General features: G+C 40.9%; 4 protein-coding genes across 4 annotated transcripts; 1 reads left to right on the forward strand and 3 right to left on the reverse strand.

Moving 5' to 3' along the window:
* Nucleotides 1-4500: 4500 nt before the first annotated feature.
* MAT2B (methionine adenosyltransferase 2 non-catalytic beta subunit) lies at nt 4501-15561 on the reverse strand. The gene is made up of 7 exons (XM_066328956.1): nt 15422-15561; nt 12428-12622; nt 11488-11602; nt 11045-11197; nt 8200-8393; nt 7133-7246; nt 4501-6137 (listed from the first exon to the last, which is right to left on the reverse strand). Exons 1-7 carry the CDS (start codon nt 15482-15484, stop codon nt 5967-5969), a joined length of 1005 nt encoding a protein of 334 aa, XP_066185053.1. The 5' UTR covers nt 15485-15561; the 3' UTR covers nt 4501-5966.
* Nucleotides 15562-19079: 3518 nt separating this feature from the next.
* On the reverse strand, nt 19080-30905 carry HMMR (hyaluronan mediated motility receptor). The gene is made up of 18 exons (XM_066328957.1): nt 30830-30905; nt 30262-30360; nt 29596-29672; nt 28696-28776; nt 27790-27978; nt 27469-27555; nt 27091-27191; nt 25936-26010; nt 25624-25802; nt 24689-24837; nt 24177-24391; nt 23447-23563; nt 22525-22683; nt 21932-22084; nt 21722-21821; nt 21296-21472; nt 20636-20798; nt 19080-20028 (listed from the first exon to the last, which is right to left on the reverse strand). Exons 1-18 carry the CDS (start codon nt 30879-30881, stop codon nt 20009-20011), a joined length of 2193 nt encoding a protein of 730 aa, XP_066185054.1. The 5' UTR covers nt 30882-30905; the 3' UTR covers nt 19080-20008.
* Nucleotides 30906-31169: 264 nt separating this feature from the next.
* NUDCD2 (NudC domain containing 2) lies at nt 31170-35260 on the forward strand. The gene is made up of 4 exons (XM_066328959.1): nt 31170-31438; nt 32628-32676; nt 33868-34019; nt 34922-35260. Exons 1-4 carry the CDS (start codon nt 31250-31252, stop codon nt 35003-35005), a joined length of 474 nt encoding a protein of 157 aa, XP_066185056.1. The 5' UTR covers nt 31170-31249; the 3' UTR covers nt 35006-35260.
* A 128-nt stretch (nt 35261-35388) lies between these two features.
* Nucleotides 35389-40848, reverse strand: CCNG1 (cyclin G1). Its single transcript, XM_066328958.1, has 7 exons — nt 40707-40848; nt 40075-40338; nt 38818-39071; nt 38136-38214; nt 37956-38054; nt 37526-37720; nt 35389-36904 (listed from the first exon to the last, which is right to left on the reverse strand). Exons 2-6 carry the CDS (start codon nt 40336-40338, stop codon nt 37529-37531), a joined length of 888 nt encoding a protein of 295 aa, XP_066185055.1. The 5' UTR covers nt 40707-40848; the 3' UTR covers nt 35389-36904; nt 37526-37528.
* Nucleotides 40849-70709: the final 29861 nt, after the last annotated feature.

A 70709-nucleotide genomic window follows, 5' to 3' on the forward strand; every position in this document is an offset into this window, starting at 1 on the left:
AGGCACTGTAAGCAGTTAGCTTTCCTAGATTCCTTTGAAGTAAAAATTACAAACTGTCTTAGCCCCTCCTTTGCCTTCTGCCAATACAACAGCCCCATAAAATGCAGTGTGAGTCCTATTTGCACACATTCTTACTTGTACAGCATTGTCACCAGGGCTGGGGTAAGAGCAGTGGCTTTGGGGATTTCAGGTCCATCCCCTGTGATTGCACTCACTGCCATCACCACTTCCTAGACTGCAGTGAAAAGACTGGAACTTAACTGCTGCACTCTTTGATAGTGATTTGAATTACAGCACCCCCAACTGAGTACTGTCAAAACTTAAAAATACATGGAAGTCCATAATCTGTATCCTTATTCACCTCTCATCAAGGTACTCCCAAGCACTGATGCTTAGAAATTTTATCCTGTACTTAAATGTAAGTATGGTAAGGAACCCTACTGAAGTCAGTGGAACATTAAGCACAGAGAGAAACCGTTTCTGTAATAGTTTTCTTAATGTAATTCCTAATCCCTGCTGTCTACACATTTTTTCTTTTTCCATACCTATTAATGACATTTTTTCATGCTGGAAAATGCCCTATGACATTACACAGCAGTCATTATTTTGGAAGTCACTGTCACTGAACAGCCAATCCTACTCAAGAGACCTTTTCAGGTTATAAAGAAGCCATTTCAGACAGAAGCCACACTTCTCTAAGGTTTTAATTAAATACTAATTCAGGCAAGTAACTGAATAAAGTTTTTATAAAGTAAGCAAGCAACACTGAAAAGCCACAAGTTCCCTGAGCTCAAAGCTACCACTCAGGGACCCTCAAGACAGCACTAAACTTACCATTCAATGTACCTCTGAAGTCCAAAATCTCATCAAAACCAGAGGATATTGTAGGAGGCTATATATTTTCATCTTGTTCTACAGTTCATTTAAGTTCCTGTTATACTGTAATTGATAGTTGCATAATCAGTTTTGTACTTGAGTGACTGGTTGTAAAGTTAGCACATGAAGCAAATAGTTTAAATAAAGATGTGCCACTTAAAAGAATATCCAGTTTCAATTTATACACAGAGTATGGAGGGTCAGAATGGCTAAAACTTGAATAATTTATGTCATCAGTGAGTTAATGTAAAACAGCCTCATGTACATTAGGGCAGAAATGACTGATCTTACTGGAGATGAAGTTAGCTGCTCTGCCAGGTGCCTTTATCTCAGAGTGTGCTGAGATAAAGGCTCACATATGTGTGTGATGTTATAGTGGGGTGGTGTCAGGCAAGGCTGACTGAATTATTTCAGCTGTTTCTTAAGAACTTCAGCCCAAGGAATTATTTTTTAATGAAGTTTTCTTCACAGATTCAGTTGCAGTCCCTGTAATTCACAACAGCCTTTGAAATGCATCTTTCTCAAGGGACCCCGGTGGGTATGGGAGGGACAAGCTGTTGGTCCAGCTGCCTCCTAAAGCCAGCTGTAACTTGGCACATCAGTGTATTACTGAGTGCACTGCAGCCCCAGAGATTAGAATGTCCCCTTTTTTTGATCAGGGCTGCAGCACTTGGTGCACTTTGCTTCTGCCTTCCTTCAGCTGCAGCAATTTAACGTGCAACTGACAGGTGAATTGACCACTCGGCCAGATCGTCTTCCAGACAGCAGCTGGAAAAAATGCCCAAATGAGTTCTGTGACTCAGAATTCTCTTTGTGGGATGTGCAATGTCACAAACTGCTGTCAACCTGCTTTTATTTGGAATCTACTGTATAACACAGAGAAGGAAGTGACAGACACTAAAAAAATGGTTTGAGCTGAAATTAGGTTTTCCTAGAGATTTCAATGTAAATTTCCAAAAACGTGGCTCTTACCAAAAAGATTTTGAGTGTCAACCAATTTTCCTGTTTTGCTTTCACCCCATAAACCATTACACTCAGAGTACTAAAGCAAAGCAGACATGTAGAGCCATGACTTTTTTTCTTTCAGTTTTTATAGAGCAAATATTAAATTTTGGAATTTAAAGAATCTAAGCACTCCAGAATCCAGCTATGTCAGTTAATACATTTACCCTTTTTTAGTTTGTTTGCAAAATCCTTAGCAAATTGGGAATTTGCCTATTAACAAATTGGAAATTCAGAATGCAAGGAGGCAGTTTAAACCTCAAAAGCAAAAACTTAGAAAAAAAACCAAAAAACTGGCAACAATTTGCTATCTAAGTCTAATGGACTTCAAAGTCCAGCTCTGCACAAAAGTCCTTGGAGATTAAATCACTGGCACTTCACAGAGTTTCTAGTGAAAAGCAAACACTTCTTACACTTGTGCTTCCCAAAACCACAGAGAAATCTCCTCCAATGACTCACTCATGGTTGTAAAGAATGACAGAAGTCAGAGCGTCCACAAGCTTATGAAGTTTTATTGCTGAATTACACACTTCACATGGAAATTGATACCAGTTAGTCCCTGACCTCCTACATAAGCAATGGCAGAGGGTTTTACATAAAGGAAGAGGGTGAAAGGAGAGAGAGGAAGAGATTAATTAAAGAGAGGGAGAGGAAGAAAGGGAGGAAAAGGGGTCACCAGTCCTGGCTCTGGTGCTGATCCAGCTGATGGGGAGCCCAGGGCCCTGGGCTTGGTGGGGGAACCTTCTTTAGATAAGTTTTCCCTGCCTAGAAATGAGTTTATCACTTTCTGTGCAAATTAGTGATCCTGCAGTCATTTCCTCTAGACCTTCCTGGAAATGGGTCAGAGAGCTTTGGAGTCTTTTTAAAAAATGTAAGCCCACTTCTGGACCACAGTCCCACACAGGGCTGTATGTGTTGTGCTGATGTCCAGCAGCCACAACAATCACATTTGTCACAGGAAAGTGCTGCCCAACCCCTGTATGGCCCCTTTACCAGACACCAGCAGTCCTTGGCTGGCTCCACAGCCATCCAGCTCTTGGTGTTTGAGACACACATCAGCCCCTTCTCTGCTGGGCTTCTACAGCATCCTTGCAGCCTGAACAGCAAATGAGACTTCAAAACCAGTGACTTTTCTTCCTTTATGCCCACTGCTGACAGATAGCAATGAATAAATTAATATAAACCTCTAACAACCCTCAAATGAGGACTCCAGCAGTGCAGAAGGGAAAACAGATGACCTCACCCCTGATACAGCAGTGTTAATTCCCCATTACAGCCTTGCCCCTGATGAGTCACAGCTATAGCCAATAAAGATAAGTGTGATAAAAGGGAGTGGGTCAGCTGCTGAGGGGCAATCATGGAGGAGGAGGAATCTTGAGGAAGAGAGAAGCAGAGGATCATGAAGAAGGATCCTGGGGAGAGACTCACTGCTGTGAGCTCAGTCTGGGTGTGCAGTAAGAGCCTGTTGTTGGAACCTGCAGTCACAGTCTGGTTGGGTAAAAGCCTGCAGTCACAGGGCGTAAACTGCTCCCGGCAGTCAGAATTCAGCAGGAAATAACCAGCAGTCAGAGGTTGCAAGAGAAATCTACAGTAGGAGCTTGCTGCAGCCAGCGTCAGTGAATGGTTGGAGCCAGAATGGCTGAGTTGTAAGAAGCAATAAACCAGGACCCTTCTCATGCTGTGATAAACAAGCACTCTGTGTCCTGGCTCATTTCTACCCTCTAACAAGAGGGCTGCTGCAACAGAGCAGGACTGTGTATTGCCATACTTCCACAATCACTCACCTGGCAAAAACTGGCAATGCTTCTGTAAAAAGAGGCCACTCTTTCCTTTCCTCCCAACACCAAGACAGTCTCATGCAATTAAAATGGTTTTGACCCTAAAAGGTTCTGGGGCCCCTGTGAATGAACACAAATACCTCCAGTGTCACAGAGACAGAAACAAAGCCAGACACAAGAAGGGAAAGGTATGACTAGTTCTTTCAACAGCAATGTATCTTTAAAGTGACTGGAAAATGACAGTGTTCGTTCCATTGCCTCTTGCAATATTTATTAGTGCTTAGGTTTCTATCTATAACCAAAGGAGGGAAATGTCACCCAATGTGTCTGTCCAGTAACAACATGCCTCAAGACTACAAGTCTCCAAGGGGGATGCTGAGGACACAGATCCCCCTTAACAGGCTAAAATTGGACAGTGGGACTTACTTGCTCAGTGTGGAAAAAGAAGTTCAAATATTTCAACTTTGTCCTTCCAGTAAAATGCCCAATTCATCTCACTCAGGTCCTTTATCTTTGGGAGAGAAGTCATCCCTTTTTTCTGTCCTAGTAAAACTGCTCTCTGCAAGGGGAAGGGACAGAGAATCTTCCTAATCCAGCCCTGAGGCCCAAGATGTTTCAGGGCCTATATTTTCAACACCTTCTCTATCTTTTGAGTGTACATTTATCACAGCTCCAAGGCAGTGACACTGACAGAGAAACGGATCCAACCGATTCCACGTCTGGAAATAATTATTGAATTAAAGAGGGAATAAAACCACAGCACTGGAAGTGCACACAGATTTTCAGGAAGAACTTAATGATTCAGATAAACAAATCCCAATGGTAAAGAAAGAATCAACGACTGTTTCTCATGCCAGCAATATATATTTATTGTCATTCTGGAGATAGGTTACCATGTGTGTATCAGGACTTCAGCCTAAAAACAAACTTGGATTATGAATGCTTAGCAAATGCCAGTTGAAACGAAATGACTGAATGTGAAGCTGTCCCTTACAAGACCTTCAGTTGGTCTATTTTTGTGTGTGTCTCCCACACACTAAAAAAAAAAATCGGAACATCTTTTTCTTCCCCTTCATTTTAGCCTCAGAAAAATAAATGACCATCCAACTGCACCTTTTACTTTAGCTTTAGCAAAATATTAGTAAAGCTAATATTCTGCTAAAGCTAGCAATGTTCTGCTAGAACATTTATATCGTTGATTCTACAACTTCAAAAGGAAGCAAAGCTGTACAATGTTCTTCCTCCACAATACCTGGCTATTGAGTCCAGCTTTACAGACTGTCTTATATTACACCATTGCAGTTTTATTATGCTGCAAACCTTCACCACACACACTTTGCTGTTCCAGAACAAGCTGCAGCAGTGCCAGGTCCAACAATCTGTGCAAAAATCACTGCAGTGCTACAAATTATTGAACACCTTTCCTCTCCACCTCCCATGTACTGACTAACAAACATCTTCCATTAATTTAATAAGTTGCAAATGCTGTTCCCAAAAAGGGAAGGGAAGGATGAAGATATTTTGTGCTTTCATACAAAAACCAAACAACCACCCAGTAAAAATAAAATTTAAAAAATCCTTCAAGTCCAATCCCCCCCCAAAAAAAACCCCAGGTCAAAACTATTGGTTGCCCACTGTCCCCACCCTCCCCTAGCTTTTTTAAGTCACCATGAAAACAAATGCATACAACTTACTGTACAAATACAAAGCTGCAGGCATTCAATTTACAGAACATTCTGAAAATATTTCAAGCATAAAAAGTACACTTGATAATTGCAAAAATAAAGTTTCACTTTTTTAAAAAACATTTTGATCAGAGCTCAAGCAAAACAAACACTTCAGGATTCCTACTTCAGCTTAACTCCCTAAGAACACTATCTTCAGAAATTAATAACAAAACCCTCAGATTTTTGGTGATAAACTAACTGACCATGTCTTTTAATGAAAAGAGATGGTATATACAACAATGGCACAGACCTTAAGCATCAACAACATATTTCAGCCAAAAGTAAATCAGCAAGTGATCTGAGTCATTCTTAGCATTACACAGTACTCATTACTAAGAACCTCAATCCACCAGAACAGATATTAAGTTAGACTGGTACAAATGGAAGGAAAAATCCATGACATCAAATAGGCTCAGTTTTTGTCACTGAACATTTTTTAGGCTAAGTTTCACTAGTGCAAGACCATTTGTTTACCCAATTAAATGAAAGCTCATAAATGTCACAATTTAAGAACACTCATACAAAACTATTTTTTCTTTTAAAAAAGTGCCACATACCATACTTTTACTAAAAAAGTTACAAACTAATGGAAGACTGTCTGTCTCCATCTCTTGTCAACAAGGAAAGGCCAAAGTGATTCTCTGATCCCAGCACGAAATGGTGTTCTCTGACCTATCCCCAGCATCTCCAACTTGGAGCAGTCCAGCTGAGCATTCTTTGGACGAAGAGCACCCACAACTGGACTATCAGTAATCTAAAATCAGAAACAGAAGACAAAAACAATCCCACACCAGTAAGTAATCAGAAATGACAGAAAAAATACTTGTACATGTACATTAGAACTTTTTCTTCACACCTTTCTATATAGGTATGGTTAACTCCTCCCTTACAACTATTTTATGGGGAACTTTTTGGTTTGGATTTTTTCGCTATTTGCATGTTTTATAGTTTACTTTATTTCAACATGTCAGGCCATGTGAAGTGGCCTAAGGCAAAGACACTTTTCTCACTCTCTTTACTGCTACTGTTTGTGTTTTTCAACATTTTATTCTTATTTTCACTCTGTGATTATCAACAAAAGGTAAGGAATGCTCCAGAATGTAAATGGAACCATGTCTTGATCAATATACTTGAAGAGAAATAGAGCTGGGCAGAAAAAATTAAGACTAAGTGTTCTCCACTGTTTTTCTTTCATCTTCCAAGTCTCATTTCAGTTCCAGTGTTCACCAATTCTGAATCCTTAGAATTTATTTTGTACATAGATAAAATCTTCTTGACATGCTATATGCCCACCACATTATCAGTATGTCTTTAAGAGTGGTCTCAAGTGTTAATAAAACTGCAAGACGGGTGTTTTAAGCAAAGCAAAAATAATTTGTAGTTCTTAAATGCATGCATTCAGAAATAAATTTGGACATTGCACAGCTGTTACTGATAGAGCCTTATCTTCAAGTTAAAGTTCTATCAATCTGCAACATAAAAGTACAGATTTGTTTGTGACTAAGAGGAACTGTTCTGCAGAAATACCACTACACTACAGACTGGGAAACTGGTGACTGACTGACTGACTAATTTTCCTAATTCAGCAGATCAAAGCAGCTGTTGTTTTCCTGAGCAACACAGCTGCAGTGCTGGACATGCACAGCCCATCCTGAGGAGGAAGCTCACTTGTACAGGCAGTGGGAGACCTGCTACTTGCAATGATCAGGCACTTGTGCCTGCCTACAGGTCCAACAACACATCACTTACTGGTCTCAAGTGGCTGCTGGGAAGGTTGAAAGCATCTGCAATTGCACATGCCATCTCATACTTAGTCATCTGTTCATTGCCAGACCAGTGAAATGTTCCTTTTATTGATGGGTCCTAGAGAAAAAAGAGGAAACACAGATGAAAGGAAGCAGCCAGCTGGCCCTCAGGCTAATTCCCGTACAAGAACTGTGCAGAATTAGCATCCAGCACAACCTTATCTCAAAAGGCATCTTACAGCACCTCAGTGGTGTTCTAGAAACACCTGCACCCTTTCAGAGAACACCTGACCAGGGACCGAGACAGGAAACTGCTGTTACTTCTGTCTAACTTGACTTCACAAACAGATTGTGTCCTGTAGAATGAACAGGAGGGAAAGCAGCTGCCCACCAACCAGGCAAGATCAAAGAGCTGGGGAGGAGGAACTCAGCTGCTCTGTGATGTTCACTTCCTCAAAAACAAAGGCAAAAGGCATCACACACATTCTGAATGTTAAACTGCAAACTCTGTACAAGTCCAGTCAAACCGACTGCACCATGTCCATGATCCATGGTTTCAAAGTTACCGTGTGGAAAAATCAAGGTGGCTGTTTACTGTTTGCTTCTGTTACCTTGCAAAGATGGTAATCTGAAGGTGCTGTGGTGAATAAATACAAGGAAGTAGTTCAGTCCAGGGGCTTTGTTTTGCCACTTCAGTGTTGTTAATACAATAAACAAGTGCACCTTCGAGAATTACATTCAACCACATGGGGTTTTTTTGTTCAAACTAGCAATTTGTAAAAGGCATACCAGAATAAGTTTGGCATTTCTAATTCTCTCCTCTATACCAGAGGACACAAGACAATTTTCAGAAGGTTCTGTCCCATCCCCTCAACCACTTTTGTTTCAAAGCCCACAATACCCTCACAGTCATGCAAAGATGCTGTAGTATTGCAGCCAGTTCTTTCCTCCCTCCCAGCATTGCAGAAATGCAAATAATCCAGGTGATGTGCAGTTCTCAGTTGTTCAGAAGCAAAACTGAGAACTCAAACTGTTTTCACCTTGCAGAGGCTCATTTCTTGCCATTCTTACCAGCATTCTCTTCTCTGCTAGTTGTCTGCAAACTGCTGCTACATCCTTGACATTGGTAGGAAATCTCTGCTGCCAGTGGTCCATGTTGGCAGATTTATTACTGAACTGCACTTTATCAAACATAACTGTCACAGCACTTTCCTCCAGTCTTTCCACCTCTCCATACAAGACAGGAATCCTAAGTACTGCAGTTTCTAAAAGAAAAAGTATTTTAGATCATGGGTGGGGACAAACACTGAAGCACAATCTGAAAAGTGAAGTGTTAAGAAATATGCTGATCATATTAAACATCTACAAATCACAAATAAAATGCAAGTAGTATGTTGGCTCACAGAATATAATTTTAATTTATACCAGAATCAGTTTATAAACACTAAGATTATAGACATATTATAATTTATTTTCATTTATGCCATTGATTTCCAGAAAGTTAATAAGCTTTCATTAATTGCATAAAAATGCTTGTTTGAGTTAGAACAAAAATTTAAAAAATTAAAAAACACATCTACTCTTTGCAGTTACTCCAGCACTCCTCATCCTCACTATGTAAGAACAAGGAGAAAATTTCCCACCAACCACAAGTCATCATATTCAGGCATCAATTACAAAGATTTTTCATCCATCATGAAGAAGCTTCCTGTATAAAGGAGAATATTCTTTACCAGAAAAAAAGACATGAACATTGAAATAAATGAAAAGTTTGACAAATCAGGAATAGGTTCACAGAACACAATAGTAAATAATGTTAGATTCCAGGACAGTGATTTGAGGAATTAAGAAGATGCAGAGGAAGCATATTTCATGATGGAATACATCATAATAGTCTATCTCTGTCATGATGACTCAAAAAGCCTCTGAACAGAAATCCAAGGCTATGAAAAATAACTTAAAAAATTACAGTTTTGCTGATAGAGAAAACAAAAAACCCCAACCTAAAATTAGAAGCTGAAGTCATCAAAATATTGCCATTCTTAATATATTTGGAGGACAGTGCTATAGATATTAGAGAGACAAACAGAAAAAGCTAACACAGAAATTATTCCCACAAAGAAGTAAACCAGAATAAGTACTTAAAGAAAAACAAATAGAAAACCCAACATGATACTGATTTCCTGCTGCTCTAGAAGCAGTTATTTGGTCACTCAGCAGATGTTCTTCCTCTCTTTAAATACTGGTTGAAACATCTCTTTTTAAATTGTGTTAAAAATATTCATTCTTTGAGAAGACAACCGCCTTCCTTTCCTTCTCAGCTCTGGGACTTGAAGAGGATCAACCTCATGACTAACAGCTCTCAGGACCTCTTGACACTTTTTAGTTTTATAAGCATGACTATACACACACATATATATATATTTATAAGCCTGTATCCCCTTCTAACCAAAGTAAAATATCTTTAAAAAAATGTTAAACATACTTACTGCAGATTTTTGCATTTTACAACAGAAATGGACAGGGCACTTCCTCACATAGCTACAGATTTGACCACTGGAATTCTATCTACACTGTATCAGCAAAGTAGTGCTTGGAACACCAGTACATGGAAAATACTTGTATGTGTATGAATCAAGGGAACTTGTATTTTCAAACTCTTTACTCAGCACCACCCCAACACTCCTCCTGCTAATAATACCACTGCTGCAACCCACTGCTGCCTGACAGATCCTGCTCTGAAAGGTTACAAAACCAAACTGCAGTGTGGAGTTGGGGGAAGGGTCCAGCAAGATTACCAAATCCAAGTGTGTGTGGGTAAGTCTGATCTTCATTATCAGTCTAGAAGAGGGAGTGAACAGCATCACAGTCAAATTCAGAGACGGTATTTAATCTAGAGGTGGAGTGAATAAGTGGTCATTTAAATTTATTTTTACTTAAATGAGACTTTTCCTATCAAAGTATTTTTTTACAAAGTTTCTTTCTTACTAGTAATGCCAATTCCATCATACACAGCAGATATTTACTTACTGGAAGACCATCACTTTATTTTTCAGTAGCTTGGTTCTCTGGTTGGGAAGCACAGACCCACACTGTAAGTATCATACTGACATATCAGAAGTCTCTTCTGCATGTGGACTGAGATTATTTTCTTCAGGTTTTTGATAAAATACAAGTGCTTCTTTTCTTATAATCTGTGACTGGGACACTGACAGTGCACTAACTAGAAACAGCCAAATATCCCCCTTATACAAGAAATAAATCTTAAAGGGAACACACTCTTTTCCATTAAGCAGAATTTTAAAAATTATGTTTGTAAATTTTGTTCAAAAAGACACAAACAAATTTGAAAAATCTTGTTGTTTAAAACCATAAATACGTTATTAACCCTTTAGAAAATGTTACAGGCAAGAATCTGATGTGTGCAGGTGAGTAAAACCAAAATGGGCGGCCTGTTGGCACACATAATAGAGCAAAACCCAAAAAGTAAAAAGGCTCCATGTGATTTGAGCTGTATTATTACTGAAACACAAATCTGGTTTTCCCTTCAAGTAAATATACAAAAATACAACACTTGCAATACATCCTCATAAATAACTGCAGCTATGTATTGAAGGAAGTATTTTATCTTTCCTTAGGAACAGCAGATTCACAATAGACAAATGCTTATGAATGTCCATAAGGGAGAGACAAATCCCATGAATGAAGATTGGAGCAGGTAAGAAATAAAAGCTTTAGTCAAGATATAAGCAAGAGGGACTGCTAATGAGCAAGGAGACCAACTCCTAATCACATTCTTCTCTGAAACTCGTTTCCATGGTTTTGCAACTTCATCAGTGACTTAAGAGTCTACTAAGCTAATCTATAACTGAGTAAAAATAGAAAGCCTGCATAAAAAAATGGCTGAGTGTCTTACCTTCATTGTTTTCCAGAACTGCCTTTTCACCCTCCAGTTTGGTTTTACCATATAAATTCAGAGGATTTGGTACATCAGTCTCTTTATATGGAGGGCTTGTTCCATCAAATACATAGTCTGTACTAATGTAGATCAGAAATGCTCCAACTCCAGCTAAGAAGAATATGTTTACAGATAATTTATATTAATTTACGTCTTCTTTGAAGTCCCAATAGACCCTTAAACCCTCCCAAGGATCTCATCTTCCATGCACATTTATTCCTCCTGCTTTGCCTGTTCCCAGATCCTTCATGAAGTTGTGCACACTACTCTGATGGAAAACAGGTCACCAGCACAGTGATGGCAGGAGTGACATTCCAACCTGTACTATTTGTATTGATGTCCCTGTATAAATAGATGCAGGATTTTAATAAGACACCAAACCCACGAGATGCTCTCCTTACCTGCCTCTTTTGCTAAGTTTGCTGAAGCAGCCACATTGAGCTGAGAGGCAGCATCTGGTTGACTTTCTACAACATCTGGCCTTCTCTCAGCAGCACAGTGCACTATAACATGAGGCTGGAAATTAAAGACTAATTTTAAACAACCAACATGTCAAGAGATGGCAGTTGCACCCTAACTCTAGTGATGACACCTCTCAGGCAAAACTAAGTAATAAAAATAGCATTATTATTTTTAATTATGGCATTCTGAAGAACATCTTTTCCTCAGTATCTTTTTACAATAAAAAACCATGCTGTTTCGAGATACAAAAAACATTTATCATTAATTGTGCAATTATGGTCTTTAGTAGTTTCAATTCTACAACAACTTTGAAGTTGTGGAGATTTTCTCTTTAAGCCTGTATAGTAAAATATGTATTAATACAAGATACATCTCTCTCACACACAAGGGTATTAAAATTTTTAGGTAAGCTATTCATACATGGCTTACTTAACATATGCAGATTATTAAGATGATATTTACTATTTTATAGAATGGCACCCTGCATACTGTATTTCAGATTTTACATGTTCCTCCTGGCACTTAACACTGCACACTACACAGAGTTAGTGCTGTCAGATTCAAATTTTCCTTCATACCCCCAGAACAGCACACTGACACATTCCAATGTCAATAACTTAAATGTATCTTTTCCTTTGCAGCGTGCTGGCAGGAAGAGCTGTGCCTGCAGCCTGCCTGTGGTGAGCACAGCAAAGGCCAGGGCTCTGTGCACCTGCAGAGCAAACCTCTGCTCTGGGTGGGGTAGAACACACAGCCACACCTTTGTCAGAGCTCTGCCAAAGCTCCAGCCCCACTCGTGCCCCAGAACTCTGCACCACTATCAGCTGATTACTGGACACAAAGTACCCCTCCCATCGACTTTATACTCCAGAAACTTACCTGAAACTCATGGATAATGTCATGAACTGCAATAGAATCCAGAAGATTAATCTGTTCAAACCTGGGCTGAGCTCTCCTGTACCCACAACCAACTGCATTCCAATTGTTTTCATTGAATTCTTTAAACACAGCTCTGCCGAGGAGTCCCGTGGCCCCAGTGATCAAAACTCGCCTGCTCGGAACGTCAACATCCTCCTAGGGAAACCAAAACAGGAAAAGTTTTGTTTCTACTGTAAAGTCTTACTGTTTTTTCTTTCCAAGTATCCACAGTCAGAGGCTACTGTATTTAAAAAAAGCTTCTCCTGAGTCTTTTGGAATGTTTCATGGAACACCAGCATCTGGGAGGACCAATACTGCAGCCAGTCAACTACCTAAACATAGATTCAAAGGTAATGAAAACAAAACTTCAGTAAGAAACTCATTTACTTGTACAACAATCCAAACCACTAGTGAAGACAGAATTTTAAGTTCATTCAAAAACTGATAGCTTTGTGCAATCTGAAAAGAGGAAAATAACTTTTTCAGAAAACGGACCCAAAAGATGTAACATTTAGGGTCCAAGTCCTACAACAAGTAATTCTACACAGACTGTGCCTGTTAAAAGCTGCAGCAATACAATATAAGTTTCTGTAGTAACTAACATCTCTAATTATATTATTAAAAAGAGTAATTCACTGTTATTTAACACAACAATGTAAGTAAAAGCAAGATACGGATCTCTTGTCAATTTTACAAAATGCATCTGGAAGTGATTTCAGCTCACAATCTATACAACAGACCAAAGCTGTACTTCAGCTCCTCCACATTTTGGTACTTGGGACAGCTGTGAACAACAGCACACACGAACTTCATCCCAACTCCCACTAAACATCGAGTTTTCAAGACAGCAAACACAAGATCCATGTCTGTCTCTGCAATCTTTATTTTCCTTTAATGCTTTCCTTCTGTATCCACCATGAGTAAACCCAAACAAAGGCCTGCTAAAAAGAGAAATGAAAGCGTATCTTTACCATGCCTGTGCAGAAAAACTTTGGGTGTGCAGAACCCACAAATCTTGGATTTCCTGACCACTTCCCACACAAGGACAATTTGTGACAAATTACTGTAATTCTGTACATCATAGAATGTCTTCTGCTATGCAATCTCAATAGCCCAGTAATTTCTAAGCATTGTACCAGACTGCTGCTTTTTGATTGCAGCACAGGAAGCCACAGCAATCACTTCCAAATCACTGCCTTTCACCTGAAGTTACAAAGCTTTTGTTCCATAAGGGTATATGCAGAGGGGCACGATGGAAACAGCCTACCCCAAAACAATTGCCTCAAGTTCCCAGCACAGTTCATGCATTTTTCTCAACTCTAAATCTCCAGATGAAGGCTGACTTATTTTCATTAGTACTGGATGAAAATTAATAATTTAATGTGGACAGTTACCTGAAAATTACAGACTACAAGCAAGTGATGCTTCTAAAAGTTACTTTTAGTCTCAAATTTTACCTGAGAACACAAGGTGATTTACCATTTTTAAGGCTACCCAAGCTTCTCTGAACTGCATGAGCAGGAACACGCAACTAGTATTTTCTTCTGTACTTCTTCTCTTAGCAAAATCTGCACAGAGTGTCACAGGACCTATGATCAGGGAGGGCTTCCACAGCCAGAGCTGCCTGCTAATAAACATCCCAACACTTGCTGCAGAACAGAGTCAAAAGCTTCTCTAAAAATATCACTGAGTTTCTTCAGTAAGTAGGAAGAGACCAACACAAAACCAAGTGTCATTTGCAAAATCTGGTGTTTTAAAGCCTCATTCATCTAAGTTTGTTTATTTTACATATCATAAAGAGGATGCTACATCAGCAGCACAGCTTGAACTGGACACAAACACAGCTTTCACCAAGCACGGCTTGTATGCTACTGCTGTTGTCTGTGAGACTAATTGATTCCAGTCACTTGTTTCTGAAAGAGAAGACAAATGATAAATAGTTCTCATAAATCCAACACCAAGTAATTACCAGTTTGAACCTCTTCTTGCCAGAAGTTTTCACATTCTGGTGATACAAAATCTGAACGGATGAACTCTTTCCCTGTATGCTGCCTTGCTCCCTCACAGGACATCACACTACTGAAACATGCACTTTTGAGGTTTATACTAACCATCCCATTTATTGTTATCTGATGTCCATATTAACCAAGAATAACAAAGAAGTATTGTGTTTAGAAGTCCCATTCACATAAAAATAAACAAATCGTAGCATTTATGGGACACCAGACCACTTTATAGACACTACCAAAATATAAAATGACAGTATAATCTATAAAAACAACAAAACATGATACATTTCAAGTTGAAAACCAGAAACAAGTACTTTTAAAGTCTTTTTATAAAGCTTTTCAAGCTTTATATTTTCATTTAGAAAATCATTATGAACTCTGATTTTAAGGCATGGCCACTTAAACCCGGAAGCCACTGGTGTCACAGATTTACAACATAATACGATGCGATCCAAGTCGCTCCAGGGAAGGGAAGGGAGACTGAGCTCTCTCAGCCCTGACATCGCCTGTAGCTACGGAAAGCAAAAGGCAAAGCCTGGGGCTTTCCTAAGGCTCGGAATGACAGGTGAACGAACCTACACTGGCGTTGGCAGAAGTTGTTCTGCCTTTCCCCACACGCCCAACCCACATTGCTGCGGCAGCTCACGTCCCCTGTGGGGCACCACCGACCCCGCCCGGGACAGCGGCCAGGGCCGGGCCTCCCGCAGGAATCCTCCGTGCGATCACCGCACACGTTCCCTACCGCCGAGAGCCGCGGCCCCGCGGCCATTCCGACCAGGCCGTGCGGATACAAAACTCCCGGAGCCCGCGGGCGCTCCCAGCCGCGCTTCTCAGCTACCTGAGGCCCCTCAGGGCCCCCCCCCGGGCCCGGCCCCGCCGCGAACTCGTCAGCGCTCCCGGCCAGCAAACCCGCCCCGCGGCGGGCTGCCGGCCCCGCCGCCCTCACCTCCACGAGCTCGCAGCGTCCCGGCGCGAAGCGGATCCGGAGCTCCTTCTCCCGGCCGACCATGGCGGGGCCCGGCGCTGCGCCAGGGAGCCTCCGCGCCCGTGCTCCGCGCCGCGCCGCAGGGGGCGCCCTCGCCGCGCCGCGCGCCCCACGCACGCGCCTCCCGCCGCCGCGCGCTCATTGGCCGGGCCGCGCCGGGGAGGGGCGGGGCCAAGACGGGTATTTAAAGGGCCAGGCGCCGCCCGGGGACAGGGCGGGCCGCACGTGCCGGGCGGGGGCAGGCGGGGCGACAAGGGACAGCCGGCACTGCCACTGCCTGCAGCCAGCCCCGGACCGCACCACGGCGGCCTTGGAGAAGCAGACGCGGTGGGCGCTCGTAACTCCCCCGGCCTCAAGGGGAAAAGGCAAGCGGAGCGGCCTGCGCTCCCGGGGCACCGCAGGCACCAGCGCTGCCTTAGCTGCAGGGCCGGCTGCTCTTCTCTTCATCATGGTGCTTTGAATAGTAATTAAAGTTACTGCAGTAAGCACAGTTAGCGTTTGACCACACTTCGCCCTTTGAAACTGAACTTTCTCTTATGATTTCTCATTTGTAAAAAAAAAACCGTGGAACTTCAGTATTAGACCAAAATATCATATTATCCTGCATATAGCTCTGTCATGTATTCACTATAAATTACTAAATTCCTTCATTGTAAATGAAGAAAAAACAAGCATTTTCAGTTTGCCTTTAGCCAGAGTTAGAGGTAAAAGCAACTGGTAAATGCCACAGAGAAAGGGTGGTTGTTGCTGAGAGCAAGTCCTGCTTACAGGACCCACCCTCTAGGCGTCAGTACATGCTTACAACGTGACAGATCTGAATTATTTTTAAATGCAAGTTCTGAAGGTAAGATGATGCTGTATACAAAGTGTTACTGTATCATTTCTGACCCACAAAGGCAGAGACTGGGCCTAGCATTTTTTTTAGTAAGAGAACTTACAAGTGTGAAGTAGCTACAGTGACTTTGGGCCAGTAGTTTTTATGCATCTGTATCTATGCTGATGAATTTATTTCAAATTGACTTGATTAAAATAGTTTTAATTGGTAGTACTCAAGGAAGAAAATCAGAAAAGTCTACCAAAATGTAATAGAATCATACTAAAATTTTATAATATCATAAATGGCCTTTATTTATGACAACTATTATTTAAAGGAGAAAAAGGTACATATACATAAAAAACCACTTCAGCCAGTTTCTGCCTTCATGGAATACAGATGCCTTTTTTCCCCTTGTAAAAAGCTATTGACATTTAATTCCCTTTCATTAACCTTAGAATTTTATTTCAAAGTATCAGTAATCTATAACTGGAAATCAATAAGTAAAATCTACAAAGAAATAACAAACTGTTTAGCAGCATGGAGGTAAGAACTCCCCGTACACCTGATGTCACATCATCTCCTCCTAACACAGCTTGGAAGAGCTGCCTGTGCATTTTAACCACGATGGGGAAATAAATATTTCACCTTCTGGGCTCAGAGCAAGAGGAAAACAGCAAAAGCATGAACACTGAAATCTCAAGCTACAATCATCAATTAGCTTGTAAAATATTCTGGTGACAAAGATGGTAAGATAAGTTTAATTATATGTAGTTTTTGTATCTTCATTACATAATATGTTTTTCCTCAAATATTTGCCTCATGTCAGAACTTGTGTTCTGTAATAATAGTGTTCTACCTAAACTTTAAATCTCTTTATTATTGTTACAGCCACTTTGTGAAACACTATGATTTTGCAATAAAAATTGTATTGTTGTCTAGGTCACAGTCACTTAAGCATTATGCATCCCTGGGTGACTAAGTGCACCACTCATTAAATTGACATTTCAGGCTGTAATTCACAGAGACTAAAGCATAATTAAGTCTCCCTCTCTCCTCCCCCTTTGATTTTTCCCTTGATCTTGTAACCAAATCATGGCAGCAACCTGTTAAGGCAAATATCCAGAGCCTTACCTGCTCCATTTCCAGCAGCATTTCAGGCACTGCCAAACCACAGAGGGAATTCCCAGCCTGGGAAATCATTGCAGTTCAGCTGTGTCCCTTTGTGTGCTGTGCCTGCAGAGAGCACATGGACTGAGAGCAGCTCTGGCTCTGCTGACCTTTGAAACCAAAACACAAATCCAAGCCCTACATCACATGTGGCTCTGAATCCTGTTAAGCTTTTGGTCTGGTCACAGTGGTACCATTTAAGCGGCTCAGTATGAGCTTAAATTTTTACCTCATAACAGCCAGCATGAGCAAGCAGAGCCATTGTATGTGTGAGATCCATTCAAAGCACTGGCACTGATCTTACACAGTTTGTCTTTTATGGCAAACAGGAGGAGGGCTCTAATTAGGTCAGGCAGGTTGAGAATTCTAAGAGCTCTTCACTTCAACTAAGCACAGACCAGCTCTTGCTACAATACAGCAAGATGAATAACTTTGTGTTAAATCATGGATTTTTCAATTAAAAAAAAATCTTCCACAACATGAAAGTAATGGATTTCTGCAGTCAATACTAATGTCAGTGGAGCTACAAATGTCAAGGTTTCAGTTTTTAATACTTCAATTCATAGTGCATGAAAGCAAAAAAGCCCCCTAGACTGAAGTTGACAAAAAGCCCTCAATTTCCCCTTGACTTCCACGGTTTGCTTCTCTCCCCACTCTGCTCTACATGATTTATCAATGGTTTTAAGTTCAAAGATCACCCTTGCTGTAAGGCTAGCAGAATTATTTGCTGGAGTTTCCCTTTTTTTCTGTCAGTATAAGCATGCTCATGCCAACTGTATCACACAAGGATGTAGCAACCCTAAAAGCCCCATCCTGTGACACTTGCAATTCCTGGCTTCCCTTGGCATATTTGTACCTTCAGTCAAAAAAAAGTACCTTAACTCAGTGTCTCCATTTTTGTGTTTTGAGTTTGGAGGAAACTTCCATTAACATTCAGGCAAATGCCTGATTCCTCTACAATTTTTTTTACTCCATTTACATCTTTCAAACAAGAAAACCTTCATTTTTTTTCTCCACAAGGAGAGAACTCCAGTATGAAATACTTCTAGCAACTTCTTTATCAAAATGTCTCTCAACACTTCAGGCTGAATACCAAGTGCTCTCTTAATTAAAACACCTGAAGCTAATCCTCATCTTCAATCATCAGTGGATCATGTAATCCAGCAAATCCACAAGGATGACATTAACAGACAACATCTAGCAACTTCTTTCCTTCGACTTAATGTGCATTTTTGTATATATTTCCTAGGAATTATAAAGTCTCTGTAAGCTCACAATGTCAGCATAAATGGCAATAAATGCTACCAGCTAAGCTTTGGGTACTGCCTCAGCAGCACCTCTGTGCAAGATTGCTGCACAGACATACAATAACTGAAACACAGTTCCACCGTGAACTTAAATTCAGTATTTACTTTTGTATTAAGAAAATGAGAGAATTGCAGATTGTATATATTGTATAGTTCAGCTAAATAATTTCCCTGAGACTAGAGAATATGTAGTTTTTGAGGCAAGACTGACACTGGGATTTGTTTTGAAGACAAGACTAGAAAAAAGAAAATTAGATGAATCCCGCTGTAACATAACTGGAGGTTGTATCCTTGGCTTGCAAAGGAAGTGGACAAATTCTTTAATATAAAATTTTTATTGTGCTAAAACACTCTTAATTTTAAATGCAGTTTAACAGATTCTTTCCCCCTTGCCAAAATTCCAGCCTGTACAGCACATGTGAGTTCTGTGGGCGTCCTCCCACCCAAGTGAGAGAAGTTCTGTTGTTATTCCCTGTCACTGTAGCACTGATCACTTACAACAGCTGCCTACAAAGATTTTGTGGCAGTTTAGGAGTCCAGTGGACACAGCATTGCTCTTAAGACATTCATCTTAGTCATGGTACACAAACATTTAGATAATTGCAGTCAATTTGACTTTGACCTGAAAATGTTCTTCTGAAGATCAACAGTTTCAACACCTAGCCCCAGGATTTAAATTTGCATATACTGAATATAGAACTTGTAAAATATCAACATTAAGTGTACAGTCCCATTTCTACATGGGTTTTATAGTGTGTAGGTCACAAAAGTAAAAGGGTCTCTTGGCAGTACTGCTGCCATTGGTACCAAGGCAGGTATAAACAGCAAAATTAATTTAACACAAAATTAAATACATGGGATAGATAAAAAAATTTAAAACCATAAAAATCAAAGAACTTACATGATATCTGATTTCATTTGTAATCTTATTCTCCAGTGCCTATGCCCCTTTTCCAAACTTAAAATTCTCTGTTCAAAACCTAAGTAAGCAGCGTCAGCATATCCAAAACGTGCAACAGGGAACACTTTTCAGAGTTCACTGCTGTAATGATGTTACCAGGAGTCAGGAACGTGCTGTCACCTGTTGCTTCTCAGTAAAACAGTCTATGTAAAGATATGTAATTTTAGATCATCTCTCTAGGGCCTCTATTGCTTTGTATTATATACAGCATCCAAATTCACCTTGAAGCAACAGTCTGTTGAAGTTTCCTGTAGCACACAAATTTATGGGGCAATTTTCTTAATGCCAAGATGACTTCAAATTTTGTTTTTATTACCTGCAATGGAAAAAATGTTACTAAGTTTGAGTTTTTCACCTATTACTCCCACCACATTAGGTAATGTCTTGTCTCCTGGAGGCAGAAGACCCTACACTGAATCTCACAAGCAAGCCAGGATTTCAGACCCTGGAACAGACACTCTAATGAAACTCTCTGCTACCCTGCGTCCCTTGGTGTGCCCCCATTCTATCTCCATCTTTTCCTCCAGTCCTCATTTATCTGCAGACCTTTTGCATCTTGCCTTGACACCTGCAGTGGTGTAAGGTCCTGGCAGGTAGCAATTAAAGAACCAGGGTGCACAGGTCTGGCTGAGCCACTTGTACCCCATGACCTGTGCAGGAGACACTTCCTATTACCTCATCAGCAGGAACATGTGAGCTGGTGACAGAAGGGAAATGGCTCTGTTGTCTGACCTGGCACACCACCTGTTCCTGACAGGTTGTAAGGATCAAACTACACTGGGAGTGCCCCACTGATGCAGCCTCCAACATCTGCTGCAGAACAAGACACCATTCACCTCCCCCAGATGCAGCAGACTATGTAAGACTCTCAGACCTTTAGTTAAGCTGAAGAGCTACAAAGGTTACATCAATATCTAACTCACCTTCTTTTAAAGGTGTTTTTGGAGGAATATTTTCCTTGCTCTCATGCTGGAAAGCTTTGGAAGGATCAAAACGTTTAATGCCCTGTGCTGCACACAGCTGCTCCTGAAGATGCTTGTTGGTTTGCTTCTCCTTGGCCAGCAATGCACGCAGCTTTGAGACATCCTAGAGAAAACAATACTTGAAGTTAGATACAGAACAGAAGAGCCTGCTTCATCATTTACTGAGGGAGCTATTTTGCCTAATGTTAGCATATGGGCAATTATTGGTGCATTAAAACCCAACCCAAACATACAGGTGTAGAGAAATCAGCAGCACATACAGGTACTGTGTGACACCACTAAGCAGTATGGCAGTCTGAAACATTCAGCAGGTAGTTTATTAAGTCTAGGATCCCAAAAAAAGGTAAGAAAAGCCAATCAAGCAAAGAGTGGAGGCACTTATTTGTACTGCTGATCTCTCTGTAGGTTGTAAATTCAGTCAAAAAAACAAATTCTTGGCATTTCTGGAGGCTAGCAGTTTATTGTAATCTGCTTCATGCAAGGAATTTAAGAACCAAGAAACAAGTAGCTTGCAGGATTAGTCTATAAATATTTAGGACAACAAACAAAGGCATCAAAGCACATTAGTAATGCAGATTTCTACTTTTTCATTCCACAAACCTGCTTCAGGTGGGCATTGTCTTCTTTCAGCTTCATAACATGCTTGATTTTTTGCTTCATGTTCTGGTGGCCAAGTAGTTTAGCATATGCATCACTCAATTTATGCAGTTCTTCTTGGGCTGCCCCTTGCTCCTCCAGGAGTGCATTCTTCTCTGCTTCAAAAGCATCTAGTTGTTGCTGAAATACATTTAAACATCTTAGAAATCTTTCAGCTACGCATAACTTTTTACTGAACTGAAATTTACCAAGGCAGTTTAGTTTGGGAAAGGGAATAGCTGGCTCATTGGATAGTAACTTAGGAAACCACTGCAGAATAAATGCCTTAGAATGGGAAGTAGCATATTTACTTCTCAAGAGCAGAGCTTGAGCCAACTGCAAAAGTCTTATGTCAACAGATACTACACAAACACCTACTTCACAACACACCTGAAAAGGCTTAACTTTGTTATGTAAATCCTCATACAGTTTACGCCAGGTCTTGATCTCTTTCTTTAAGCCAGAGGTCACATCTTCACTTACGGTTTTCCTAAAAAAGCAAGAAGCACACTTTTATTATGTTCCATGTTAGCTCTCAGCACTTCTTCCCAATAAAACTTGTCTGTGCTATCATATACAGTTTAAGTTTGAGAAAGTCACCTTGATCTTTCTGCTTCAAGTTCTCTTTTCAGATCTTCAGTTTGTGCCTCTAGTTTTTCCTGAAGTTCAGTCATTTGTGCGAGGAAACCCTCTCTTGTTTTCTCTGTTTCTGCTTCTTTTAGTGCAAGTTTGGTCTGGACTTCTAAAAGCATCCTGCAGAAAATACCATAATTTCTTAAGGGGCCCTTGATTTTTACTTTTTTCCACTACACTGAATGTAAAACCTACAAATAATGATGAAGTATCTGCTTATTTCCTCTGGGGATCTTATTTGCAGAGCAGTTACTGTAACTGATATTTCTGAAACAGACAATTTTCCAACATATTTCATTCAAATATTTTCCTTTTCCTATATGTTCCACATATAGACAAAAGTCAAAATAACTGATTAGACAGACCAGTTTCCTAATGCATATAAACTTAATAAGTTTTGTCTGGCACTATTTTCAACCTTTTGCACTGGGAAAAGTAAGAAACTTCAGTTTACATCAAATACTGATCTGATCTTCCAGAGCATCACATGAGGTTCTAGTTAGAAAGTCAAGCCTGAATCTGCATTCCTTAGCTTAAGGAAAGGTTTGTCTGTGTACTACCTGGCACATTCTTCATTTGCTTTGGTTTTAGTGTCTTCTGCTTCTTGAAGCAACCGCAGATTCTCTTGGCCTACTTTTTTTAGGTTGGCAACTTCTTCTCGCAGAGAGGTATTCTCCAGTTTAAAACTGCAAATTTCTTCAGCTGATGTTTTCTTGTAGCTGGTATTACAGTACAGATGAGGAAAAACCTTGTGACTTTAGGCAAAATGTTCACATTTTACAAGAGTAATGCAAGCTCATGCTAGCAAGTATCAAAGACTTTACAATGTGAAGATATGGCAGTGTACAGGCTCTGATAAATCCAAAGAAAGAAACCATAACAGTTCCATGAAGCCATAAGCAGTAACACTACAACAAGTTGTGATACAGACATTACTATATTTTTGTAGGTATTTTAAAACACACTCTCTGAAGCTTATTTTAAGCAGCAAAGCACCTACTGTCTGTAGTTGGCATTGGCAAATATCCTTGAAGGAACCTGTGGGATGACACCTAGTAATAACAGTATCACTTATATACTTTCTAAATCTGAATATTTTAAGGTAAAAGAATTGGAGTAACTGTAGGAAACTACTCTCAATTCAGTGGAAATTTTGGGTATACAAGTCTTTTTGCAAGCTATTTCAGTGCCAAGAACACCAGCACTAGTTACAAATCTCATTATGGTTCAGACCACTGAACTCCTCTAACTGGTTCCATTTTGAAAGCAGAAATATCCAATTTCTTGAACTAGACAATGATACTATGTCACTATACTTGCCTAGTACTCAAGAAATGAATTCTTAATGCCACCAAATACCATCAAATAATCCTCTGCTCTAATAACATGCAGTGTGAAGTACCAAGGCACATAGATGAACAGTACATTTTATTGTCATCTTAGAGATAATGCCTATCTTATGCATTAATAAAACTTAAATACCTTTCAAAGTCAGCAATAGTCTTTCCAAGTTTCTGCAGTGTATTGCTGTGCTCTTCTTGGATTTTCAATACAGCACTGCTATGCATTGCCTTGATTTGCTCCAACTCTGCATTCTTCCTGAAATAAAAATTCAGCATTGCTTGCTGGAGAGAAATACATGTGAACTTATCACCAAATGCTGCTATCAGTCACAGAAGGTTTGAAGCAACAGCAATAAATTAATTGTGACAAACCAGTAACTTCTCACATACTAAAGCACAATCTTCACAACAGATATTATTAAGGATTTCCTCCTCACTTTATTTTCCAAGGAAGATATAGAATAGCCTGAAGACCTAATAGCAAACTTAAACAAGAAACAAGAGGCTTGGAAATCTTTTTGCTATTGCCTTCTCCAGGAGACAAATGGCCAGTAAACATGCACATAGCTTACCCAGCACAGCAAGGTCAGAGCACTACAATAATCAGCTTTTCAACCAAATCTCAGCTGGCTTCTTTTTTTTTGTTGTTGTTTTGTTTTAAATTACAACAATGCAAACAAAACTGACTCAAGTTGCTATGGATACTGACTCAAGTTTAGATCTCATCACTATTAGTAATCAACAATCAGCAAGAAATAACTGCAGATCTGCCCAGGTCTCTAGAACGTGACTTGAGCTCAGAAGCTCTGTTTACATTGATTTAACATTTTTCCTTTCAAAGCTTGAATCAGAAAGTTTCTTTCACAAACCCTTTCAACTCTTCTTCCATCTGTGCAAGTTCAAGACCTTGAGATTTGATTTCTTGTTCCAGTTGCTTCACCAACTTTTCAGCTTTCTTCTCCTTGCCATGCAATTTATTCAGCTCCTTCATGGTCTCCTTCAGCTCTTCTTCCAGGAGGTGTCTCTCATTTGTTACTTCATTTTCAAACTCCAGTAACTTCTGCTGCATTGCTGCAGATGACTCCTGCAAACCAAAGTACCACAGATTTTTAAAACTATCAGTACCTTCTGGGCAGTAAAGGGCTTATTTGCAGTGTTTAAATTTCAAATCTGTGGGAAGAACCAAAACCCCCATCCCACCAGCAATGATTCTCAAACCTATTAGACCACACAAGCTTCTGCAGGCCAGTACCCACTTTGCCATATTAATGATAACCTAATTTGTGGAACGCACATATCATGCATAACCAAACCAACAATTTTTAGTGCAAATCCTTGGGATTCCAATCTATTTTTAGACTGATTTATAGCCTGTACTTACCTTCTCTTGCTGCAGCTGAGAGATGACCTCCTCATGTCTCTGAAGCAGTTTTTGGTGTTCATGTTCCACCAAATCAATTTTTTTTCTCAGGTCTTCTACTTCAGCATTCACACTCAGGAACTGCCTTTTGGCCTCAGACAACTCTTTCTCTGCAGAGAAAAATTGTAAATATAACACAAGTTCCCTTCTCTATCTTCAAATAGCTACAATACGTATTATTTATAATACTTCCATTCCATCTTTGTTTTCCTCTTCCTAACTGCCAAAAACACAGAAAGAAAACCCCCCACAAAACAAACCCATGTCTACAACCCATCTGGAAACGCCTCAAAATTTCTACCACTTTAAAATAATGTTAACAGCAGGATTGTTTGGACCAAGCAATTAGCCTTCACCAGAAGAGCAGTGTGGCAGGGAAAACAGCTACATGAGTTCCCCAAGGCCTCTCCCACAAACTAGCACACAGATTAGCTGGTACAGAAAACCGAGTATGTGTCTCAGATGGCAGAGTTGCTGGTGCTGGGAGAGAAGGAGTAAGGAGGTGAAGAAGGATCCTTGCAATTCCCAACACCTCAGTGAGCCTGTGTACAAGCTGCTAGCACTGAATTCACACTATATTATACTGCTTCTCAGTGAAGAGTAAGAACAAGAACTTCTTAGCGTTCACCTTTCAGATTAAAGCCACTCCTACAATTTTCATTGTATACTGTCCCCTCCATGGAAATACTAACTCAGACTTAACAGACGTCATATGTGAAGTGATTCCTCTGTTGTTAAAAACATGCCTTGGTGCTCCCTAGGTGGATCTCTGAGACTTGCCCTCTTACTTGGAACAAACCAGTCTAAACTGACATTTTAGAAAACACCTCTTTGAGATGCTTTAAGACATGTGAGTGATCCCACAAAAGGAAGAGTGTACAAGAACTAACAATTACCTTTCTCCTGTTGAAGCACTTCACACCTCTCATTCAGATCTTTCATCAGTTTACATGACTCCTCCTCTTTTGCTTTGAGGGTATTTCTCAGGCTCTCAATATCTTGGTCTTTCTTACTCAGTGTCTCCTCCATCTGGGCAACTGCTAGTTTGTATTTCTCAGCTGTTTCTGCAACACTGCTGTAGAAGAAAATTCAGGCACTTGTTAACATTAAATTTTGTTTGTAGGCTTACACATCAACGCATAGGAAAATGCTTAGCACTGTTGGTTTCCAAGAGGAAAACTGCCTTTTTGAGAACAGTTTGTTGTTACCTGAGCTCTGTAATATATTCCATGAGTTTTTCAGTGTCAGACTTTTCTTCAAATTTCTCTCTCTCAGTAGCAGACCTAAAACCAGACAGGTTTTATGAGATATATTTAAACAAATTCAGAATTACGTAGTAACACATACTTGTTCTTCTCCCAGTTTGGCTGCAAAATTAATATTGGCTCTAAGAGGTGATTCTACCCTCTTTTCATACCTGTTCCATATAGTCTTCTCATTGTAGTCAAGATGCTGAGCTACATTTTGCCATGAGCAATGCCTCAAATATAATAATGCATTAACATAATGCAGCTTTTGTAGCAAATCAGCATCTCCTCCCTTTGTGACCTGCACTGCTTGCATTATTACCTTTGTGTATTTTAACAGCCAAATTCATGCTGCAGTGCCAATTGTGGCAACCTGGTATTAAACACTGCTTGCAAGTCCATCCTAGGTCACTGTCCTCAGCAACAGGCTGCACATTAGTGCACTGTTCCTGTGCAGCACATGACACCTTTTGGGGAAGATAGAGAGTGCTGAGTTTGAACTTACTCTCTATCTACACAGAGCTGCTGAAGCCAAGACACTCTGCAGTTGCCTTTCTTCAGAGCATGTGCCTACATTAAAGCAGCTCTGAAGGCATCACAATGGCTCTTGAATGTACATCTCTGGAGAACATGAATGTGTTCATCCAATTCATGCCAAATGCCTGGCTGCTGAATTAGGATTTCAGCTCCTGCTCTAATGCTTTTCTGTTTTTGCTCATTCCTAATTTAGTAGTCTAAAGGGCCAGAAATATTCCATCCATACAAATATTCTCCTCCAACCTGAACAACAATTCTTTTCTGAAGAGGTACATCTTCCCATCCCATACCCAAGAAAACCTCACCCATACCACACTGGAAGACAAAGGGTTGACATGATACAGTTTGTGTTTTGGAAAAAGGTTAGGTACACTAGAGAAACAATGTTTCTAATGGTTGTTTTATCAAACCACAGCGGTTGTTCGAACTTCATTCTATGGTATTTATTCCAGATTACAAACACTAAATGTCTGTTCCTTCTCAGTAGGGAGACAGCCTTCATCTTGGTTCCTACAAAGGATAAGCATGGAAACACAGCCAGGTCATATCATCCCGTCCAATTCCCTTTCTAGCACTTACAATTTTTCTTGTAACTGTGCTACTTTTCCTTTTGAATGCTCTAGATTCTTTTGCACTTCCTGCAGCTTCATTTCCATGTCTTCCTGCTTTGCCAGCGCAGTCTTAACACAACAACAACACACATATTAACATTAAAATGAGATTCAGTTAAAAAAAAAAGGCATTGTGGAAGAGACAGTAGTGAACTGAAATTTAATCATCACGCCTGTTCAATGATAGCACCAGCTACTATGCCAAATGTGATTGCAAGTATCCCTCTGTGAAGTTATCAGCCACTTGTTAAACAACAGCTACCACCAACACCTTCAGATGATACTGAGGATCACTCATTTTATTCCCAAGCAGCTCAGAATTCCTGTACTGTGCAAATGGTCGTACCTTTTCCTTGGCATCCCGCATGTTTCTGAGCTTCATCAACTCCATGCACAGGCTGCTCATTTTCTTCTGCACCCCATCTTCACAGAGCTTGTTAGAAAAGAAAATAAAACCACTAAGTGAAATTATTTTGTATGAATTGTTGTTCACACAACCCTTTCCAAGTGCTCCCACCACTCTGTGTTTAGACACAGGAGCACAAGATCCCCAACCAGACATGCTTTATGTCAAAACAGATGCTGATCAGCAACTAAAGCTTCCTCTTGCACAGGAAGCTCAATAACAGCAGAGGCAAAGCAAAGATGCACTTATTTGTCTGAATACCTTTGACTTTAGTAGTTCATTGCTTCTTGTTAACGCCAGAAGCTGTTTTTTCAGGCATGCAACATTTGCCGAAAGAGAGGTTTTCTCCTGAACTGCAGCACTCAGCTTTGCTTCCATCTTAACAAGATCTTCATCCAGAGCCTGAAGTTTTTTATCCTGCTCTCCACGTTCTCTCACCAATGCACGAATCTAAAACATGAGATATTTTCCTTATTTCCTACTATCATTAGTTTAGCCTTTCCAAGTAAGCCACAGGCATAGGTATCCAAACTGTACTTACTTTCAGATAACACATTCACATTCAGAATATGTATCTGCAACTCTCATTCACAGGAAGGAAATAACAGAATCACCACAATCCTCTATTATTACACATCATACAATAGTAACATTTCATCTAACTTATTTTATGTTACCAAGCCAGTACAACATGTTGTAATTAGAGTAGTGTTAGCTTTAATGGGCAGCAGAAGCCAACCCTCCTTTTTGGCTGTGACAGACAAAAAGGCAGAATATGACATTTGAGACACAAGGCACCAATTAGCACACAGAAGGGTACTGATAAAATTTAGGGTGCCTCTTAAACATTGAAAGTACGACAATTAGTGAGGAAAAAATTTCAGTTAGAGATTGTTCAATAAAACAGAACCTTATTGGGGTAGCCAACAGACAACTTAGTTCTGTTATTGAAAAGACCGACAGAATAGCTGCTCACAATCAGCAGGAATTAATGCAATTCCATTAGCTTTGTACACCCACAATATCTGATAATCTTTCTTTTGCACAGAGCTGTTTGTAAACTATTTGTATGCTGTGTGATGCAAGAGGCCAGTTCTACCAGCTTATATTTATTATTAATGTAAGTGGGAGACATGACAGGATTTCACTCATATAATGGATTCATACCTCCTTCTCCAGGGCCTTCTGCTTCTTTTTCTCTTTCATAAGCATAACATCTTTTTTAGTCTTCACAATCCCAGTGGCCGGCTTTGGAAGAGAGATGTGTTAGAAATCTCTAGCTTCATAATAGCTATACACAATTAAACACAAGAGTGGGTGCCTCCTACAGACAATACTAAAAAGACACATACCAAATAAAGAGAAAACTTTTCTCTCTCCCAGACAGGGCAGAAAACTATCAGGTTAGGATGAAGCTTACCCTTATCAGGATAAGCATTACTCTGAAGGGACAGCTCATAACCACAGGGACAGGAAGCAGATTAACAAAGTTGGAGACTTTAGCACCCCTAAGCTTCATAAAATCATTTTAATATTTTCACCTCAGGTTTGTTTGCAGAATTTCATCCCACATCATCAATACTCATGAACCTAATTAGTATATCAAGGCCATCACTTTTCATCTTGTTAAGCTTTTAAACTTGAAATCCATATCGTTGCATGGGACACTGATAACCTGGACACTCAGCACCATCCCCTCCCTATTTCTTTCACCACCAGGTTTCCACTCTGCCTTGCCCAGCTCATGAGAGCAGGAACAGAAACATCATCTCCTTAAAAAGAAGTCACACCACAATGACACAGTGAGCAAGAGGAAAAGAAATCCCAAGAGTGTAGCACCAAATATAACAAGCTGCTCTGTAGTCCCAAGCTAATTATCATACGTTTGCCAAGGATGAAGCAATTTCTTTTTTCCTGCTTAGGTCTTAAGGAACACACACAACAATACATTGCATAGCTCACTTGGGTAGATTAATGGTAATTGTATGAAGAGGCTGCATTGCTTAAGCAGTCAGAGGGATTTAGCTGGGAATTAATAGCATTGCAGACACCACAGCAGAGCCCTACCGTGGATCCAAGAGATGTGAATCTCCTTGTAGTTACTGGGGTGGGTGCACTCTTCTCACTGCTCAGATTTGTCTCACCTGCAGAAGGATGTAGAAGAAAATGGTGAAGGAAGAGGGTGTGCATGCACACAGGGAGGCAAATGTAACCAAACTACACAATGTTAACTGACTGTGTACAAAAGACAAGATTGCACCTGGTTGTTAGACTATCAGCTTCACAACCCAATACCAGCTACTTTTTTACTGCAATCAGCCAGTCCAGTATTAGTCATCTGGGCACTTGACAAAGAGAAACACTACCAGGTGAGAGACAGCTTTGATAGTTCCATTTCTGCCAAGTTTCCCTGCCATGATCCCAATCCATAATAACACTTTTCAAGAGATGGATGCTTTAGATATTAAAAATACATGAAAATATCTCTAAACCCTAGGTTAAATAAGTAATTTATTAGACTTCTACAGGCCCCCCCTAATTAGCAGAAGTCACATAAAAAACTATTTTTGGAAGATTCCAATCAATGTTTTTACAGCTGCTCCTTTGAGCTGGTAGGTAGGCAGTGAGACCTTGCAGCAGAAACCAATTTCTGAACAGCAGAGCAGTAACAGCACTAACAATTGTAGCATCTAAAGACATTTTATCATTATGTTCTGTGCAATTTTTACTTACTCTTCTGTTTCCTAACCCCTTGGCATGCTTCAGAGGACAGCAAATTTCCCACTCCATCTGATGGCTTAACTTTACGGGATCCTTGCAGGGGGGTACGTGCTAGAAATGAGATTTTCAGAACAGCCAAGAACAATGAAGGTAAATGACACGGCTTTCAGCTTCGATGAGGTGAGGTTGATAACACATCTAGGGTAAACCTACAGCCAAAACCTCACTGTGAGAGACTCGTCCATCAGAAAATGCTCTCGCCAGCAGTGCCTCAGCCGTAACAAGGCCTGCACGTTCCTCCTACAGCGCTGTACTACGGAACCAGAGGCCCGCAAGTTTGGCACCACTTTAGCTACTAGGTACATAATACACTTTCACTGCTGTATTTGGCATGCCAGGGCTGGACACTAAGTCGGGACCTTTTGCCCTAGAAGGGGTCCCCTGCGAGAACCCAGAGGGTCCTCCGGCACCGCGCTAGGGGCTGCTCCTCACAGGAAAGGACAGCCTGAGGCCGGTCCTGGCCCCCCGGGCACCGCCGAAGGGCTCGGCCCCGCTCCCCCAGTCCGCTCCCCTCACGTACCAGCGCTCCCATCGCGGTGGAGGAGCCGCAGCGGCGCGCGCGCGGAGGCCATGACAGCACTGGGACTCCGCGGCCCGGCGTTCAAAGGGGCCAACGGCCGCAGCGCGCGCCGCCCAGCCAATCAGCTGCTGCCGCCCCGCCCGCCTCGGCCAATCGGCGCGCCCGGCGCGGGGCAGGCGCGCTGCGGGCCCGGCGCGGGGCGTGGCCGGCGGTGCGCGTGCGCAGGGCGGGCGCTCCCGGCGGGCCGGGGCGGGCAGCGAGGCCGGGGTCGCGGCGCGGTGCGCGGCTCACGGGTTTGTACGGCACTCACCGGTTTGTACGGCTGTCACCGGTTTGTACGGCACTCACCGGTTTGTACGGGGCTCACCGGTCTGTGTGCGGGACCCACTGCGCGGATCGCGGAGCGCTGCCGCCGTGTCCATGTCGGCTCCGTTCGAGGAGCGCAGCGGGGTGGTGCCCTGCGGGACGCCTTGGGGCCGCTGGTACCAGACGCTGGAGGAGGTGTTCATCGAGGTGCGCGTCCCGCCGGGCACCCGCGCCAAGGACGTGCGCTGCAGCCTGCGGAGCCGGCACATCTCCCTGGCCGTGTGCGGGCAGGAGCTGCTGCAGGTACCGCGGGCAGCCCGGGGGGAACGCGGAGGCCGCGGGGTGCCGGGGTCACGGTTATAAAACACTCTGAGATCATCGAGTCCAGCCTGTGACCGACCACTGTGTCAGCCCACCGTGGGCTTCCCTTAAACACCTCCGGGGACTGACTCCGCCACCTCCCTCTGCCATCCAATGTCTAGTCTGACTTCTGTGAAATTTCTTCCTGATGTCCAACCCAGGCCCGCCCTAGCACAGCTCAGACTGTGTCATTAGTCGCCTGGGAGAAGATTTGCACCCCTGTGTGCCCTGTGGTGCCTCTCTGTTCTTTATCCTAGGTTCGATTCATTAAAAATGACATTCATTTGGAACAATTTTGTTCTCCTGCAGGAGGTTTTACAGATGGTGCTTGTCCTCCAGTACATGAAAAGAGCTGGAGAACAGCTTCTTACAAGGCCATGTAGTGATGGGACAATGGGGAAGGGCTTTAAACTGTCAGAAGACAGTGTTATATTGGATATTAGGAATAAATTCTTCCCTGTGAGGGTAGGAAGACCTTGGCACAGGTTGACCAGAGAAGCTGTGGATGCCCCATCCCTGGAAGTGTTCAGGGCCAGGTTGAACAAGGCTTGGATCAGCCTGGGATGCTGGAAGATGTCCTGGCTCATGGCAGGGGTGGAATGGGATGAGCTTTAAGGTCCCTTCCAATCCAAATAATTCTGTGATTCTGTGAAAAAATAAAGATACAAATTCCATGGATTTTAATGTGAATGTGGACAGCATTTCAGTGCACAGCTGCAATTGCTCAAGAAAGCAGAAAACCCAACCAGCCTATAAAGACAGATTTACTTTCACGTTTATAGTTTACTGCTTGTACTACCTGTACCCTGCGCCAGAGCTAGATGTTAGTTCTGGCAAAAACACTTGCATTTTCATTAGACGATCAGTAAAAATGGCATTACCTGCTGAGAAACACAAGCGTTTTCAATACTCCAGATACTGAAACAATGAAGGTGTTAAGTGCTTAAAAAATTATTTGTGTAACAAGCAGCAATTCTTTGACAGGCAACATGCAAGTGTATACTTGTAGGGCCAGATCACCCTATTAATTTTCAGCAGAATACAAGGTGTCTGAGTAAAACTTCGTAACTCAATGTGAACTGGATGCTGAAGAGGTTTTACTGATTTGTAATATTGTACCTGTCTTTTGCAGGGTAAACTTTTTGACTCTACAGTAACTGATGAAGGAACGTGGACCTTAGGTAATAACCTACATCTGAAGTGACATTATAAAGGCAGTAACAGTTCACTCCCTCTTTATTAATGGGAAAGATTACTTTCTTCCCATAGCTTTTTAAAAAGGCAGTCATTATTGCTGGGTTAAGGAACTGAGGTATTACAAAAGCAGTTGGGACTAAGGTTAAGGAGAAAATGCCACATCCTGTAAGGTCGTAATCAATGGGTTACAGACATTTCCATATAGTGACGAGTTTAAAGGTAAAGAGTTATGGTACAGTTGTGTGGTCTATGATTCTCCATAATTCCTACTTTTCATGCATTACATTTTCTAGTGACAAAATCTACAGTACAAGAGAATCAGAAAGAAATTTAAAAATCACACTAAGGTTCCTACTATAATGAGGGAAAAAAGCATATTGGGCCATTATATCATATATAGTGTAAAGCCTTCAGAATATTTTGGGGTTTGTCAATCATACTTGTGGACTCTGCCTCTCAGAGTTTTCCTATGAAGGATTTCCTTTTCCATTCTATAATATTTGTTGATAATTTAGTAATTTAAGTATTAAAAGTGTTAATACACATTGTAAAGCAGAGCCCAGTCTTTTTCAGTAAGCAAATAATCTTCAAAATACACTTCTAATGCTGTATTTATTCACTTCAGTAGAACTAAACACTCTGCACATTTACTTTGAAACTTGCAATGCTTTGAATTGCATTGGAAAATGCTTTAAATGCTTCCAATATATTCTCTATAGCCACAGACACTGTTTAAATAACCATCCGTTCATATGTTACTAGAACTTAGTTCTGGCTTTTTTGGTAATAACTCTCTGTAAAGTCTGACTTCAAATTCTTCACTACTCCCTTAGCAGAGTTGTCTGTATTAATGGATTAAATCTTTGTTTTGAACATCTCCAAGAGGTCACTTTATGTTTGAAATACAGATACTTATGAAATGTGTTTAATCCCTTAAAACAGCTTCAGCATCTTACAGGCCAGAAGGGGAGAGATGAGAGTACAGGCTGTCTTTGCTTCAGCACTTTTTTTCTTGATAATGTTAATTTATTTATCAAGAACTAGGTTGGCATTGGCAGTAAGAATTTCAATTACTTCATGCCTTGGGCTTGTTAATGGTGAATTCACCAAACCAAGACCAGAACCAGCACATAGCACTGAGTTTAAAGCTTGCTCTGTGTGTTTTCATTCAACAGAAGACAGGCAGCTGATACGAATTGTCCTAATGAAGACAAACAGAGATGCTGGAAATTGTTGGACATCTCTGTTAGAAAATGAATATGCTGCTGATCCTTGGGTGCAGGACCAGATGCAAAGGAAACTTACGCTGGAGCGATTCCAAAGAGAAGTAAGTTAAAAGACCATAATTACTCCTTACATTTTTTGTTAGCACACAGAGGTTATGGCCAGGAAAGCTGAGCAAATGCCACGGAAATATATGTTTCAGTTCAGTATCTGTAAAATGCTTACAAGGTTTTATCACTGTGCTTTGAAGAAGTTATTCTGTGTGCACTCTTGTCTGCAGCCTTTGTGATAAATTCAGGTGAGTTTGGAGATGCTATTGCAGTTTCACTAATTGCATCTTCCTAACATTTCACTTGTTAGGCTACACACAACTTCTGTTATTATCTAGAATTATGACAAAGCCATATTTACAATAAATTTCAAACATCAAACTCTACTCGATATGCTTGTTTATAATGTAGGATGGAGTGGAATAGTTAGCTGGAGAAGATGTTCACTGCACTTGTACTAAAATTGCCTAAATTGTTTTGCTATACCTTTGGCACACAACTATTTCTGTGCATGTCTGCAGAGGTGTAGAATTACATTTTAGGCACCAGCTGAATCAGCAGGCTGTGTATTACAGCAGAGAACAGCAGTTTTATGAACCTTGTTATCCATCAGGACACATATTTAGATTTTCAACAGGCAGTTTCAAAGGACACCAAAAGCCAGATCTCTTTCTTAGGGTGATCTGACTACTTGCTAAGTCAGGAACAGCATTACAGAGTCACTTCAGCAGGAGGCAACCAAACTATGACAATTCAGTTTGTTGATGCATTTTCCAGGAATTTCAGTGCTGTGATAAATGTATGACAAGCTGTTTGTTATATGTTCTTGTTACAGTGGCAGAGTATTAACAAAAAGCAATTTAGGGGGTTTGTTTGTGGGTTATCTGGGATTTTTAAAGCATTTTTATTCTAAATAATTTACTTACTAAACAATTTTTAATTTTACTTCCATCAGAACCCTGGGTTTGACTTCAGTGGGGCAGAAATTTCTGGAAACTACAGCAAAGGAGGACCAGACTTTTCTAGTCTTGAAAAGTGAACTTTTTATATGTGATCCTTTAAACAAATACCACGTTACAGTTAAGGACTGGAATCATGTAACTGTTGAAGACTTCAGTGATCTCTTCAATGGATTGTTGTCAGAAGTAATTACTTCGGTGGAGAGATCGATCTTTTCCAGCAGAATGAAGACAAAAATATTACCAGCTGATTTATAAGCTGTGCTAACTTTATGATACTGAGGCACAAACTGTAGAAAAAGATGTACATAAAAAAAGAACGCCTTTGAGCAGAATGTTTGGTTTGGGTGTTTTTTTCTTTTTTAAAAACACCACAGTAAATGCATCAGGGTACTGTTCAGGTGTAAGTCATGTTTATAGGCTTCATATTAAGATGTTTCATAATGAACAAGAAAAAAGCTACTTCACTGAGCACATGTCAATGTTTAATTTAAAGGTACATATCTTGAGACAGGACAATTAGAATTGCACATTGCATCCTCTCCCAGCAGGCTGACCAGACCTTTGAAGCACTTTGCACAGGTCAGCACAATGCCCAGGCAGCACTGACAGGTGAGATACCCAGCTGCACATTTTGCACAGCAATCACTCCCATGAGCAATCACTCCCAAGAAGACTTGATTTGTCCAGTAGTGAGCTTTGGTATGGAGTCTTCTGTGAAAGCTTTAACTAGTTTGAGATATGCAAAGAATGGCTTCTACCTCAGCTGGTCCCATTACAGGAAAGGGTTGGCTGGCTAACATCTCATCCCACACTGATCTCTCCTTCTCCATTCCCTCAATCCATACGACAGTCAGGTTTAACAGCCTGTTGCCAACAGCCTCTGTCCCACAGTGATGCAGAATTCAAGAGGACATTAGCAACACTCTCCCAGAACCTCTTTTCATCTAACATACAATAATACATTCTTATTACTCACTTCCTTGTTAGCACTAGAAGCATGAATGCCTCAAATATTGACCTGGTCTTCAGTTGTGTTTTATAAAGCTTAAAGAGATCAGAGTTGAAGCAATCTTCAATGTTTCTCAACTGGATTGCTCCTACAACAGGCCAAGATGGGGAACTAGTCCTGCTCCTACTGTACCTGTAACAATATGCCTGTTCAGCATTTACCTCTAGTACAGCAAAACTAATGTCAGATTTAGGACATGAAAGGGTCTCATGTGACCCAGTTCTTTCCCTTAGCTTTCATTAGCTATCACCAAGTTTTCACACTGAATAACTTGTGGCATTGGTAAACTACAGCTCTTGCAAACACTGCAGTTATGGATGCTGTGCTAGTGACTGTCCTTCCTAAAGGAACACAGTAAAGTTTCTCTTTTCTCCTGCTCTACCTACTCAACACAACCAGTGGGTAGCACATGGGCTGATGTTTAATGTGTCTGGGGTAGGAGGCCAGTGCCCATTGTGGCAGGAACGTGGGCACAAGGTACTGCCCAAACAGCACACCAGGTGAGCTGGCAGGCATTTGCTGTTGTCACCAACACTGAGTGGGATTAGTCTTTTCTTAACACACTGCAGCACTGCACTACTGCACATCAGATTTTCCTAGTATTGCAAAATCCTCAGAAAGTGAACCAGGATTTAAAAATTAATACCTAATTCAGCACCTGCAGTTACTGTAAACCAAGGTTAGATTACACAGGCTGCTCTACAAACTATAAGGTGTTAAAATTCCTTGTATTGGGATTGTGTTAATCCACTGACTAGTAAAAAGTCTACCAAAACTGACACCACATGCTGTTGAATTCATCATGAAAAGAACTGGGATTTGCTGGAAGGATCTTTAGTCTGAAATGTTACGTTTTCTTTCTGTGAGTTGAGTTCTTCATTATCAAGATCACGGTTCAGACTGTTTCTCAAAAATTCATGTGCCTGTTGATAAGGTCACAGGATGGTCTTCTCATTTCATTGTACTCCTGTAAAAAAACCCAAACCAACCAGTCAACTGAAGTGCTTTCTTCAAGAACCAAACAAAGCATGACATGTTAAATACAGCAAGACAACAGCAAGATGGCTGTTAGAGAAAAATACGTAGCCTCTGGAAATAAAGTCTAGGTAAGGAAGAAGTTCATCATTTTTACAGAATAAAACAACAGTAACAGGAATAACTAAATTACAGATTTTGGCTTTCACCAAGCAGTTATACAACTAAAACTGTATAAAACTGTCTATCTTCTAAGTGGCTTAAGTGAACAATTACAAGAAACTCATTCTAAGAGGCTGGTTTTCTTTTTGGGATAGGAGCAAGGCAAGGGTTTTTTTCCCCTTTTCCAAGCTTTAATGTGAATGTGAATGCAGTCCCAATGTCTGTAGAACATGTCTGCTACCACAACACACATCAGTTCTTTCTCCAATGTTCACACATTAATTAGGTTGTCACTTCTTTAGGTACAGCACTGGCCCAAACATGAACATGGAAAACAGGCCAACTCCACTCCTGTTACATGATTCCAGGAGGTGACCTATAAGGATCCTGGACATAGGTAACAACTAATTTTACTTCTACATTATCAGAAGTTGATTTTACAAGGACTTACCTATTAGGAGGTGGTCTCAGGAATGGTAGGAAGGTGTGTTATTCTGTAGTAACTATGTTTCAGCTGCCGAGCTGTACGTCCAGACACAATCCATTTTAATTTCTGCACATTTGGTTTGGAACACTTGCTTGAGGAATATTCTGTAAGGCACTTTAACACCAGCTCTTTCCAGAAGGTCAATTCTCTGTTGCTTATCTATGTAACAAGACAAAATGTCCTATGCTAGTAACTAGTTCAATCTTTACTTTGTTTGTGTACTTTCACCTTCTTCAACAAGACAGGCAATCTCCCAGGCCAAATGAAAAAAACTCAACATCACAAGAAAGCCACAGAAGAAACCTCTATACCAATGCACCTGTCCCTTCCTCACTGTGTAGGCCTTTCCATTCATTTTTCTTGGACCTTCCCCTGAAATTTTATCTGCACATACCTTGGAATGTAACTGTAGAAATTCCAATGCCTCCGTCAACTCCAGCAGTTTTTGTTCTTCTACCTCTAGTGCCATAATAGACAGGGCCAGGACAGAAGGCTGGAGAGTAAGAAATGTTTTTAAACACTGCTTTGTTAAGTTTCAGCTGCTTAATTTTCTTTGAACTTTCAAGATGTTTACCTTGGCTTTAGAAAACATGATTCTGCAGTGACAGGCCTTAAGCTGGGTCTCAAGTCTCTCAAAATTAAGGTATTTTCTCCTGTAATAAAAACAGATGAGTGAATCTAGAGGAATGCAAGCTTGATCATGGCAGCATCACTCTGGGAACTCAGAGAAACAGCAAGAATGTTCATTATCTAAACAAAGACTTCATTTATCCCAGAACTTCTGGGATTCCATTTAAACAGGTGTTCAGTTTTGGCCAAAAAAGTTCAGTCTCAATGCCAAAAATAAATCTTGTGTTACACTGGGGAAAAACTGCAATATCAAAACAGGCTTAACAAGGAATTTCAGTGCTTACTAGCAAAAGGAATCTTCTTTTTAAACCAGATTTTGCAATCTTTACAATGAAGGAATACTTCACTGCAGCATAAGCAGAGATTTATTCTACCATTATTACTAAGCAAGTTTGGTTTTCAGCTCAGAGAGCAATACTCCATTTATGCAAACAATATTTAAAATTACAGTAATATTAAACCACAGATGCTCACATTTATGACAATTACCATTAAAGGAGGAAAGTCTGTGGGATTTTTAAAGTATAGGAAGGCCAATTACTCAAGCAATTTCCCTACCTATTTTTCTGCATGCTACATTCTCTGGTCATAGGCAGTTATATCAAAATCAGGATTAGCTATTGTACCTTTCACAGCTTAAATTCTCATGAATGAATGAATGATAGAGCTGCAGAAATTGGAAGGCTGTTATAGGTTTGACTTTCCAACACAGTTTCTCCAGTATGATTTTCTCCATTCTCATCATATCAGACACAGTGAACCTGTACTGGCTTAACCGAATTAGGTCAGTGGCGAAGGGCACGTTTCTCTCCTCTTCTGATGCCTTCACAGCCAAGTAGAAGCAGCTCAGTCCAACACAGCCCAAGTGTTTGGGCTGTACCTAAGGGAAAGTGAATTGTTATTTCCAAAGAAGGCCTCTGATCAGGTATTACAAAATGCAAGTATCAAACTGTAGGCACCCATCAATTTCATCAAGTAATTAGTTGGACAAGGGGTTGTTTTGATTTTGAAAACTAAGTCTTTTATCGTACATTCTTATCTTTATTCAACCAAATAAGAAAAATTACGCACGGTGAAATGCATCTCATTCATCTAAAAAGCAAGACTGCAGAGCAATTTTGACCGAGGTACAACTGGCTTGTTAAAAAGGTTCTACAATAGCCTAATAGGAAGCTTTTAGGACTTAAAGTGCTGTACATATTGAGTGATAGTAAAAAATTGGGGGTCTCTAACTCTATTTTAAATATATATACACACATATATATGAACATGTATATATAAATGGTTTTGTTTTAGTCCATAGACAATGCAGTCTCGATTTTTACTGCTTATTCAGAAGTCTTTGAAATCATCACTTTCCCATCCATTCCATCTCACTTTCTCATTTTTGTTTGAACACACAAGGAAAACAAGCTTTTATTCTTGTCCAAATCATACAGTGGTAATCCTGTCTTGTCAAACAATTAAAAACAACCCAGGTCAGCATGTCACATCTGCACAGGAGAATGCAGTGCAAACTAGTGTTTGACCAGATTTTAGGTGTTCAACAGCATCTTGACATACACAAGGCTTATTGATAGGTTGAAAAGGCAGTTAAATAAGAAGTAATATAATATGTTCTTGTATCTATGCAACAGGACAGGCAATCCGTCTTGGTCTAAGTCATTAACATGTCCTGTTTCCCAGCCCATGGGCATCCTTTAGTTTTTCCTTCTCCAGAGGAAACACCTTTCTTAATAATACCAAAATCTGAACGGAGAACACCAGATTTCAGCTCCACACAATCAAGAATCTCTGGAAAGAGCTTAACCTTTATCTAAAACCAAAACACTCTAGCTTCGAATAGGATCTAGGCTGAGAGCTTATACTTTAAAAACGCTTACCTTCATTTTTGACAAGAATCTATCTAAGAAATTCACAGCTAGCGAGAAGGTCTCGGTGCGGAAGCCAAAGAACTGAGTTAAGCTGAGGAGATCCTTCACCTCGAAGTCTCGCAGGCGGGCGGTCATCCGCAGGCCGTTGTCGTGGGCAGCCTCCAGCAGCCTGAGGCCGGTGGCCCGGGGCTGAGCCCGCGGCTCCTGCTCCAGCATCGCGGGGAGCTGCAGCAGCACGTCCCGGGCGCCGCCGCTCGCCAGGGTATCGATCATCTGCCACGAGAAACGACGCCAGCCAATCAAACTGCCAAAACGCGGCAAACTCACCAAAAACCTCACAAACTCCAGGGCCGGGATGCGGCAGCCTGGGCACGGAGCGCCCCGAGCCCCCGGCGCCGCAGCCCGGGACTGCGCGGGGCAAGGCGGGGCCGCACCTCCCGGGACATGTCCGGGCCTGTCCCCGCTGCCCCGGGGCTCCGCCGCCACACGAGCGACCTGCTGGCTCCGCCGGGGGATGGAAGGACCGAGGGACAACGCTCACCCCACGGAGGGGACGGCAGGGGACGGGAGATGACGGAAAGGACAGCGCGGGGAAGCCAAACAAGCAGCCGGCGGGACGGGAGCCGGCCGCGCGCCCTTACCTTGTCTGTGCGGCGGCGCTCCGTACCCGGGAGAGGAGTGTCCGGAGCGCGGCCGGAGTGTCCGGAGCGGGGCCGGGGTCGGTCAGGGCCGGGCACCGTCCGGGCCCGCGGCACCGGAGCGCACCCCGAGCCCTCGGCCGCCGCCGCCGCCGCCCCGCCCGCGCAGTGCCGCCCTCTGGCGGCCCCGCCGCGCCACGGCCCGGCCCCGGCAACCCGCCCCGCCCCCGGCCGCGCCTGCGCACATCGGCCTCGGTGGGGGCGGCGGCACGTGAGGGACCGCATTCAACCGAACCGGCCCGAATCGGCCCGAACCGGCCTGTCCTGCCCCGGGCCCCTCACCCCCAATAAAGCCCGGCCCGAACCGGCCTGTCCTGCCCCGGGCCCCGCACCCCCAGTAATCTTCGGCCCGAACCGAACCGGCCCGTTCTGCCCCGGGCCCTGCGCCCCCAGTAAAGCCCGGACCGACCCGAACCGGCCCGTTCTGCCCCGGGCCCTGCGCCCCCAGTAAAGCCCGGGCCGCCGTGATAATCTCGGTTGTTGGGCGCTGGAGCACCCAGCCCCGGTACAAGTGTTTTTTAAAGCATAAGTGGCTCCGAAAGCCTTGCGCTGGCCCTGGCTGGGGTTCCAGGCCAGGATGGCCCCCGGGGCTGAAGGCTGGCAGGGTTCGGTACTGCTCCCACCTCCAGCGTGGCTGAAAGCTCTGGGCTACGAGGCATTAATCGCTTTCCAGCCCCTCCCTCGTATTTTGGTGTATTCATGGAAAGTGAGATCGCCACCCAAACTGCGGAAAAAACCAAAAACTCTCCAGAAACACTTTAAGTGTTAAAGAATCAAGTCACTGCTTTTTTTCTCGCCAGGATGTGCAACAGAAATAATTTCATGCACAGATAGCCCGAGAGTGCAGAGAAAATCATTCTACGGCACATCCAACACTCAAACCAACATTCAAAACTGTTCCAGAGACTGAAAATACTCCACTCCTGAACAGACTCTAGGCAAATAAAGGGAATTGCACACTGTTAAGCATTTTTGTTTTGGACATGCTTGGGGCCCAAGGCACTTACTTATTTAATAAACATCTCATTATGTGCTACTTTAGTAAAAGTCATTACCCGTTCCTTAAAAGACTGAACAGTGGCTGAAGAATCCATTTTGCAGACCATTACGATGGCATTTCAAATGGGTTCAAGGTACCTAAGTTTTTTCTTAAAACTGTTGAGGTGTTATTTCTACTTCAGCCTAAAATTTTCAAAATATTTTGTGAAAGTTCCTGTGAGTTGCTTGAAAGGCTTAAAATTCTCTTGAGGAGTGAGCTGACTTTTTCTGAAAAGCAAGGTTTTTAGTAAGGCAGACCTCTTACCTGTATTTGATCTTTTCCCTCTTCAAAGAAAGTACGTGATAGTATGTCCCTAATATTAGAAGTGATATATAGCTCTAAATTTGTTTTATCAGTACCAATGGAGATATTGAACATGTACACATCTTGCTGATGGAAGTACTCTGCATGAAAGGGACATGAAAGTTCAAATGCAGGTGGATTTTATGGGTTTTAGAAATTATCTTAGGAAGACCAAGTTTGCAATAAAGCCTAGGTGATAATTATCCTGAGCAGAATGCTTTTTTTCAGTCAAGTCTATCAGCTTGCTTAATGTTCAGAAACCGTCCTGGAAGAAAGGTTAAATGATTTATTTAGCTTCTGGCCAGAGTTTTTGTTACCACTTTTGCCAGCTCTTGATAGCTGACACTTGAACGCACAAACCAAGTCAACCGATGTAGTCTGAGAGTGGGATTTTTGCCTCTACCTATTCTGCTTTTGAGCCTGTTTATTTTGCACTTGCCGTAAGTTTTGTTTCTCAAGTGCTTTATGCCTCCCTTTGAAACAGAGGAAGGTTGAGTTGCACGTTAAGCGGTGGGACAACAATGACTGCTGTGAACGAATTCTGGCCCCGTCTGCCTGAAATGAGCAACATGCTGGATTTGCTCCCAGAGGTAGATCTTTGTTTTATAACTATGGGAGACTGCAGTTGTTTCCATTATCTCTGTATGCCTTGGAGTAATGTCAGTGAAGATCAGCTATAGGGTACTTTTGTCCATATTTGTGAGGTTTTAGCTATGTAGAAACACTGGCTAAACACTGGCAAGGACACTGCCTGTGTTTTCACAAGAGTGAGAACTCACCAAAGCAGTGGCGTGAGTTGCTTTGAATTCGGTGATCACAACTGGCTGTTGAAAGCACTTGGCACATCCTCCCTGTGTCCCTGCCAATATTCATGGCTCTGTTGTCACCCAAGGAGGGGATGATGAGACAGCAGCTCTCTGGGGAGCCTCTGCAGTTGTGCTCCTTCCTTTGAAGGACCGTAAAAGAAGGACGGTTTTTTGCATCCATGAGCTTTATCACCTTATTTACTCAATGTATGCATTAAAAGCAATATTCATACTGCTTTCTCCTATTAAATCCTACTTACAATGGATTTACTGTGTTTAATTCTTCCCATCACTTACCTGTGGAAATTAATTAAAATTTGTTTCATTGGAAGAATCTTTGTACTTCAGAAAAACTTCCAGCAGGCAAGACTAGAAGGTAATATAATTAGAGATGCAGAGATTTTTAAGAAAAATGTGTTTTTCATATTGGACTTCTGGAAGGCTCAGTGGAAGTCAGCATTATGGAGTCCTCACGTGTGAAGGTGAAATGACCCAACACCATGCCTGTGCTTCTTTCCCCTCTAAAACACTTGCATGAAATCTAATTTTCTTATGGACTTGCTGTTCATTTCCTTTCCTTCGTCAGACCTTTGCAAACTACTGGTTGAGAGAGTCCATATAAAAGGCTGGTTTTACCCTCACTATAATGTCCTTGATTTGAGTGTCTATTAGACAAGAAGAAGTAATTTGTTAAAAAAATGAGAGTGGAAGCATCAATCCCAGGTCTCGTGCCGCAGCCCATCTGAGAAAAAATGAGTTGTCTTCAAAATGTGCTACGAACTCTAAACTGTAAATCAATCTGTTGCTATTGGATGACATTCCCATATAATTGCCCATGAATGCAAACTTAAGTACGTCAAGTATTCACAGATGCAGCACATCAGAAATAAAGATTATAGTAAATCAGATGTCATGAATATGGATATTTATGTTGCCAGTAAATAGTCTGAGTTATCTAAATTAAAATTCAAAATTATATATTGCAAAGGAAGTGTTCTTTTTTTTTTTTTTTTTTTTTTGAGAGAGAGAGAGTTGGAAAACATTTGCAGTGTTCTTCCTGTCATTACTATGCACATAATAATCATGTGAAGCAAATGATACTTCTTTTCATGCTGCTTGTTTTAAATAGCTTTTATTTCTCAAATTGCTCTTTAAAATAGTAAGAGAGTGCTGTAAAAAACAGTGGGCCATGGATGTGGTTTGAAGCTACTGACAGCAGGCAAAATCACTGGCTTGTTTTTTGTTCTTGCAGTAAAGATTCTGGACTGAGGTGATGGCATGGAAAAGCAGTTAATGTTAATTAAATCTAACATATAAGTTATGATTTAAAAATGTTCTTTGGGCTTAGGCACTTGGCAAACAGAACCCCAAAACACCTTCATGGTGCTGCTGTAGCCACTTGAGCAGCAGCTTGGGAGGTACCTTGCTCTGGGTTGCCAGAGCTCATGCTGAGGTCTGAAGTAAGTGCACTCCATCTGCTGTGTATGTGGGTAGAGGATGCTTCAAGAGAGACACTGCAGACACTGAAAGCACCAGGAACTTCTGAAATGCACTGCAGCTGTTCTCTTGTAGCTCTGACAGAGATGAGATAGAGGATTAAGACTGGATAGTAAAGATGCTACATCTTCTGTCCTAGATGTCTGCTCTGCCTATTCAGTGGTTGTCGTGCCTGAGACAAGGACACACAGTTTTCTTGTGGATTGGTCTGGTAGCTGAGGGCACAGATTGCTCCCAGTATCTGCAGCTGTGTCAACTGGGAAGTGCTGGGAGTGCTGCAGGGGTGGGTGGGGAGCCTGCCATAGAAGCAGAGTGGATATTTGCAGGAGTGGTATCTTCACTTTTTTCCTACTTAGTCTATGTCAGATGTCTTTCAGAAATCTGTGTGGCTGTTTAATCCTCACTGCCACAGTCAGCCCCTGCAGGGCTTAATTATGTGCATGTCTCACTTGAGACTTCCACCAGGATCCAGGAGCTTCAGTTCAGCTCAAGGCTATGGTCCAGCAGTGGCTGTGGCTGGGCTTCTCCACTGCTTGGCCAGACTTGTTCGTTGGATTTCCCAGATGGGCCTTGGACTTGCTGTGTCCCCTGGTCTGTGTGGTGATGACAGGAGTGCCCATGGCTGCCACTGGGCTGGCTCTGCTCCTGCTTTGGAGTGGTGGCATTGTTGGTCAGGTTCTGCCCTGCCTTTGCCAGGGTTGGCCTCAGTTTTTTTGTTACCTTCCACACAACTAGAGCTGGAACAAGAGTGTGTCTTCTGGCACCCCATTCTCAAGACAGCTGAAGAAATTAGTGCTGGCTTTTCACCCTTTGCTGTGTGTTTTATAACTATAGTATCAGAATAAAGATTCTTAAAATTATTTTTTCTGGGATTCCAGTTAAAAAATAAATTACTGTAACATCTGGAAAGGTTTCTCCCTGTTCCTTCTCTTGTGTTTGTTCCCTTATTGTAATAATTGTCTTTAGTTCATTAACTTAATTGTACAGAAGTGCACACAAGAAAGACAAACAAAAGGCAAAAGGTGAAGCTTCCCAAGTAAATGCAAGATGCTGTAGGAGATTTGCTTTCTCTGCTGTTACACCTTTACTAATACTCATTATATCAAATATGTCAGAGGAGAGAATAAAGATTCTGAGATGGGTTTAAGTACAAGACCTTGGGAATACAAGTGGGATGTAAAGGAGACAAGTCTTTAAGTCATTTGGACCTGCCTTAGGGAATGTTCATAATATTAAGTTCAGTTTAGGCTCAGGAGAATTGTGGAACTGTGATTTCAAAGGCCCCATTTCAAAGCTTGCAGAAATCCAGGTTCTTGAACATGTTACACATCTAACACCCACTCTCCTCAATGTAAAGAATTTAGATATCTAAACTTTACTGAAGAAGGAAGGATCTCAGAGACCAGAGAGGGCATCAGTTAGCCCCAACACAGCGAATGATTTGTTTGAAATGTAGATTAAATTAATTCAAAAGTTTCTTGTGACTTTTGCCTTACATTGCATTGTTCAGATTTTAATCAGAAAAAAAACTCTACAGGCCAAAAAGAAAGTCAGTGATCTCTGCATTTCCTTGCTAAAAGTCATTTGAGAGAAGGACATTATGTCAGACTATGTCTTAAATACCAAACCCTGGAAAGCATTTAGTCACTGTAATCACCTGTTGATATTCTTACACTGATCTTAGTCAAACATCTGCTTTATGCTTTCTTCATTCTTTATTTTCTTAAAAAAAAAAAAAAAGAATTACAAGGTAATAACAGGTTATCTCTTTTCTCATCCTAGAAAACTGGTTACTGTATACTGTGTGAAATTGCCGGGTTGAGGAGACTGTCAGGGGTTTCTCTACCTTGACTGCAAAGATAATTCCCAAAGCCCTGTTTTGGATAGGGATAATGGCAGTCCATTAGCTCTTTTTTTCTTTATTACTGCACTGCAATAGTATGTAATCTATATGCAAGTCTCCTGTCTGAGCTGTATGCTTGGTTATGTGATCTCTTCGAGCTATTTTTATGATGCATTGATTTTAAAAATAATCTCTTACCCCAAAAGTCTTTTTTTGACATTATTAAGGAAAACCCTTTGCTGTTTCACACTCCTTTCTCCCAGCCTTTGCTAAGAGCCTCAGCAGGCATTATGGATATGACTGGTGTGTAGTTAGCTGCCCTAGGAGAGGAGGGTGTAGATGGGGTATGAAATCTACAGTGTAAACAGCAGCAGTCCTGTAGTCTTCATGGTTATGTCTTTCCCACCGATAATTTTCAGCCAAGTATTTTCTCCCACTTGGAGAAGATTCAGGGCTGCTTTTTTCAGGAAGAGTCATGTCAGCTGGATTTGGAAGAGAGGGTAATTTATTGAACAGACAGGGAAAGCTGAGACCAGGCACTTGTGATGATTAATAAGCCTGCAGAAGTGTGTGTTTTTGTTAATCACCCTGAGAGGAGCAGCCTGGGGAAAGTGTCAGTTTTCTTCAGAGAGAACTGTTAGAAGTGCTTGAGTCATTACAAGTTTTGCTTATGGACTGAATGTTTCCAATGGTTGTGTGGGTGCTGCACATTTGCTTTAGGCTTACTGATAATGAGCTCATTGTTCCTGACTGTTCTGGAATAACAGTTGGTGAACCCTCAAAGCTGAGACTTGGCATGATGGAAATACACGGTTTGGCATTTTTTGTAAAGGAAGAAAAATTAGGAAGTCAATCACTTGCACTTGGAAGCGTTTTTGTCTTTTAAAAAAGGTCAAGTTTTTGATAAATCCCAAATGAATGCAACTTGAAACACTAATTGAGAGCTCAGGAGCTCTCAGTGGTTGAAAACAGTTTGCTAAAGGCAAACTGGGAATCTTGGCACTGTGCTTGGCTGAAGAGCCCAAAGAAATGGCATGACTAAATAATTTTTGTTTGATGGATCATGTAGGACTTAGAGATAAGCAAAAATAAACAGAAAAGATTGTTGGGGGGAAAAAAAGTAGCTTGAAGATGTTATTCCTGCCACAACCTCCAGAAGCAAGGTGATACCTGCTAATGTGAATTTGCCTTGGCTGGGTTTCTGTCTTTTTAAAGAAGTCTTTTGGCCTGTTGTCTCTGTCTTAGTTTCAAGAGAAGAGAGTCTGATATTTCCTAATGTGATTTACCAAATGAGTTAAGTAGTTCAGGTAGTATTTCAAACAACCAAGAGTTAAATATCTTTTTAAACCAGATTTACAGTACAGCAGTTTCCAAGTCAGTCAGTATCCATGTTGTTGTGCCAACTCTGTGGTTAGAGCCCATCTCAGAATATGGAGTGTCAGGATATTTCAGTTCATGTGCAGAACTACGTTCTTCTTTTCAAAAGCTGTTTCAGAAGAAAAATGGACTGGTGTTCGCAAAGGCAGAGCTGTGATTAAAGGACAGGCTGCTTCCCTGATGGCCCCTTTTGGTTTTAGTGGAGATCTTCAGATTACCTAATGTAGTGAATTTTGTTCTTGCAGGGGGAAACCATAGCAACCTGTCCCTTTAGAATGCACGGTATGTAATCTGTCTGTCCTTCAGATAGTATTTTGCAGTCCAGAAATAGTCACCGTTTCCTAATGTGTGAATGTGAAATGTCAGACAAATGTGTCTGGAGTGACAGTGTTGTCTCTGAGGTAAACATGAGCCCTATTGTGCTGCTTGTCTGGTGCTGCACGTTTGAAAAGCAAGTCCCAGAGGAGAGCAAAGGAAGTCTATTTTTGAGTTTTTAATATATGGATGAGAGAGGTGCTGTGAAATCTGGTAATTGAAAGAGATGCTGCAGTCCCTCCAGTGCTGCTCTTCCCTTGCCCTCCAACCTGTACGTGCCCCTACTTATTTTTGTCCTAGTTTTCTTCAATTATGATATATGGAGTTCCATGTTTTTTGGCCAGTGCTCTCTGATACCACTTTGGGAGGCTCAAGCAGTGCTGGAAGTACTCAGGGATCCTGTAGTGAGTGTCCTGCAGCCTGCTCGCAGCTGGCCAAAGCTGCCGGCTGTTTGTTGAAAGCATGGAAAACATTCTTCCTTGGTTAAATAAATAAATGCTTGTGAGCAGCCTCACTGGCTTCTGCTTGTGTCACCCTCCCACTACGAGATCTGAAACAGCTGAGACAAGTAATTTCTGCAGAAACCAGCACAGATTACTGAATAGTTAAAATTCAGCTTGTGCGCCTCAGAATCTGCTGGCAGTTTTAGGGACTGGGCTACCAGTCTGAGAAGGGATGACTTAGCTTTTTTCCTTGTGAAAAGGGCCAAATGAGTATTGAAGGAATACATAGGCAAATATTTAATGATACTGCTAGGGATTGATTTAGACTAAACAGCTAACTCAATGTTTTCTTTAAAAATATTATCATGACTCCAGCTTCTGTAGGGAGTGTTTAAAAATCAACTTAAATGGCACAGAATGCTGTTTATGAATATATGTTTTGTGAAATAGAGGCATTTCAAATGGCTCTTTTGCAATAAATCAAATGTTAACAGCCAAAACTATAGTTTAAAATGGTAAATTATTTTGATAGGGCTGTGATTTACTTAAGAGGAGAACAAAATGAAGTTGGCTGGTTGGTTAGGTTTTTTTCTGTTTGTGTCATAGTAGGTCAAGGCTGTGAGATTCCTTCTGTTCCTTTAAAGTGATTTGGCTCCTTTTTGTTGGCGACACACTGATTTGGTTTAAATTATGGTTAGTCAATTTTTTCTTGTCACAAGTCGATTTCCTTGGCTTTTTTTGGAAATCATACCTGTTCAATAGCAATTTTCATCCTTCTGTCCCCTTTAGGTTGGTTTTTCATCCACCCTTGAGTAGTTATGCTTTTATGAATAGCAGCAGAGCACATATAAACTATTCCCATTGTCACTATTTTTTGTTCTGTCACCTCCTGCTATCTAATCGGAATCCCAGTTGTTTTCAGCTTTTGCTTTGTTTGCACTGCATAATTGGTGTTTGCATTTGTCTGTCGATGGATTCGACTGAAATCACTGGTTACCCCTCGTGTGGAAGCAAATGCTGTGGGTTTCTTGGTTTGGTGATTTTTTTTTGTTTGCTCAGGTGTACTAGCAGGTTTTCCTCCTTGTCTTGCTTGGGGATCTAAAAGGAATTTAGAAAAAAGGAATTTTCTGAAGGAAAATATAAATGACAGTGTGTATTCTCAGAACTGTAGTACCAAAACTAATGATACAAACAATCATGTGTATCACGACAATTCAAAGTCAGAACAATTGAAGTCTTTCCCAGCAGGACGTGAGATGCAGCCTTCTCCCGGATGAGGGCACTGGAGGCTCATGGATTGCACAGTCCCTGCTCATGTTTCATGTAACACATTGCAGGCTGTGAGATTCGGTGGATTTATATTAGGAGTTTCAGCGACTGTGTGGAGCTACTTTATAAATTCAGGGCTGAGAAATACGAGAGAAGAATGTGAAGGGAGATATTTTTATATAGAAGACTTTCAACTTAACCTCCCCCTAGAAGGATTTTTGAGTTTTGAAGAAAGTCAGGATAACTTGCTGAAGGGAATATGATGCACTCACTTGACAAATAGAGTTTGTAAATCTGTATCTGAAGTTTTCTAGATTTTCAAATGGTGGAGTTTTGCAAGAATGAAGAGTAATTTTTGCTAGAGGATTATTTTCCATATGCAGTGTCTCATTTTACCATTTAGTTAGATACCCACCAAATTACTTACATGCACTTAAATCTTGTACTTTTAATTGCTACATCCTCATGTGGCTGCTTTGCAGCAGCTATTATGGAATTTTTTACATGAGTAATTTCCCCTCCCTTTGCCTTAACATAAGACCCATCATGTTTATTTGTGTTTTGTTTTTTGTTTTTTTGTTTTTTGTTTTTTGTTTTTTTAATCGACTTTCAGTATTGAGTAATATTAATGGATTTGAGAGAGGACAATGTATGTAGTTGCAGGTGTTTTAATGGATGTCATATTTTGAAGTGTGACCTCTCCACCAATTGAGGGCTTTTCGATGTGGCATCTAGTGACAAGGTTTTGAGGCAGTTAATGTAGCAGTAAAGATAAGATTGTAAATAGACAGATAGCTGACTGAGGTGGCACAAGAACTGGATTGAATAATAGAACTAATTATGTAATTGGGTATTATTATGGTTTTGAGAATCTCCTGATATTATGACCAGTCTGCTTTTGTTTGTTCTCTGTGTGTGCTCAGCTTTACATAAGCTTGTTCTCCAGTGAGTCTGGCAACTCTGCAGTCACAAGCCAATAATGATGCAGAGCAGTGAGCTGAGGTCTCTGCAGAAGACTTGGCAGATTATTAAATGAAGTGAAAGTGTAACTCCTTGCAAGCCCAGCTGCTGCTGGCTGTTGAATGGAGGGATGTTTGTATTTATGTGCCTGCTAACACCACTGTACATGGCGAGAGTTTCCTGAAGGCTTTGCTAGAGCAATGTGAAAGTCATCTAACCCCTGGCTGAGGAAAAGTGGTAGAGTCACTGGCTTTGAGGTGACAGGGAGCACATCCACACTTCAGTTACGAGTGTTAACTGCTAGGCAGAGCTTTTAATTTAAGCTGAAGAGCAAGTGTATTAGCTCTGCTTGCAAATAATTTTAACTGTAATTTAAGAAATTTATCCAACTAAATTTTTCTTTGTTGGATTTATCTACTAATATGCCAGTGGAGCCTTCTACCGTTGAATAATGCTTCCTGCTTTCTATGGCTGGTAAGCAATGGTATGGATGGGCCTTGGAGATGGGAATCTAAATTACAGTTTATCTGTGTTAAAACATAATCATTTTTTCAAAGTGTATGGGCAGCAAACTTTGGTGAGATGAGGAAGATGTTGGAGGAGTAGGTCTGTGTGCAGTCCAAGTGTGCTGTGCTGTGTGGCCTCTGCCTTCTCAATGTGCAAAAGGAGCAAGTGGCACTTTCCAGCTGAACTTTGCACTTTTGTGCAGGAATTTGTTAGCAGTAAAGTGCACCTTGTGTGCTGAATGGTGCCATTTTTGCACCTGCATGTCTTCAGGGACTCTGCAAATGTTCTCTTTGCAAGGAATGTGTAGGTTAAATCATCCTTGAGGTCACTTCTTGTGCCTCAAGCAGCGGGGTCCACGAGGGGCTGATTCCTTTGAGGCCACTGGTACGTGCATGGTTAGAACAGAGTGGTCAGTGGCAGGAGTGTGGGAATTTTTTCTTTAGAAAGTGGGCAGGGAAAACACTCCTCTCGTGTTTTGCTGAGCTTTGTGGCTGCCTGGAGAACCTGTGCTTCATTAAGCACACAGCTATAAATTGTCAAGCTACCTGAAACAAAACCAATACTGATTAGTTAAATATTTATGGACTCCTGGCTGGATGTTTATTATGTTGTAACATAGGATGGTTTTCAGGTTAATGCTGTGAAATAAAATTAATTCTGATCTGGGGAAACCCTTCCCTAGGAGGCATTTACACTTGGCTGGCTGCTAATCTGAATCTAGCGCGAGTTCTAGGTCCGAGGAACTGCAGAAGCATGGAGAATTATGGTGGCAATCTGTTTGCAAACCTTCTATTTAACATTTATCATAAGGTTTGTGTTGGCCAGGGAGCTTATTGCTGTGCTCCATGTGCTCTGGATGTTTGTGGGAGGGAAGCCTACATTTTGACAGGTTTTCTCAGTGTGCTGAGGTCTCACAGACAAGGTGCAGTGCCCTTCCTTTTCATTTTGAGTACTCCTCATTACCTTTCAGAAGCAAAGTTTGCTAATTAAAAGGCTGTTTGCCAAAATGCCTGCTTTGAATAAAGAGAGTTTTCCATACGGTTAAATTTCCATGTTGTTACCTATCTTGACAAAATTACTGTTGCTTCTATCAGTTTCTTAGGTGTCACTTCTCCCTTTTTGATTTGTTCCTTGCTTCCTGTAAATGAGCTTATACATTATGCATTTAGAAGCTATTTTTCTGGTATTCCTCTACAGAATAACTTAAAATATGCAACAATCAATGCTGCTCAGAAAAACTGTCATATTTGTGTTCCCAGACTTCTTGGAAGGTTAAAAACCCTGTAGCTGACTCAAAGGTGATAGCATTCACTGTAATGGATTGCACAGAAAATCAATAGGAAAGAGCTATTGTTTGAAAATGTTATTACAAGCTAATGTCAGATTTAAAAATATATATCAATGAGATTGTTTTGGCTGGTGACATGAGAACCTGTGGATTATGCAGTTCCTCTGTATGCAGTTTCATTTTTCTTTCAAGGTAATGAGCATCTTTACACTTCAGTGTTTCACAGCTTTCTTTCTCTTACATCTGATTTGATTTAATTGTAACGTGGAACTTTCTTCAGACTGACAGAGGAAGACCTATAAAAGCTGTCTTCATAATCGTTGCTGCGAGATAAAGACCTGCAGCATGTCAGATGTTTGTTTTTCTTCTTTTCAGTGCTTACTTATTGAGTGTCTCAGTTCCTACTGAGGAAAATAATTTAAGGAAGATATGAATTACCAATTAATGCTTTGTTTATTCCAGTAGATAAACAGAAAATGTGTTTCTTGCTTGTCTTGTTAAAAATGGTATGGTTTTGTTAGGAATTATTTTAGAACTTCAAGCAGAAATCAAAGGATTATCAACAGCTACCTCCATAAACTTGGCCTTAGCAAGTAATGTCTTGAGTTACCTGAGAAAAGAATAATTTGAAAAACTGGCTAATAGCAATAATCTGAGTGGTTTTAATGTGAGCCACAAACTATATAACCTGTAATTTCTAAGGTACTGTGGTGCTAAATTTCTCTGTCTGACAGGACTAGATAGTCAGGATGGTGTACTGTCAATTGCTCTTGTCTCTCCTGGTCCAAGGCTTCTTTTCAACCTGTTGCCTACATTTATGATTTCCAGTGCTTGCCATGCTGATAAATCTTGGACCCGTGTGGCTCAGTCAAGAGCTGCTTTGCATTGTTGTGAAGGCCCATCCTGCTGCAGGGAATGTGTAAGGAATTTCTGCCCTGCCAAAGATTTTCAGCTCTACCTTTTTATTTCCTTTCACCCTGAGCTTTACCCAAAATCTGCATTGCTGGTTCTCTGCTAAGCAGCAGCATGTCCAAATGCTAATGGCACAATTTGTGACCAGGCCTTAGATAATGAAGAATTTACTGAAGGAAACCATTTTGAGCACTTGTATTCAGTTCTTCCCTGGGCACAGAAAGTTATGAACACTCTAGGATCCAGCCAGGAACTATGATACTGATGTCTGCAGTCCCTGTAGTCATCACTCAGCAGGCATTGACTGGACACAATGCAAGAACTCCCAGCTTTAATAGCTGATAACTAGTCAAAGCTTAACTATGAGTGAAGGGGAAATGGCAGCTTTTTTGCTGAATCCCTAAATCCTCATTCAATATCTTTCATCAGAAGCACGCTTTTTTCTCTGTCTTTTCTTTTTTTTTTTTTTTTTTTTGGTCACTTTTATCTGGAGCATCTCTGAGGCAGCACTGAAAGCCAGTAGATTTCATAAAGTACTCCAGGGAGGTTCTACACTCTATCTTATCACAGCATTTACTTTGTAATTGTAAAGGCTATTCCTGATGGGCAGGCAAAAAGGATTTAGAAAGGAAGACAAAGTATTCATTGATTTATTTATCATATTTAAAGCTAAAAGTCTTTGAACAGAGAACTACTGATCTGTTGAGAAAATCTCAAGTATTTTCTCCATGTGATAGAAACTGCTTATTTACAACAGGTGAATTGGAGCTACTTTTCCCCAGTAGGTTCGGAGAACTGAACTCCCTGCATATCCTCCCAGCCCTTAAAGATTGTGTTTTGAGTCTTTGAGGTACTTAAACACTTAAGAAACAGGAAAGAAATGCTTTTTATAGTGCCTACCACATTCTAGATGGCCTACTGCATGCTTTCATGTAAGTTTCTCATGTATAAAAAATAGTATTTTAAGGATAAAACTGACACACTGTTCAATGTGTTGTGGATATACGCAAACAAAATATTGCAGAAGTACATCTTAAGTACCTTAGTGACTTGTTTAATGGAACAAGAATTTCAATAGAAGACAGCCATCTTTGGCTGGAGAAGAAATATAAGTTCTGGCTTATTATACCTATAAACCAAAGAAAGAACTGCATTGGCTTTTAAGGTATGTAGAAATTCTCACATCATCATTTATAATGTTTCCATAGCATGATTTGGCTTATAGTCTAAAGTTTACTGAATGCTTCGTTTTATAGAGAAGAACTTTACTGGGTGTGTATTTATTTCTGAAACCTGCAAGTCTGCAGCCTGTGCTTAGTTTTCTTGACTGCTGTGTTGAAGTTCTCTGCCTCCATCCTTCTCAGGGCTGTCTTTCTTGTTAAAGTAGTTTTATTCTTTTGTGACTTCTGTGAGCTGATGATGTGACCAGAATTGTTTTGCATGCAGAGGACTTGCTCTTCCAGATGTGTTGCTGAGCATTCACCATGACAGCTGAAGTCAACACACATCCAGCATGTCTGAAACTTAAGCCCTGAGGCCCAATCAACCCTTTGCTGAAATCAGTGGAGAGGCTGGCAGCAGTGGGAGCTGGACTGAGGACAAAAAGTCTTTTGAGGCTAAAGTCAGAGTGGGAATATCATGAAATGCTGGGTTCCTGCCCAGCTCCAGTGCTGGCTGTTGTCCAGTGCTGGCTCATCTGTGCTCTGTGCTTCTGTTGCTTGGCTTTGTTTCTGTGAACAATCATTTTAGCACTTTGAAATGTAACATTTTGAAAACTCCTTCTGGCACAAGATCTCTAAGTGTGTGAGTGGCCATGATTTGTTTGTGTCTTTTTGATGGTGTTCTGGGAGAAATGATAAAACTCAAGTGTGCTGTTTCTGAGTTTGAATACTGTGGACTTTGTAGGATTTTTCCTGAGACACAGAAGCAGACGTGCCCTTGCTCTAGAGTAAATGAACCTAAAATCACATTGAGACTTGTTTTGCACGTGTTCCCCTCTCATTTATTGCAAGTCTGTCTTTAATGTGCTGCTCAACACACTGTGTCTGAGCCAGGACTTCTGGTCACTGTTCAAAAGGGTAATTACAGGAGGTAAACCTGAAGGACTTCTCAGTACTCTTGGGCAAACCTTTGAGTGGATGAATAATACTCTTTACACCTCTTATGAATGCAAGGGTTTTCAATGCAGCAGTAAACATTGCAGTGTAACTTTGAGGGCTTCTTACATGGAAAACAGCTCCTATTTCACTCCTGACAAGCTGAGTTGCAATGGGACCCCAGTCCCTTGTGGGCACAAGGGCTTGTTGTTTGGGTTTGTTTTTCTTTTTTCATTTGTTTGTTTTATGCTTTGTTTTCATGAGTCAGTGTTTCACTGCAGTCTGGACACTTCCACAGCCCCAAACTATCAAACATTTGTAACTTAGAATCACAAACGGAGCTGATGTTTGGCAAGTCTGAATGGATGGTGTGTTTTTCTTCTTGCTGCTTATTTAGTGATGTTCAAGCTCCTAAATCTGTGTTTCTTGACAGTTTTGTCAGCTATCAAAAAGAAATCTTTCTTTTTGTCTATAAACCCAACCAGTGCCAGGTTCTTGTTTCTCACTCTTTCATGTAAACCTGCTTTATGCTCAAATGGCTGAATTGAGGCAGCTGTTAGTGACTCTTGAACTGCCTGAGTAAATCAGGATTGTTCTTACTGAAGCTGTATGGAAGAGAAACAGAACCAAATAATCTGCATCTCTGAGACTAAATTCTTAACTGGTGAATGAGAGCTGGTTAAGATATTTTTCACAAAATGCTTTTCCTAGAATAGGTCAATTTTAATCAAAGTTTGGTTTGAAAAGGTTGAGATGCTGCTTCTGGTCAGAATTTGGGAGGTTGTGCCCCAACTATCAGCAGCAAATATTCCCTGCTCCTGTACTTCTAGTTATGGGGAACTTGGCTTGAAGCTTTGGCTTTTTGGGCGTTTTCCGAAGTAGAGATTGAAATGGACCTTGTCCACATCCCTGATGGTAAACCAGAGGAATGCAGGAATATTGGGTCCTTCTGGATCTTCAGAACCGAATTCCATTACTGCTTTTTAAAGGTCTTATCTTCAATGGTATCAGGTGTTTGCTGGCTAAAAACAGATGTGAAAAGCTTTACCCCTTGACCACTGTATTACGTGTGAATATCAAGAGATATTAAACAGTCCTACCTTGTGTAATATGAGTCTCTAATGAAGTGTTTATGTGGGCTAAATGTAACAAAGTCAGATACCCTGATTTAAATGGTGTTCATGATGTAATCGTAGGTGGATCAAATTCTGTTTTGAGGTCACAGTGGTCTGTAAAATATGCATGTAGCTCCTGAACTGACCATTGGGAGTCCTTGGATTATAAAATCTCTACTTGTCTGCAGTGTTTCTTGACTATGTTCTAGGTCTTAATTTTTAGACATATTACCCTGCAATATTTTGAACTTACCCCTAGTCCATCTAATCAATGTCATTCTAATCTACAGAAGAAGGAGGTTTTAGTGATTTTAGCTGGTTTCATCTGTTTGACATTGTAGTCATTAATAAATCAGACCTGTATTTCAGATTCTGTACAGTAAGACAAGGAAATTATTCTAAGCATTCCAAGAGTTTCTGCTTAAAAATCAGAATATGATGCCAAGTGGCATCTTGTGTCATTTGCTGCCAAATACCATTTTGCCTCACAGAATTTGAATCCAATCAAGTGGTGTGAAAGCAAAATTAAAAATCAGCCTACTGCTGTTACTTAGAAGCTTTCAAGTGCACTTGGAAAACAGATCGATGGAAACCTTTACTGAAATATCAAATTAAAAATAGGGATTATCTCACTAATTTAAAAACTAATTTAAAATCAACTATCTGCAGCAGGGATTCCTGTTCCATGGAGGACTTGCAAAGTTCAGTTCATATGGTTTCTGGTGAAGTTTTTGTGCTTGGGTTTTTGAAAAATGGGGATGATTTATAAACATGGAAGACATGAGTCTTCCATGTTTACAAATACAATAATAAAAATTGGAGAGCTGGGTACAATTTCAACCTGTTTTCTTCCTTTAGAAATAAATCCAGATGAAAAGATTAAACTCCTTTAGAAATACTGTGTAGATATTCTAAAACCTCCCCAAATTAACTTGCATTTGCTAATGACAAATATTCTATTAGTGTATATACATAAAATAGATTTTATATCTAATGGTATCACAGTCCGATAAAATCCTTTGTGTGGGAATGAAAATATTTCTATAAGGTACAGATATCCACAAACTGGTTGATCTGTCTGAGAATGCCCTGGCATGTTCCCACCTGGGCATCCAAGTTAAGCTTGGGCAGTGTGTAGCTCTGTGAGCAGTAACCATTGCTGTCTCACTGTTCAGAAGAGAACGTCTCAGTTTCATGTAGGAATTAGTGAGTTTAACAGTAAAGTGAGTGCCAGAGGCTTTGGAGAGTTTGCCTCTGGGGCTGGGCAGGCAGTGGGAAAATGCCATGTGAGTTTCCTGTAAACTGAGTTTTCTTTGGCTGCGTGGGAAGTGTAGCCCCTTGATGCTCGTTCTGTTTGATCAGTGCTGCTGATGGATGGAGGTGTCAGAGCTCAGTGCTGAAAGCAGAGGAGCTCTTGACAAAATCAAAATTGGTGTTCGGTTCAGCCCATGTTAGGAAAATGTTATATTTTCCAGAAGGAAAGAATTCCTTATGGAAGGGAGATTGTCTCTTGATAAAAACTATGAAACTGTTGCAGTGGTAGAGTTATTAGAAGGCATTAGCATTTTAAAAATAAGCACCTCCATTGATAAGCTGTGCATGCTAGAAAAAAAAAAAAAAAAAGGTAAAAAATTAAAGAGCTTACACTTTGTTCCTAAAAAGTTACATTGACTTAATATGTGTTACGTGGACAAAGCACGAGCACCTTCTTCACTGAGAACCAAGTGTGGGCAGACACACAAGAGGTTACAGAGTTTTTGGGAGAGATATGCTGAACACCAGCACCTCTGATCAGCATTAGCATTAGCATTCCCTGTTCGTTGCAGAGGCTCTTTAAAATGCCATTTGCATTGATGATGGTATAATTGACATGGCTCCCTAAGGAGCTGTGAGGATTGTAGGAAGCTTAAATCTCAGGAAAAGTCATCTGTTCTTGGGAGTCTTTTATAGTCTGACATCTCATTGCTGGCAGGTTTTGCTTTGTTGTATGTTACCATTCTATTAATAAAGGGCCATCAGTATTATGGCTCTTCTCAAGTTCCCAGCAGTATTTTTGTTAAATCTAATTGAACATTAACTTGCTAATTAGCATTACCACTTCATTCTATTGGATAATTGACTGCATATTACTGTCTTGAATGGCTTTTCTGGAAGATATAGTGAAATAAACTTTTATAATGAAAATATTAACTTATAAAATGTTTCATTATTTCAGCAGTAAAAGTAGTAGTGAGGATATGCAGTAAAAATTCTGTATTGGGTTTCCAGAGCTCTAAAGGCTAGGGATAAGACAAGTCTACAAATCAGTGACTAATAACTACAGAATTAAGGAACTTAAAATGTTAAAGGGATTTGGGAATGAATACCTGATTTGTATGTCCACGTGTTATTGTATTTAGTGAAAAGATCTTGGTAATGAAAACAGTATCAGAAGGAGTAGGAGAGGTGCTGACTTAATGAATCTGTGATGTAAGTGTGATTGCTGGTCTTTAGAAACAAAAGCTTTCATTTGAATTCAGTAAAAGATATTGGATAAATTTCTGATCTGATACTTAAGTGCAAATTTGCTGTAATTTCACTGAAGGCTTAACTTAATCCTGCACTAAACCAGCACCAAAAATTACATTACATTCAGTTAGTCCGTATTCTTTTAGCCTATAATTTATGTGAAGCCCCTTGCTCTGAAAGGAGGTGCTGTGTGTTAAGCTCTTTCAGATGAACGTTGGACATACTGGTAATTTTAGGCACTCCAAAGACAAATTGCAGTGGTGAGCAGTTTTGAGTGCTTATTTTATGAAAGGTTGAAATGCAATTCCTGAGCAGCGAAGGATTGCAGTTTAAATTTCAGCTTTTTGTATGGGCAAAAAAGGTTTGAAAACAGTAAATATGTTTAGTGATCATTTATCATAAGTGTGTTAAGGACACAAAGCAACCACATTATGCATCAAATTATGGAAGGGAAAGGGGGAGGAAGGTCTCTCAGTGAATTTTTTTTGGTGCAAGTTTTCTCATGTTTTTGTCCTGAATTCCAGGTATTTTATGTTAATTCTGTCAGTTAATGAATTATTGAAGGTTTAGAAGTGCCTGTACAGAGTAGAGACTGACAAAGAATTTCCTTTTTTGAAAGTGTAAGTGAGGAAGTAGGAAGACAACCTTAGATGAGTGTGGAAAGCAAAGTGGAAAAGTTTGGAGTAACTAGTGTCAAGGTAGATGCAGTTTATGGCACATAAGCCTTGAGAAATTCACTCTCATAGGTGTTTTTTGTTTGTTTGCTTGGTTTTTGTGGTTTTTTGGTTGGGGTGGTTTTTTTTGGTGTTTTTTTTTTTTTTTTTTTGGTTGGTTTGGTTTTGTTTTGTTTTTTTGGACAATCAAAAGAAACACACCAGTGCCTTCTTACAGGTCTAATAATGCTAATAGTGATTGATGTGATTGATGCACCACTGGAAAAGAAGATCGAGGCTGGAGGTTTAACATAAACAGTTCAAGCACTTCACAAAGATTGTCTGACACACAGCCAAGGGAATAACAGAGTCAAGCTCCCACAGTGTCAGTTCCCCTTCCCTTCTCTCTCACGGTGTTTGCACTGTACCCTGATTTGTCTGAAAATGAATTTCACATGTCATCTACCAACCAGTGCGAGACATCTACAGAAACACAGTACGGTGTGTGAAACAATTTAATATTGGTCTCAAATCTAGATAGTTCTTTCTTCATTTAAGTACTTTTGAATCAATTTATGATATCATAGGTTAAAAGACATACTCGAGAATGGGGAGCTTGATTCTGTTTATTTGTACTTTTTGAAAACTTCTTAAAAATATGCCTTTCTATAATTTTTAATCTTCAAACTTCTGAATTACACAAGAAATGTGAATGGTCACAGTGACCCGTGGCATGTTCCCTCTTCCCATTTTTGCTGTTATTTGCAGTTGTAATTCTCTTTTTGCATCTTGCCCTGCATTTTCCAAGAGTTGGTGCTGAAGAGAATGATCCTCAGACTGTTATTTATCACAAAACGTTTACCAATGGTGGCATCTCTGTCACTTGATCAGATTCTAACTCTGGTAATTTCATTTCTCTTGCCTCAGGTATCTGTATAATTGCCTGGAATTGTATTTTTCATGTCTCCTCTTATTGCCTGTTGAGCAGTGGCAGTATTGCACCCCAGCTGAAGAATGAGATGCAGGGGAGGTGAAGTGTTCCTGATGTTTCTCAAAACAATCTGAAAGGTTACTACTACGTCTAGGAAATTTTAGAATCCATGTTCTGTTAATGCCTAAGAAATTATTATTCAGAGCTTAGCCTTCTTCCAAAGGGGTGGGGGGAGGAAATTCAGTCATATCACTGGTGTATCCAAAGCACAGAAATTTCATAGCAATTTATATTGTAGCTTATTATTACTGCTGTGTTTTCAGTACTCCTGGATGCAAGCATAGAAGGGAAAAAACCCTCCTTTTTCCTATCTTTATGCCTCATTGGAGAAAAATTAGTTGGTTTTTTTTTTCTTTGTCTTTGTATGGACAGCTCTTTTAAATTATACCTGACCTTCAGTAGTCATGTCCTAAGAACTGCTCTGGATTTGTTTTTATCACATCATGAGATGGCACTCAGTTGAAAACTCCACCCAAAGCCAGTGAACCAAAATGCTGTCACTACTTCCCTGCCGTGGCTGTGTTACAAGAGCCAGCATGGCAGTGGTGCTGAACCTCTACTTCATCCAGTACTGATTCTGGTTTTGTCTCTTTTTTTTCCTCCAGGAAAGAAGGAAATTCTAAAAATATTAAAATTAATATTTTCAGGCTTGACCTTTGTAAAAGACTAATAATTCAAGCTTTTCAGACCAAGGATATTTTCTGCAGGATGATACCTACCTGCAAAGTAGGAATTTGGATTTCTCAAAGAATACTATGATAAAATGTGTTAAAGGTGAGAGGTGTTAAACTCAGAACTGTTTGGTGAGTCTTCAGAGAGTTCACTTGAACTTTGTGTCCTTCTGGGACCATAAGTTCACAAGCACTTGGCAGAAATTTGGATTGTTTGCCCTAACCAGGAGAGTTTTTTATGTCTAATGTGGTTTATATGGTAACTGTGGTTCGTACAATTTTCTTGGACAATACTAGAAAATGGAGCTTTCCCTTTTTGCTAGACAAGGAAGAAAAATGACATCTCGTTGCTTTAAATTAAAAAGAGGTATAAGGCATCCACATCACGAGTCACAAACACACCTTTTTCTATCCTAACTTAATGAATGGAGCAACAAGTGGGAACTTTTAAATTCTCACCAGTGATACAGTCTCTAGAGATGCCTTTCAGATATGCCAAAAGTATTCAGCATGCACTTAAAGCCTGTTCCAAGCTGTGCCCTGGTGATGTCTGGGAAGAGCAGTTGCCTTTCATCCAGTGAGTTCTCTGCACACTATCCTGTAATCAACAGCAGTTTACTGAATGTTTTCTATAAACTTTGGCACCTGGTGGTTATTTCTGGCTCTTTTCTGTGTCAGGAGTAGTATTACAGTTTGGTGTCAGGAGGCCAAATAAATCTGATATGCTGGGAAATGAACATGGTTTAAACTGGGCCTGGATTCTTCCTTGAAACTTCACTTTCCTTTTCCGCTTGAAAAAACAGAAAATTCAGTGAACAGAGTATTACCGAGGCCCTTGGTGAAAATGCAGATGTCTTGATGCTGGAATACATGTCAATGCAGAGAGAGCCTAGTGTCCTTTGTTGTCAAGCTTCTAATTATTCACAGCAAAGATTAAAGTTGAGCATGGTTTTCCCAAATGATTTGATATTATACTGTGAATTAAAAATACATTATGTAAAATGCTGATGGGGTAGAAAGGATTTTTGTCAGTACAAGGCTACAAGGTTGTCATGATATTTAGACTAATAAAAACTAGGACAACAGGTAGAATGGTTGCATGAAAATACACTGCAGCAAGGCAGCTGATGTCACGATGTGTTTCACTGTGTTCTGTTGTAGGATGAACAATTTATTGCTGACCATCTCCCCTTCCTTGGAAGGTGCAGTAGACTTTGATCTCTGATGTGTGGGAATTATTTGCATGTTTGGCCAGGGTCACTTGGCAGTTCAAGCCATGTAGCTGAGGTCAGTTTGACTCATAGCTAGTTAATGTAATTTGGATTTCTCAGCCTGCAGTGGCAGAAAGTATTAATTATGATCAAACTTGACATTAGGAGCAAAAGTTTTGGTTGAATATAATTTTAGGAAAGCATTTGTGCCTTTTGGGCCTTGTTCCCAATTATGCAGGTTGTCTAGAAGATGTTGCTTTAAGCGTCCTAATAATATGGTTTTTCATCTGAATTTTGCATATCAAAATTTTCTTTTATACAGAGAAAATGGCTCTGTCTTGAAGACAGTATGTTTTTCTGGAAGCAGACACGATGTTCTGTGGTTATAACATGTAGATTGTCCCACTCTGCACCACACTGATGTGACCCCATCCTGAGCATTGTGTGCAGTGTTGGTGCAATAAGCACATCAGACTCTCAGAATGTATCCAGAGATGGTTTTAGGATGGGATATAGTATTTCCTTAGTCTCTCTTCTGGGTTTTATTAGGAGGCAGGTGTGAAGAATGAAAAATGGTGCTGGTTGGAAGCTTTGGATATGGAGAAGAAAAGGCAGCTGGCTACCTGTAAGGAAGGGACATTTGATTTCTTGCTTTGTTTTTTTTATTCCCCCATGTATTCTGCAGTCTGAGGTATAGGGAGCAGTTGGTAATAGGAACTGAGAGGCCAAGCAAGCCAGTGGTGAGGAAAATGAAAGCAAGTGTCGAGCCAGAGGCAGGTGATATCTTCTCTTGGGACTGCAAAGTTCATAAATCTGTTATGTACCCTTTGTGAGTAAGGAACACAGGCCGTGCACAGATTTGACATTCATGGGTCTGCTTTACCAGCTGTAACTAACTGCTGTGGCCTTTGATCCCTCCTCATTATTTCCAGCTATGGCTCTTGAGAAAAGAGCAAAGGTCCCTGATATTCTAAAAGAAAACGAGAAATAGAGCTCTGTATGTGCGTGATTTTTTGCTTCTTTCCTGGTAAGAGGAGAAAAGTAGAAGAAATTAATTTATCCCTTATGCACTATTATGTAAGACAGTTTTACCAAAAATACTTGGGAATTATCTAGGGTGAAAGGAGGGTCATGCTTTTGTCAAAGTATTAACTATTACCCAGTCTGTGTCTCAGCCTGTGCTTCTGTTATTCCTGGATATTTTGACGTGCTTTTCTGGCAAACAACAGGAAATGAAAGAACTGTTGAAGTTGCAGTAATGGTTAACCATGAGTCACATATTATGCTGGTTGACTGGAGCTGTTAGCTCTCCTTTCTGGGTGAGGAGGACTCTCAGAGCTGCTCTAGGAGGCTGTGCTGGAAGCCTGCAGCTGGTGCATGCCCCAGGTTCTGGCCTTGTCTCAGATATTCACCAGCCATGTGCTCTGTTTGAGCCTAGAATCATCTTACTCATGATGACTGCAGGGAAACCTGGTCCCAGGTAATACTTGGGAATAAGCAGAGATATTTCAGTCCAATCTTCTTAGGAACTCTTGCATACTTTTCCCTTTTTACCAGAGAAATTACTAATGTTTGCTTCCTCTCTCATAAGAGCTTGCTTGCTATTGACAACTCTCAGAATTTAGGAGAAGGAGGAAGTTCTTAAAGGCACAAGGATTGCAATTCAGGTGTCCCATTTTTTCTGCTTTTCAGTCAAAAAATCCTCACATTTCTTCCCTTATATTTCTTCTCTTATATTTTTTTCAATCCCTCTGAGCATAATATTACCTTGCTTCTGAAAAAAAACCAAACAAAAAACCAAAAGGTAGTATTTTTTATTTTGAGAGATCAAACAAAGTATCATGACTCTTCTAGTTTCAGGGCTCTGTGCTGTCAGTTGTTTTGTCCATCTGCTGTTGTGTCTGTGGGATGGGTTTTCTGCCCATCTGTGACTTCATTCCGTTATTTGTGTGCCTGGCTCTGATCAGGTTTGTCTCCCATTAATTGCTTCTGAATCAGTTTGCTATTCCTAGTAGCAATCATTTGATGCTTCTCTTTTCACCTTATTTCTGCTTGGTGCCTTTGATTAGTGTTCATCTTTTCTGCTTCAGACTGTAGATGGTGGCTGAGGAAGGACAGGAATAAGTCTTCCTTCAGACAGAATAAAGACCAATGGTTTATACTAACACAGCTCACTTCAGCTTGACTTCTTGCCAAGGTGGTTTCACATTGGTGATTTCTCTTGATACTGACACTGCTCAGTTCATGGTTTTCTGCTCTAAGGAAGGCTGCTACTCTGCTGGTGAGGGTCCTTTCCCCACTGCTTTCTAAAAGAAATCTTCCCTGCTTTTATTTCTAGATAAAACCATAAGGACTGAGAAGGGCTAAGCATCACCCTTATTTCAGCTGAGCTTTGAATGTTCCCGAAGGCATGTCTTGTTCATGTCCTGGTAGTGTTTATTTCTCTCTTTGAAAATGAGCAAGCTATCAGGATCACAGAATCACAGAATGTGTAGGTTGGAAGAGACCTTCAAGATCATCGAGTCCAACCCAGCCCCAACACCTCAACTAAACCCTGGCCCCAGTGCCACATCCAGCCTTTTGCATGGTATGATGTATGAGGTAGGTAGGAGTAGGTTTTGTGGGTTGATTGACTTCATAAAGCATAGAAATACAGAAAATACAGTTCTCCAGAAAGTCACTGTACTGTTGTAAATCCAGAAGCACCAGCTGTTGGTTTGGTTTTGCTTCAGGCTGAGTTTGAAATTGCTTGATGCATTAGCAGTGTACTTGCTTACCCTTACAGGGCTGGATCCTGTTAAATGTAGTTTAGTTTTGAAAATCTTATATTTGTGGTGCTTGGTTTGTAGAGGGTATTGGTATCCCCCAGCAGTTGTTGTTCTTGAGCTTCAGTATATGTTCTGAGCCATGACTTAATGTAGCTCTTGTCTTAAGGATTAGATTTGCTGCTGTGAAAGGTTTTTCCTCCAGCTTGCTTGGTCCCTGAAGCAGAGAAGTGTTCAGCATTTAACTATTCCTTGTGTGTGAGGCGTGTAGAATGGACCACTTTAACTCCTACATGCCTCCTACCAAGTCACATATTGGTCATCACTTTGCCAATTTTTTCTACAGTGTCTTACAGAGAAAAGTATAATGATAAAAGGATTTTTCCAAACTTCTGTCTGCTCAAAGTAAACAGAGCATGTATGAAGCAAATCTCCAGTGTCTTTCCCCCCTTCCCACTTAGGTGGAATTGGTATTCCCTGGGGGTGTACTGGTATATAGGCTTTTGTCTGCAGTAGCAGGCCTGCTGATCGTTTTTTGTAAATTCATTTCAGTGTCAGTCCAAGATAAAACTAGTAATAAAAACATCTTTTCCTTCTGAAAGTCAGTGTGGACCAAGTCAATTTTATTATTATCTCATCTGCCATGTATGAGAGTCCTGGTGGATATGTTCTCAGCTTCTGCTTTATTACCAAAATATGAACAAGGAAAGTAAAACTATATTTAAAAAAAAATTAAAAGGTAAGAGCATATCTCAATCTCCAGGAGCTGTAAGGAAATGATAAGAACTGGGACATGAATATGTAGAAGAATTTTATTATGTCTACTTAATCTCCCTGTGCCACAGCACAGAGCCCTTAACTTCTCCTCCACTCGAGAACAGTAGATTAATCTTCTGAGTCGGAGTATTGAGAAAGAAAAGAAGAGAAAATGGAGTGAATTTCCATGGAAAATACACAACCTGTTTCGTGCTTGTTTTTCTTTAGCTGCGGGCTGCCCGTCGCGGCTCCCAGCCCTGCAGGTGGCAATCTTGTTCTGTCTGCCCGAGGCGCGTCCCTGCCGCTCCCTGCCGCAGCCGGCAGCCCGCGGGTTAAGGGCCGGAGAGACGGGATGGCAGCAGATGAAAAAAAGGATTTTTTTTTTCCGCTTCTTTTCTTCAGCTTTAAAGTCTTGCATCCCTCAATATTTCCTCACAACTCCCTAATCCCCGGGACTTAGTGCAGCAATTAGGCGGCGCGGAGGGGAGGCGGCGCTGGCGGCGGAGCGCGGGGATGCAGAGCTGCAGCAGGGATGCTCTCCCGGCTCCTGCCTCAGCGCCCAGACCCTCCCTCCTGTAGCTTTCCAGGGCTCCAGTGGGGTTCTTAACTTTGTTTTCCCTTGTGCAGCATGGCCCCCATGTTCACTAGGTTCGCAGCATCCTTTATCTGCTGTCAAACAGAAATTGTTCCGTGGAAGGATGGCTGAGAAGGATGTGGCCCCTTCCACTTCTAGGGTTTGCTGATCTTTCAACCTTTATCAGCAGGACCTAGAAGAGTGAAGGTCTGAAATTTAGAGAACACTTTGGAAAATGTAGTAATTTTTCTGGATGAAGATGAGACAAGGAAAAAACTTTCAGTAACCAGTTTTAAAAGAAACAGGACTAAGCTGACAGTTTAACAGTGTTTTGGAAGTAGTTTCCTGCCTATGTTCTTTTACAATAAAATAGACTTTGCCAGGTTTTGTGTACTACTGAAATTATATCAGTGATTTTTCTCTCTCTCTCTCTCTCTCTCCATATCTATCTATCTATCTATCTATCTATCTATCTATCTATCTATCTATCTATCTATCTTAGGGTTACACTAGGATTAAAATCTTAGCAGCTATGATTGGCTCTAAGACTTTCCTGACTCTAAAACTTCATATCCATCAGTTGAGTTTTTTCCTCCAATCTCTTTTAAGGGATGAGGAGGTTGAACAGACACCCAAATTTCTCTTAGACACAGCTCTGCAAAATAAATATTTAGTTGATGTTGCATATTTCAGCAGAACACTCAATACACCAGGGAAATTTGTGAGAGGAAACCTGTGACTGGGAACTGCATAGCAGTAACTCTGTTCAGTTCAGTACAGGGAATCAATTTATGTGGCTGCAGGAAAGTGAGTGAATTCAGAGCTCAGAAAAAGGGATAGCAGTCCTGTCTGGATGTAAATCATGCAGCAAAAAATCATCATCCTTGCTCTCATATCAGTATATCACTTAAAGAATTTCAGAACCTGAAGGTTGTAAGCACGGGTCTGACTTAATTTTGAAATAAATTAGGAATGCAATTTTGGAATAAAATGAGCACCTAATCATCTGGGCACTTGCACCCTTAATCTTTAGTTGATCCAGGCATGCAAAGGGAATGTGACAGTATGAACCTCCAGTGATTTAAGCCAGTTGTAGTTTTGTGTGGTTACAGGTCCACATTCCCTGCTGGGCATCTGGCCCTAAGGTGAGCTGCCTTAGCTGGTCTAGGCCAAGTCTGAGTTTTCTCACTGGTGAATGGCTTTCAGCATCAGATCCTGAAGCTGTTTTTTTCCAAGTGACACAAGTGACACCTCTCTTGAGAAGGGAGAGTGGAGTGGTTTTGTTGAATGGGCTGTTATGACAATACACCTTGGGCTTTACTCTTGTGCATCAGAGCAACACAAGTGTTAACCCGTGGTCACTTTCTTCTAAACCTACAGATAAGCCCTTGAGTGAGAGTATGGAGAGAAGTGCTGCAATAACAAAGATCTGCAGTGTAGGGAACTCCGAGTCAGAGGGGCTGGTGCCCTGGGAAGATGGGAAGAAAGCTGCATGATGCAGTATTTTTATTGTTTAGCATTTCCCTCAGGCTGACATTATTCATTCCTATGTTGTTTTTTTTTCCCTTGACTAGCCACACATTCAGATCTAACCCTAGTCTGACCTTTAGTGAAAGTTAAATGGCAGCTCTCCACATGAAGAGAAATCAGACCTGCTTTTAAAGCTCCATGGGAGATGGAGGCAGGAGGCTTTTCTTACCCTAAGGCAGACAGAAGTGCTGCTGACTAAAAGCTTTTTTGGAAGCTATGCAATGAATTATCCCAATGCACAGCTCAATTGAAGGGAAAAAGATCTAACAAGCCCGAGTAGGTAATTTTTCATTAAAGTGTTAGTGAAGCTTGACATTCTTAATCTTGTTCTTCTTCCACAACAGAAATCTGCTTCTAGCACAAACTGTGTTCTAGAGGAGGGCTCAACAGGCAAGTCCAAAAAAACCTGTTCAAGAAACTCATTTTTCTTGAAGACCTCTTGAGTCTTTCTGTTGGGATTTGGTTTCCCTTCATAGGAAATGAACAAAAGAAATTATTGAGAAGTGATCAGGTTTTATTTTGTGTTCTTTAGCAAGCAGTTTGTTCTGTGCTGAGCAACTTAAAGCTGAAACAGTTCTTAACTGAGTTCTTCATAGCTGCTCTTGACTTAATAGCTTTTCTTTTTTCTTTCTTTCTTCAGAAATGTTCCAGTCTCTTTTAAAAAATACTCTCTATAGGAATGCTTCCACCAGAACATATGGATGGCTTGTTCACTTGATTCTATCAGTTCATATATTTGAATGATGAGAACAAAATTTTGCCTTGTTACTGAATAAACACAGAGAAAAATGTACTTTTTAGTGTGTGAATTAGTACTACCTCGTTCTGGGGCTGGAATGTCTTGCAAAACACAAATGGAGCAGTCTTCACACAGATCTCTGAGAAGGAAATGCTGTTACACCTTTTATACTGGGAAACTACAGTGCCCCTCCCCTCCATGGGCATCCCTGCCCAGCATTTAAATGGCATTTTTTACTTCTCAGGCAAAGAGTTGGACTACACTTAGTCCAAGCTAAAGGAAAATTATAGTCTGGATCTAACAAAGGGCAATGAACTAAGCAAATTTCAGGCAACTGTCCATGAACTGGAAATGAAAATTTCAGGTCTGAGACCTGTACAAAACTAGTTAACCTCTGAGATTCATGGTGCTTTGCCTTGTTGGAGAGATGCTATGGCTCTTCCTTTTCTGACAGAAGGGAGTTTCAGTGGTTGTGAATTGAAGGGAGGTTTCCTGTGTCTGCTGGTGTAGCACTGGTCAGCTGAAGGCAGCTCTGGTTTTGCTGTGATGTGGATTGCTGATTTCAGATGCAGGCTTTGATTTTTGCTCATTGCTAGTCTCCTGTAAATGAAACTGCCAACACTGCAGGGAAGGAAGGTGTCAAGGTCCAGATAGAAACACTGCAAGCCTTACTGGCCTGGGGGGACCAGGGTCTGCACTCAGCCCTTCAGCTTTTAAATAAACCCAGCGCTGTGAGGGACAGAAGGCAGTACCCTTTTTGCTCTACTCATCCTCTCATAGAGAAGTTGATTGTAACTCCTCTCACCATTGGAATCGAGTCCTCCTGTGGCACAAAGGGGCTCAGGATTAAAAGGGCAGCTGGGCTTTGGGCTGGGCTGTGAGAGGTCAGGGAGCAGAGCTGCAGCTGCTGGGTGCTCAGTGTGCCCACTGAGGGAGCTGGAAGAGGGTGTACCCAAACCTCTCCTTGCTTCTCTTTGAAGCACCTTTAAAACTTAAGCTGCTATGAAAAAATCTGATGGATACATTTTTTTTTCCCATTTAACGCTACTTGGTAAATTTGTGTGCTTAAATCATAACTTAATGGAATTATGTATCAGTGTTTTGTTTGTGAATGGATGTACAGGTTTTAAAAAATGATTTCTGGTTCTTTGTGATAACACTTGAGCATGGCAGTTTACAGGATGGTGTATCTGCCTTTTAGTAGGGAGAAAAGAAAAAGCCATGTAATCTGGTAAGTGATGGAATGTCGCTGTAATGACCAGTTAATGAGAGCCATTATGGCTCGTTTATGCAATCTATTAGTTCTTATAAAATACTTCCTAAGGGTCTGGGCACTTTAGGTCACAAATATAAAATGAGAGTATAGGATTTTTAAAATAATTATTGGGGAAAATGGTGATTTTAATAAAAACTTCTGTCTTATTTTTCAGAGATGCTGTAAAGACTTGTGTCTTTTTAAGTGGATATATTTAACTTTCCTTGACCTATTCTGATTTTCATCTTCAGAGGCTGCTGTGTCTTAGATGTAGAAAATTGTTTCAGCTGCAGCTGGTAGGAAATAAACAATTTACTAAGGTGATTTACTTCATGAGTTTCTATACAGATGATATTCCTACAATTGAACTTTTGGAAGAATTTGCCTTTGCTTTTTATCTAAATGCTTCAACTATTCCTACTCAGACTATCAAGTTGTATCGTCTATTTTCCCTGAATTCTAGCAGTCTGCATTTTCTGGGATATGTTGTTGCTCAGGGGCTTGATCTGCTTGATGGAAGTGA

The sequence above is a fragment of the Sylvia atricapilla genome, chromosome 14 (assembly GCF_009819655.1).
Source record: "Sylvia atricapilla isolate bSylAtr1 chromosome 14, bSylAtr1.pri, whole genome shotgun sequence".
NCBI classification, from domain to species: domain Eukaryota; kingdom Metazoa; phylum Chordata; class Aves; order Passeriformes; family Sylviidae; genus Sylvia; species Sylvia atricapilla.

Coding starts and splice junctions, on each gene's coding strand:
- MAT2B (XM_066328956.1), bottom strand. CDS start 15,484: ATGGTCGGCCGGGAGAAGGAGCTCCGGATCCGCTTCGCGCCGGGACGC. Junction 12,623..15,421: donor GACGCTGCGAGCTCGTGGAG/GTGAGGGCGGCG, acceptor TGGTTTCCCTAG/GAGGATGTTGACGTTCCGAG. Junction 11,603..12,427: donor ACATTATCCATGAGTTTCAG/GTAAGTTTCTGG, acceptor TTTAATTTCCAG/CCTCATGTTATAGTGCACTG.
- HMMR (XM_066328957.1), bottom strand. CDS start 30,881: ATGGCCTCCGCGCGCGCGCCGCTGCGGCTCCTCCACCGCGATGGGAGC. Junction 25,803..25,935: donor GAATATATTACAGAGCTCAG/GTAACAACAAAC, acceptor TTTCTTCTACAG/CAGTGTTGCAGAAACAGCTG. Junction 23,564..24,176: donor ATGGAAGAAGAGTTGAAAGG/GTTTGTGAAAGA, acceptor TTTTTATTTCAG/GAAGAATGCAGAGTTGGAGC.
- NUDCD2 (XM_066328959.1), top strand. CDS start 31,250: ATGTCGGCTCCGTTCGAGGAGCGCAGCGGGGTGGTGCCCTGCGGGACG. Junction 31,439..32,627: donor GCGGGCAGGAGCTGCTGCAG/GTACCGCGGGCA, acceptor TGTCTTTTGCAG/GGTAAACTTTTTGACTCTAC. Junction 34,020..34,921: donor TGGAGCGATTCCAAAGAGAA/GTAAGTTAAAAG, acceptor TACTTCCATCAG/AACCCTGGGTTTGACTTCAG.
- CCNG1 (XM_066328958.1), bottom strand. CDS start 40,338: ATGATCGATACCCTGGCGAGCGGCGGCGCCCGGGACGTGCTGCTGCAG. Junction 39,072..40,074: donor GATTCTTGTCAAAAATGAAG/GTAAGCGTTTTT, acceptor ACTTTCCCTTAG/GTACAGCCCAAACACTTGGG. Junction 38,055..38,135: donor TCATGTTTTCTAAAGCCAAG/GTAAACATCTTG, acceptor CTTACTCTCCAG/CCTTCTGTCCTGGCCCTGTC.